Below are 72,089 nucleotides of genomic sequence, written 5' to 3' on the forward strand. Positions count from 1 at the left end.
TACCAGTGGTCTCTCAATGACATTTTATTAGTATTTACGTTACATAAGAACAATAATTATGATACATATTTAAAGATCGATTGTATACAAAAAACATATTTATAAGTTATTCTTTTCCAAGGGACACTGGCTGATTAATTGCAAGATTAATTGTCAGAAAAAAAAAAAAAATCTTGTTTGATCTGTCAATGCTTTTGAGAATTTTCATAATCAAAACAACAGGTATCAAGTTCTTTGTGTGCCAGCTGAGAAAGGTTGCTCCGTACTTCATCTAAGTAAAGGGAGACATTTGAAACTATTTAAATCTAGAGTTATGGTTCTTAAGCACTGCACTTCCTCTTGATCCTCTATTGATGTAGATTTAATCAGACACTACTTGCATTTTAGTAGTTTTACTCTAAAGGGAGACAATTAATAGAACAACAACAAAAAGGTAGATAATTTAAAAATCAACCATGGTATCATCATGGTTTTTAGAGCCAACAAATATTTATCAATGAAATAAAAATTAAAGACTTCAAGTTATTTTCCCCTGTCAATGAGTAAAACAATACAATGTGCATGTTTTGATGCAATACAAAATTTTATATCAATAAAGCTATGTGAACCTTTTGCAAGACAAATGCACATATTTAGGGGAGGCAACCTTTTATCTAACGATCTCTTAAACAAGAAATAGCGTCTTTGGGTAGAATGATTCTATGACTCAGTCTTTCAATCTGACATAAAGCAAGACATACTAAACTATAGATGTATTACAGCTTTACATGCCATTCCACTGTCAAATTTTTTAATCGAGCCCACTTTATAAATTTTTTTAAGATTTTCTCTGGTTTGACAGGATGTAATGCACTGAGACAATCATCAGCTTACGAATATAATTCCTTGTTTTTGTTGACAGCAGAATTACTATCAAGTGCAAAAGTAAGGATTTTTTAAGAATGTGGAGTGTATAAAATTTGTCTGATTAATCATTTTCGAGTAGAAATCATCAAAAATATTTCAAATACAAGTGCCAATCAAGTGCTTGGACAAAAATGCAGTTTTGAAATATTTTCATTCTTTTTTGTCATGTTTTTGTATAAACTGCCTCCAGTTCAGTAGTTCAAATATTTATCTGATTGACTGTCTTTTAAACAGCATATTATATAAAACAGCTTGATGAAATGTTCAGTGAGGGATATAGGTAATAAATACTGTCACTGATAAACTTGTACTCCCTAAATAAATTCAATGAAAATTATTTAATTTCATACAATGTACTAAATCTTTTATTGTTATATACAAACAATATATGGCATACAAATAAATAATATTCATTGAAATTGCCAAATACAATATCCCAGATGCTTTGCTCCAGACTGACACTCATGTCTCATAGTATCAGCCCCCCCCCCCCCCCCCCCCCTTCACATGCCCCCCTTCACATCCAATGATGTGACCCTGACCCATCATTTCAATCATAACAGTAAATTTACAATTTGTTTATGAGAATTATTTGTTATTGTAAAAGATTATTTCTATCTTGAATTTGATGGGGGCGATTTGTTGTTAGCTGATTTTTTTTAATATAAATTATGAACAATCAACAATTTTCTGTTACTTCGATATTTCCATTATTGTTTTTTTTTTTAATTTTCATCATGAATTGTAAATTACTCCCTATATAAGGAATTTATACTGAAATTAAATGGCTTATAAAGCCTGAACAAAAACTCAACATAAAAATTAAAAAAAATTAATATAAACACAACCTGTTGTTGTTCACAACAGAACTAATTTTGGAGTGGTTTATCAGAAGTAATTCTTAACTTCAAAGACAGTTTGGAGATAATAATCCATGTTTACAATAAAATATCATAAATAAAGTTATCAATTTTGTAGCTGATCCCCCAATGAAAGGAGAAAATAGGTACACAAATGATACATAAGTCTTCAATAAGGGCTGTTCAAAATTTATGGCATATTTCTGAAGACCTACTTAAATCCATGTATGGCAGTTTTAACCCTGAAATTGACCCCTGAATTATTTAATGACTTACATGGTATTAAACATACAGTTTTTATTGCTGATAGATATAAAAGTCAACATCATATTATCAAGTAAGTTTTATTACTTTTATACAGAACATCGAACTTGAAATTATACTAAAGTACCTGCTGTAATTTTTGAAAGAACTTGACTTATAATCCCAGGTTCCATTTTTAGAATTTGTCCAGGACTTCATACAGGGTTGTCTTTAAAATGTTCTTGAGATTTGAGGTGATCTTTTTTGGTTTTATGCCATTCAACATAAAGTGTTTTGTTTTTAAGTTTTGAGGAGGCCCAACATACTTTTCAGACAGTCCTACAAGACAACCCTGTCATTTATAATCAAAATACAAATTTGAAGTAACTAAGGAAACAGTATAATAGATTACCTTAAGTCAGACTGCACAGAAATCTTACGTGGCAAAGACCAATGAACAAGGACAACGCAATTACATTAATCTGACAAATCCCTATTGTGTATAGAAGGGCACAAAACAAAGCTCTAAATGCCTCTACAACAGGAATTTAAAGGAATAGCAATCATGGACATTTGAGTTAATTAAAAGTAACAATTGATTATTCAATTTTCAAAGTGGGACAAAATGATAATGCAAGCCTGAATTTAACAATGTTCAATGCTGAACAGGTTTACATTATACAACAGTAATAAACATTAACTAAACAAAATAAATATCAACATAAATTGTGTAACCATTTTGGCTGTGGCAGATTGACAAGACTGTTTAGAATAAAGAACCATTTTGTAGAAAATATCTTTTAATCTAAAACCTATTATTTCTAAGAAACTAATTATAAATATAATTTACTGGAAAGTAAAATGATATAAACAGTTTGAAATTTACAAGCTATAGTCAAAACATAAGAAAAATAAATTAATTAACCAAAAGAATCTATAAGAAAAATATAATAATTAACCAAAAGAATCTTTTGTGAAAAGATTTATAATTGACTGGTTGCTGGATGAATAAACAAAATGAGATTTAATTAATATTTCCAGGAATGATAGCAACAAAAAATACAGTTCATCTGAACTTTATATATGATCTAATTAAGCTCGTTATATTTTATGGTTTACCATTAAAAAGTTTGTTTTTTTAATATTTCTTTTGGTAACTAAGTCTACTACTATTAAAATAATACTTCCTATTATTTCTAAATATTCTCGATCTGGCAGCAGAGAAATAATGAAGGGCAATAATATCAAAACTTGTTTAAAAGTGTCACCTTGACTTTTGACCTCACTTCCCAAAATTAATCATTTTTCTAGTCATGACCAGCCTCTCTAATAAGCCTGGTTATTGCTCACTGTAACCTTGACCTTTGACATCATAACCAATGAAATTTATCTACTAAGACAAACCTAATCAAACTGTAGTCATGTTATTGGGCTGGACAAGCTTTGATTTACAAAATGGCAGCATTAAAAAAATCGACTTGCAAATATATTTAGTATCATTCAGTACCATCACTGAATTCTAAAATTTATAGATCCCTTTTTTTTTGGTAGATAATAACATTTAAGGACATGAATGGTGACATGTAAAGGGTCCGTACTGTCAGTGCCTGAAAGGATGGATGGACCCATATTAAGTCTGAAATACATACATAGATCAACAATCAACCCTTCAGCATCAAAATTAATTCAATACTGAGATCTGGACAGCTCCGAAATCAAAGCAGGAAAATTCCATTATACTGTAAAGAGTATTGTTACATTTGCTGACAACATTAAACGCCTTAAAATAATTTATAAAAAATATTTACAGCATAATGTTTTCCCCATATTTTGTTTTAAATTCAACTAGAACTATCACTAAATGTGATTAATACCCCCACAAGACTGCTTCGGAAATGAGGATGTTACTAGTAACAGAATATCTTGTAAAAGAATTGAAATATAGAGTGATGGTTGTGGGCAATTAAAGATAGTTGTGGTTCTTGTATATTGCATTTCCTTTCAATGTGGTTGGCCATTGATGAAGTTTTATTGAACTACTCTGTAATAAGTCCAGAAAGACAAAGAAAAGGAACAAAGGGCAATAACTCTATAAATACTGAAGATGGAGTTATAGTTCTTGTGCCTTGCACTTTCTCTTTTTGTGCTTGACCATTGTATGAAGTTGTTTTGAATTTCAACCAGTATGTTTTAAGTTATGCTCCAGACAAGGAAAAGTATCAAAGGGCAGTAACTCTGTATTTTGTCAAAATGGAGTTATGGCTCTTATGCACTGCACTTCCTTTTAATGTCCTTGACAACTGTATGAAGTTGTATTGAATTCCAAACAGTAGTTTTCAAGTTATGCTCTGGATAAGGAAAAGTAACAAAGGGCAATAACTCTGTAATTTGTCAAGATGGAGGTATGGTTCTTGTGCACTGCACTTCCTCTCAATGTGCTTGACCATTGTATGAAGTTATATTGAATTCCAACCATTAGTCTTCAAGTTATGCTCCGGACAAAAAAAAGCAATGGAAAAGTAACAAAGGGCAGTAACTCTGTAATTAGTCAAGATGGAGTTATGGTTCTTGTGCACTGCACTTCCTCTCAATGTGCTTGACCATTGTATGAAGTTATAATGAATTCCAACAATTAGTCTTCAAGTTATACTCCGGACAAAAGAAAGCAATGGAAAAGTAACAAAGGGCAATAACTCTGTAATTACTTTAGATAGAGTTATGGTTCTTGTGCACTGCACTTCCCCTTACTGTGTTTGACAATTGTATGAAGTTGTTTTGAATTCCAACCAGTAGTGTTCAAGTTATGCCCCGGACAAGGAAAAGTAACAAAGGGCAATAACTCTGTAATTAGTCAAGATAGAGTTATGGTTCTTGTGCACTGCACTTCCTCTCAATGTGCTTGACCATTGTATGTAGTTATATTGAATTCCAACCATTAGTCTTCAAGTTATGGTCCGGACAAGGAAAATGCAACAGACGTCTGGACCGACCGACCGACCGACCGACCGACCAACCGACCACCGGGTGACTCCTATATACCCCCCCTAAACTTCGTTTTTGGGGGTATAAAAAGAGAAGAAAAGCAAATTAACAGGTATTAAACAATAGATGTCTTAGCATATCAAAAACCTAACATGGCAGTTGTGATTTATGCTGACACTGAGGTTAACAAATGTCATCACCATACCATGTACATGTAATTGTTTCCTAAATTGCTCCATTCAAAAAAACATCACTGTTCTATTATAAACCATGTTTTCTAAATTTGCATAAAATCATAAAACCAGTAATTTTAGGATTTTTAAAAAAGGATTTTTTTTATATAAAACTGTTTAGAATTATTTCTAATCATATATTTTCCTATGTAAATGTTAAAGACTGTAAATATATAATATATAAATATATGAGCTGCGTCACGACAAAACCTTCATAATGGGTTTGCGACCAGCATGGATCCAGTCCAGCCTGCGCATCCCCACAGTCTGATCAGGATCCATGCTGTTAGCTTACAAACCCTATAACAAGTAGAGAAACAGCATGGATCCTGATCAGACTGCGCGGATGCGCAGGTTTTGGATCCATGCTGGTTGCAAACCCATTATGTTGGTTTTCTCGTGACACAGCTCATATATTCAAACTTATTCTAATGTTCCTCATGCCACTGCATGACAATTGTAGCCACCCTGGATTGAATGCCAGCTGGATAAGTTTCCTTATTGACTTTGCCCCTGTTAGGAGTTAAACCCACAAAAATTAAAGGCAAGTAGCTGAAAGTCTTTGTCTTAAACCACCTTGCAGCCAAAGACCTCAGCTCCTAAAGTAATCAACATCTCTGAACCACATGGATGAGTGCAAAACTGTATATGAGCCGCGTCACGACAAAACCAAATTAATACGTTTGCTACCAGCATGGATCCAGACCAGCTTGCGCATCCATGCAGTCTGATCAGAATCCATGCTGTTCGCTTACAAACCCTATAACAAGTAGAGAAACTGATAGCGAACAGCATGGATCCTGATCAGACTGCACAGATGCGCAGGCTGGTCTGGATCCATGCTGGTCGCAAACCCATTATGTTGGTATTGTCATGACACGGCTCATATATCTCTTGAATACTATCAATACAACTTCATGGAAAAAATTATTTCGCTCAGTTGTCTTAGAGCATTGTGATACTTAGGTAGTATAAGCTTTTGCTTTTCTAAGCTTTTAGTTTCTAGTTTGAATCTCTCCGAGGGCATAATTTTTCAGATGAATCATCATCTTACTTACCTAAATTTTTAGACAAAAAGCAGACGAAAATTGACATTCATATAATTATACATAAAACATATAGGAGAAATATTACAATATACAGATTTAAAAAAAAAGAAGGTGAGAAATTTATCTTATGTCTATAAAATTAATATGTGCCATTAATTAAATACTGTCTAATAAAAATTACAAACACTTAGCTGCTGTATGTTAAAATAGTCGGACCATAATATTACAACATATGAATGAAAGTACAAAATTATTGACCTGTGACTAGGTTTTATTTATTAATAAGGAGAAAAACCTAGGTCATTGAACCCTTTGCTCATACAACAGCTTGTGTAATAACCATAACTAACAAGGTCATTGGAAAACTGTCTTAACTCACTGAATAATAAAACAATTTATGGCATTTTTCCATCTTGTAACATTTTCCATTTAAGACAATGTCAAGGTAACTTTAAGAATTTTTTATGAATGGCATAAAAGTACTGATTTATTATGTTTATTCAAAAACCTGTAAAATGGTATGATATACAATTGCAATTGTTGAAACAAAATCCAAACTACACCTTAATAGTAGCGATTTAAAGGGATATCTGCTTTCTATTATAGTCTCTTTAAAAACTGTGGTTATACAAGCAATGTTTAGTTTTCAGAACATAAAATGTTGAAAACAAACAAAGTTATGGAAATTATCACCCTTTACTATAATTTTACAAGATTAAGTAATAAATTTTGGTCAATAAATGTTAACAAATACCATACAAGCCCAAATCTTTATTTGATAGTCAACTAGAGTATATTTATAGTCATTTAAAGTGTCATTTGATTTTATATAATGATATATTACTTCTGCCTTTTAGACACTTGCAGAGCAGACACTTGGGAGTACAGACATCTAGGAAACAACACTAGGAGTACAGACTTTGGTCTACAAACACTATATGTACAAACACTTGGAGAACAGACACTTGGAGAACAGACACTTGGAGAACAGACACTTGAGTACAAAAACTTTGAGAACAGACACTGGAGTACAAATACTTTGAGATGAGACAATGGGAGAACAGACACGGTGAGTACAGACATTGGGAGTACAAACACTAGGTGTTCACACATTGGAAGTGTATATATCTTGAGAACAGACACTGGATGCACACATACTGGGAGTACAGACACTTGGAGTACAGACACTGAGAGTACAGACACTGGGAGTACAGACACTGGGAGTACAGATACTGGGAGTACAGACATCTGGGAGTACAGACACTGGGAGTACAGACACTGGGAGTACAGACACTGGGAGTACAGACATCTGGGAGTACAGACACTGGGAGTACAGACTCTGGGAGTACAGACACATGGGAGTACAGACACTTGGGAGAACAGACATCTGGGAGTACATACACATGGGAGTACAGACACTGGGAGTACACACACTGGGAGTACACACACTGGGAGTACAGACACTGGGAGTACAGACACATGGGAGTACAGACACTTGGGAGAACAGACATCTGGGAGTACATACACTTGGAAAAGAGACACTAGGAGTACAGACATTGGGGTGTACATACACTGGGAGTACATACACTGGGGTTGAGGCACTAGGAGAACAGACATCTGGGAGTACAGACATTTGGGAGAACAAACACTGGGAGTACAGACACAGGGAGTGCATACACTGGGAGTACAGACACTGGGAGTACAGACACTTGGAGAACAGACATCTGGGAGTACAGACATCTGGGAGTACAGACATCTTGGAGAACAGACAATTGGAGTACAGACACGGGGAGTGCATACACTGGGAGTACAGACACTGGGAGTACAGACACTAGGAGAACAAACATCTGGGAATACAGACATCTGGGAGTACAAACACTTGGAAAAGAGACACTAGGAGTACAGACCATGGGGTGTACATACACTGGGAGTACAGACACTGGGAGTAGAGGCACTGGGAGAACAGACATCTTGGAGTACAGACATCTGGGAGAACAGACACTTGGAGTACAGACACAGGTAGTGCATACACTGTGAGTACAGACACTGGGAGAACAGAAACTGGAAGTAGAGACATCTGGGGGTACAGACATAAGGGAGTACAGACATTGGGGAGTACATACAAGTTGGGAGTACAGACACTGGGAGAACAGACTCTGGGAGAACAGACATCTGGGAGTACAGACACTGGGAGTACAGACACTGGGAGTACAGACACAGGGAGTACAGACACTGGGAGAACAGACATCTAGGAGTAGAAACACTGGGAGTACTGACACTGGGAGAACAGATATCCTGGAGTACAGACACTAAGAGTACAGACACTGGAGAACAGACATCTGGGAGTACAGACACTGGGAGTACAGACACTGGGAGTACAGACACTGGGAGAACAGACATCCGGGAATACAGACATCTTGGAGTACAGACATTGGGGAGTACATACACTGGGATCATTACAGACACTGGGAGTAGAGAAACTGGGAGTACAGACACTGGGATCACAGACATCTTGGAGTACAGACACTACGAATACAGACACGGGTGAGTACAGACACTGGGAGTACAAACACTGGGGAGTACATACACTGGGAGTACAGACACTTGAAGTACAGACACTGGGAGAACAGACATCTTGGAGTACAAACACTGGGAGTACAGACACTGAGGGAACAGACACTGGGAGTACAAACATCTGATAATACAGACACTGGGGAGTACAGAAACTGGGAGTACAGACACTGGGAGTACAGACACTGGGAGTACAGACATTGGGGAGTACAGACATTGGGGAGTACAGACACTGGGAGTTCAGACATCTGAGAATACAGACATCTGGGAGTACAGACATCTTGTAAACAGACACTGGGAGAACAGACACTGGGAGTACAGACACTGGGTGTACTGACATCTGGTGAACAGACGCTGGGAGAACAGACACTAGCAGAACAGACACTGGGAGTACATACACTTGGAGTACAGACAGGGAAAGTAAAAACACTTGGAGAAGAGACACTAGGAGTACAGTCTCCATGAGTTCAGACACAAGGTGTTCAGAAACTCCTTGACAATTACATAAAAATTTGAGTTTAAAAAAGGAGTTCAAATAAAATTTTTGTCTGGTTGCAAACCCATCATGTTGGTTTTGTCATGACAGGGCTCATATATCTTGAATACTATCAATACAACTTCATGGAAAAAAATATTTCACTCAGTTGTCTTAGAGCATTCTGATAGTTGGTAGTACAAGCTTTTGCTTTTTTCTAGTTTGAATCTCTCTGAAGGCATAATTTTTCAGATGAATTATCATCTTCAACTAACCTAAAATATTTGTAAAACATCTTTAGACCAAAAGCAGACAAAATTTGACTTTATATAATTATACATAAAACATATAGGAGAAATAATTTACAATATACAGATTTAAAAAAAAAAAAAGAAGAGAAATTTATCTTATGTCTATAAATATGTGCCATTAATTAAATACTGTCTAATAAAAATTACAAACACTTAGCTGCTGTATGTTAAAATAGTCGGACCATAATATTACAACATATAAACAGATAAATGAAAGTACAAAATTATTGACTTGTGACTAGGTTTTATTTATTAGTAAGGAGAAAAACCTAGGTCATTGAACCCTTTGCTCACTCATACAACAGCTTGTGTAATAACCATAACTAACAAGGTCATTGGAAAACTGTCTTAACTCACTGAATAATAAAACAATTTATGGAATTTTTCCATCTTGTAACATTTTCCATTTAAGACAATGTCAAGGTAACTTTAAGAAATTTTTTTGAATGGCATAAAAGTACTGATTTATTATGTTTATTCAAAAACCTGTTAAATGGTATGATATACAATTGCCAATGTTGAAACAAAATCCAAACTACACCGAAATAGTAGCGATTTAAAAGGATATCTGCTTTCTATTATAGTCTCTTTAAAAACTGTGGTTATACAAGCAATGTTTAGTTTTCAGAACATAAAATGTTTTAAACAAACAAAGTTATGGAAATTATCACCCTTTACTATAATTTTACAAGATTAAGTAATAAATTTTGGTTAATAAATGTTAACAAATACCATACAAAGCCCAAATCTTTATTTGATAGTCAATTAGAGTATATTTATAGTCATTTAAAGTGTCATTTGATTTTATATAACGATATAACTTCTGCCTTTTTAAAAATAAGACACTTGCAGAGCAGACACTTGGGAGTACAGACATCTAGGAAACAACACTAGGATACAGACTTTGGTGTACAAACATTAGATGTACAAACATTTGGAGAACAGACACTTGGAAAACAGAAACTTGGAGAACAGACACTTTGAGAACAGACACTGGAGTACAAATACTTGGAGTACAGACACTGGGAGAACAGACACGGTGAGTACAGACATTGGGAGTACAAACACTAGGTGTACATACATTGGAAGTGTATATATCTTGAGAACAGACACTGGATGCACACATACTGGGAGTACAGACACTGGGAGTACAGACACTGAGAGTACAGACACTGGGAGTACAGACACTGGGAGTACAGACACTTGGAGTACAGACATCTGGGAGTACACACACTGGGAGTACAGACACTGGGAGTACAGACACTGGGAGTACAGAGACTGGGAGTACAAAGAAACTTGGGAGATCAGACACTGGGAGTACAGATACTGAGAGTACAGACACTGGGAGTACAGACACTGGGAGTACAGACACTTGGAGAACAGACACTGGGAGTACAGATACTGGGAGAACAGACACTGGGAGTACAGACACTGGGAGTACAGACACTGGGAGAACAGACACTGGGAGTACAGACACTGGGAGTACAGACACTGGGAGAACAGACACTGGGAGTACAGATAATGGGAGTACAGACACTGGGAGAACAGACACTGGGAGTACAGATACTGAGAGTACAGACACTGGGAGTACAGACACTTGGAAGTACAGACACTGGGAGTACAGTCTCTAGGAGAACAGACACTGGGAGTACAAACACTGGGAGAACAGACACTGGGAGTACAGATACTGAGAGTACAGACACTGGGAGTACAGAAACTTGGAAGTACAGACACTGGGAGTACAGTCTCTAGGAGAACAGACACTGGGAGTACAGACACTGGGGGTACAAACACTGAGAGTACAGACACTGGGAGCACAGACACTGGGAGTACAGAAACTTGGAGAACAGACACTTGGGAGTACAGACACTGGGAGCACAGACTCTAGGAGAACAGACACTGAGTATACAAACATCTGGGAGTACATACACTTGGAAAAGAAACACTAGGAGTACAGACATTGGGGTGTACATACACTGGGAGTACAGACACTGGGAGTAGAGACACAGGGAGAACAGATATCTTGGAGTACAGACATCTGGGAGAACAGACACTGTGAGTACATACACAGGGAGTGCAGACACTGGGAGTACAGACACTGGGAGTACAGACGCTGGGAGTACAGACACTTGGAGTACAGACACTGGGGAGTACAGACACTGGGAGAACAGACACTGGGAATACAGACACTTGGAGTAGAGACACTGGGACTACAGACACTGGGAGAACAGACATCTGGGAGAACAGACACTGGGAGTACAGACACTGGGAGATAAGATACTGGGAGAACAGACATCTTGGAGTACAGACATCTGGGAGAACAGACACTGGGAGTACACACAGGGAGTGCATACTCTGGGAGAACAGACACTGGGAGTAGAGACACTGGGAGAACAGATATCTGGGTGTACAGACACTGAGGGTAGAGACACTGGAAGAACAGACATCTTGGAGTACAGACACTGGGAGTTCAGACACTGGGAGTACAGACACTGGGAGTACAGACACTGGGAGTAGAGACACTGGGAGAACAGACATCTGGGAATACAGACATCTGGGAGTACAGACAACGGGGAGTACATACACTGGGATAACAGACACTGGGAGTAGAGACACTGGGAGTACAGACAATGGGAGTACAGACTCTACGAGTACAGACACTGACGAGTACAGACACTGGGAGTACATACACTGGGAGTACAGACACTGGGAGTACAGACACTTGGAGAACAGACATCTGGGAGTACAGACACTGGGAGTTCAGACACTGGGAATACAGACATCTGAGAATACAGACACTGGGGAGAACAGACACTGGGAGTACAGACACTTGAAGTACAGACACTTGGAGTACAGACATCTGGGAGTACACACACTGGGAGTACAGACACTGGGAGTACAGACACTGGGAGTACAGACGCTGGAGTACAGACACTTGGAGTACAGACACTGGGAGTACAGACACTGGGAGAACAGACACTGGGAATACAGACACTTGGAGTAGAGACACTGGGAGTACAGACATCTGTGAATACAGACATCTGGGAGTACAGACATCTGGTGAACAGACACTGGGTGTACTGACATCTGGTGAACAGATGCTAGGAGAACAGACACTAGCAGAACAGACACTGGGAGTACATACACTTGGAGTACAGACAGGGAAAGTAAAAACACTTGGAGAAGAGACACTAGGAGTACAGACTCCATGAGTTCAGACACAAGGAGTTCAGAAACTCCTTGACAATAACATGAAAATTTTGAGTTAAAATATGGAGTTCAAATAAAATTTTTGTCTGTTACTCATTATTTCCCATAATAATAAACAGTTTGCTATTCAGCCAATACATATTTCAAAATTTTACCCGAAACAATAAATGGTCTAGTCCAGATCCATAGAAGGACAAGTCCATTTAAGATATTAAGAATGATAAGTGCTAAAAAAAACAATTACTTTTATTACAGGCAATAGTTATTTTTAGACACCCTTGTTCTTGTTTTAATGTTTATAAAACAAAAGAGAGAGAAAATGAAATCGAAAACGGATTATCTATTTATTTGGTAACAATACTAACAAAGCCTCTTTACATTATCAATATTTACTTTATCAAAATAATTCACAGGAACATCTATAATAGCCAAATTATAAACAGTTTTGATAAATAGCAGATTTTTTTATCTTTATAGAATATTTCAAATAAACAACAAATTTCCTTTGATCGAAAAATATAATATTAAGTTTCCTGTCAGAGGTCAATGTCAACTTTTTCTCTGCAATTGTGAATTACGCAATCTATATAATAGCAATATGAATAAATTATTGATCCAATAAATCGACGAGGATCATCTTCTATTGGAAAATATAATCATTACATTTGAAACAAATTGCTGAAACAGCGCTTTATGTAAAATAAATTGATTACCAATTATTAGCACTTAATATCTCTTATTGCAACAGATCAATTCTACCTGCAGATTACAGGCCGCAATTTGACTTGAATTATTTGAAGTGCGGAAACACGTTGATCGATAAACACTTGAATTCCTTTGGTGAACAGTTTTTGCTAAGATAAATCATGAAGTTTATAATGTTTTGTTGGCAATTTTTGTCCTTCTCTTCACACCAGTAACAATAAAAAACGATCACGTAAAAACGCTCTTTCAAAAACACAACTGACAAATCAATTAAAGCTCGTCTTTTTTTGGCATGGCAGGGCCTTAATTCTTCTTCCAGCAAGATAGTAAAAAGACTTTATATAAGTTGGTCAAAGTACATAAGAATTGTGACAATGAAATTTATACACCCATACCAACGCATGTGGTCTGAAAACATGCAAATATGCATGTAACAGATGGGTCTATTTTTCAAAATAAATACTGAAGCCATAGTGCAAAACATTTAAAACAAACAATATATAGAGAGAGGAGGAAAAAAAGTACCCCCTTAGTGTTGGTCTAAAAAAAAAATAATGTTCTTACATAATATTAAAGTTGTCACGAAAAATGGTTTCATTGATAAAAAGATTTTTCAAGTCTAAAGGTCATCTTATAAAGTATGATTGTTATCAGTGCCTTCCATGCAAGGATTACCCATAATTCCTTTTCTTGATTTTATGAGTTTTTTTCTAGTATTATCACAGATATAAAGAGAACAGGTTTTCCATTTAATATATTGAACGTATCACCTGCGCTATTTTCGAATTCAAATATTGACAATCTATCAGATCAAAATGTGAAATCCCCTATCAATGGCCGAACCACTCGAAACACAATAATTCAACTTTTAAGTTAACACGGCTCATCGTTAAGTTTTTCTTAAATTAAAATCAAACCACCATTTTGATTAACATCAGGTTTTATGTGCCATGATAATGGCTATTCAAACATTGCCCATTCTTTCCCAAGATTTAACATCTCGGAATAATACAATTTGATATTTACCTCTGAAACAAGCATGCAAAACATATCAAACAAAATTATTCCTAAACAAATACTGCTTAAAACTTTAAATTCTTTTTGAAAAATTTCATTTGGCCTTTACTCATCTCATTTTCAAGTTTTTATAACAAAAATAAAGACCAATATAAAAGAATGAGAAGAACGCCCTTATGAATCATTAAAGTGAGAATGATTGAATTCCATTTTTCACATTTTCTGCTCTTACCCTATTGAAAGAACTATAGATTTGCATTAGTGTAAAGTTAGTAAATAATGGAATAAGGGAAGTAACTATTACAAGCACACTTCATTATTCAACAGTTTATATACCAGTTTATTGTATTACAATAATACTCAAGCTGTAGAATTCCTAGATTCTATGTAATACCAGACCCAAAAGTAACTCAGGACTTGGAAAACAATTTGTAGTCATTATGTTGGCGCTTTGCATTCAATGAAAATTACTTTTCTTAGCTGAACACAACCCTGACCTTCCTTTACAAGTTAAAATAAAATTTATATAATATATAAATAAATGAATAAAAACAAATAGCAAAAAAAAAATGTCAGTTATCTATAGATGAAAGATGACAATGATGTAAATTCTGAATCAGATACAAAAAGTACACTTATTGAAGCATTTAAACCAGGTAACTTTTCTTGTACCTGCCCCTCATAGGATTATTCAGTTAATTAATAGGTAAACTTTTTGTTTCATAAAAGTTTGTATCAATACCAAGTTGACACAAAGATCTGATTTTCTCTTATTTGGTTGCAAGCCATACCATTTATTACACTGTTAAGGTCACAGTTTTTATGTGGAGATGGATCCAAACTTCCCCACAAGGTCACATTATGAGTCAAACTCCCCTTAAAATATAGACTTTATCAGGAACTCTGCAAATGTGGGTTTTACCATCATACCAGGGGTATACCATTATAACTTCATGGTAAAATACTGTTCACAATGGACAGACCAACACTTTGCAATTATTGCACCCTGGGGAAGAGCATATTTGCTAAGTTCTGGAGTTTCTATATTCAATGTACTGAGTTGGATTTGAGCTCATTAAGTTGCAAGTCAAATGATTTGCAAAACAATTCTCATCACTGACTTAATCTGCTCATGCTTTGAATTTGGAACACAGTATTAAATACCAAAAATTAAGATTCAAACAATACACAGCCTAGTAGGACTGCACAGGTGTGCACGCTCTATTCTGACGATAACAAGATTTGTACCTGCAGGTTAATTAAAAGGAGCTTTACAAATTCTTTTTCAAATAAATTCATTCAATATTAGTTATCTTTTGGTCCTTTTTATTACAAGTTCACTGAATTTACTGTCAAACTGGATAAATTCACCTGTGACAAATTAAGACATCCCCCCCTCCCCCCAACTCCTTAAAAACATAGTACCTTTTTAAGTTTTAAGTAATTATTTAAGACATCAAACAAAAGTATAAAACGTTTTCATTCACAAAAAATCTTTGCATGAAAATGCATTAGAACACCTGTGTTGTATTACAATGTTTCCCAAAATACATTTAGTTTCTATGGGGACATTTTTTTTCCCTCCATATTTTATTGACATATATTTTTATGCAAATGCATAGGAAAAGAAAAGCCACTTAAAGCATTGCAGTGAGAGAAAAAACCGCTTTACTGCAAAACTCCAAAAACGTTATCATTAAAGTCGGCTGAGTTACGTCACTCTTGCGACGAACCGGAAAAGTGTGTTAGTGGTTCACAGGAAATCCGGTAAGATAAAGCCTAATCGAGAGTAATCTTGTCATATCCTAATATTGATTTTGTATTATAGAAGATGGTCTCCAATTGTAGATCCCCTCATTCAATATTGCTTTAAATAATCTAAGATGTTTAACGGTTAATCATTGTAAATGGATTCGCTACCATGACCTTTAACCCTACTCTTGAAATTAAACATGCAAAAGCGGAAATAAAAGCAGTTGGTTACCCAGGCACTCCTATCTCTAAAAATAGACCCATTCTATCCAATTCCCTGCATTTTATAAACTTTTTAATCGCAAATATCCCATTTGGTCGAAGAAGAAAGAAGCAGTACCGCAGTGATCAAAATTGCACAAAATTATCTCCATTTATGACGTAAAGCACAAGGGAGGATTTTAAAACACAAGGTTATATTTCTGACAATTAACAGCATTTAAAAACAGAACAGATAAAAAAAATTATAATCAAATTATTCAGCTATTACGATACCTATTTTAGTAAATGTAAAACACCTACTATGAATTAATGCAGTCATTAATTAACTACAGAGAAACATAAAGTAACTATATACAGATATAATTTGTCATACACTGAGAAAATTCATATTAAAAGCATCAAAATACACATAAGTGGGAGCAGAAACATAAATTTCTTGACAAAACTCATAATAATTTTATGACAAAAGCAACACAAGGTAACACAACTTAACGCCAGTCCTATATTATAGGTTAGTAACAAATGCATGTACTGTATTTACTTACTGTTGTTGCAGAGTAAGAACATTTAGTAGTAAATTTCAAATGCTTTTGGAAAATAATTGCAACATCAGGATTACAGGATTTCTACATTGAAATACAAATTTATGAAAATTTATCAACTGACAGCATAGAGCCTGGTAAATCTATGAAGGTGAGCATGTAAGCCTCCTTAGGGTTATAAAACATTTTACGAGTTCAGCCTCAAATCTCAGGATATTCATTGGTCAGTGTACATTCTGAGCTTGTTTTTGACCAATCAAATACTGGAGATCTAAATTGGAGCATAGAAAATATTTTCATAACCTCAGACCCTGGTTCTATATTCCGTCAGGCAAGTCATTAATGCAGTTTAAAAGGATAATAAAACAAATACAACATTATCCCACCAATAAGACAAAATATGCCAGAAAAACAACAATAACAAGTATTTAAGACTGACATACAGGACAAAGTATATAATAATAGCTGCTATTAATCATGATAATAAACTAAAATATGGAAAACTGTTGCGAAATAATTACAAGGTAACTACTTTATTTATTTCTGTTTTTACACAATTTTGGTCATATTTTACGTCCACACATTACACATTACAGTTCTTGGTCATAGAATGGTGATTTTTTTTATCCCCACAAAATTGCTAACAAATCCAGGTGCATTGATTAATTATATAGACATGAAACCATATGATAGCTGAATAGCCTCCTTACTTTTAAAGAATTCAGCAATCCTGGCAAGACTCAAACATATTTCTATACAGAGGTAGAAATTGGGCAACATTTGTGAGAAAACATTACAATAACATCAAAGTAACCGGTGCATAAACAGTAATTTATCTTTCTCAAGGATCAGCAAGAAAATTGCATTGCGTTTTTTATTCTTGGTCATTTTAATTAAAATTACGAAACTAATTAAATTCGATAATAAAGTTCTCAAGTGAAAAATAATGAAGTGATCCCCACACACATATCTTCCCATAGCAATACACAAAATTGTGATACAAGATTTGAATGGCGATTATCAATTTATCAGAGGCTCCTTCTATAGCTCATTCAAATGGGACATAAATAATCCATAGAAAATACCCCATATTGTGAAATATTGGATAAGAGAGCAGTACCAACAATGCAATATTAAATCACAATTGAGAGCCTATTTCCTGCTTACAGATAAAAACTTCCTCTGCTCAAGATGCTTCAGTATTGTTGAATGCAAATTTACATTAAAATCTTCAACAATTTCAATAAAAGTTCAATAACCCGGGAGACATTACGCAAATCTAGTAAATTAGAAATTTACGCGCTGAGATTATATCTTTTTATTTATACCTGGGTGATCCTTGACTTTTCAATAATCTCAGTATTTTATCATACTTTCATTTATTTCAATTTTTTTCATGAAATGACAAAATTAAAATTTTCGTTTTTATCTATTCACAATCACAAAAGAATGGGAGTATGAAATGAAGTCTGCATGTCCAGGGAGACATTTTATTTAATTTCTTTCTCGTTTTTTAATTTTAATATAAACAGCTTAGGTATGTTTTATATATTATGAAAAAGTTTTTAATAAAGTTGTAAAATTGTAAACCACTATTAATAACTAAACGTGACTGAAGTAATAAATAAAAAAAATTTGGAAAATTATGTTTGGTAAAAAAATTCATCAGTTTCCTTTGATAAAGTTTACTTGAGTATAAAAATATGAGAGACTTATTTATTCAACATTTTTCAACATGACACTTTTCTTTTTATAAAAACTTTAGATATTTTGAAACAGAATCATAAAAGCACAACATAACAAGATTCCAAAATTTGGGTTAAAACTGCTTCAACTTAAAGTGTTGAAAATCGAGCATACCGCTCAAGCCAGTGGTGATAGAAGGCATGAGGGATACTGCACTTTTTTTATTATCCCTTATAAATAGTCTTCAGTTTTCATGTAATTTTGTTGTGGGGATATTCTTTTTCCAGATTTCCATAGTCACAAAATAGCAAGATATCACATTGGAAGGTTCAATGAAGGCTGTTGTGACCATTTCAGTGGTCCAATGATAATGTAAACATTTGCAATGTGTAAGTAAAAGACCACAGTAAAAACATTTTTTTATTTTACTCTAAAAACCATATAAATCAGGCTAAATAAATATGAATGTGAGGGCAACATTTCCTTAGGAATATGATTATCTGCGGTGATAATTTCAGTTCAAATCATGCAAAAATTTAACATTGTCCAGCATGCATGTACAGTATAATGTATTGCATCAACAACAACAACAAAAAAACAAACTAAAGTACATGATTGAGATACATTAACCTATTTTTTTTTTCAAGCTAATATCAATTAAAATTGAATTAACAAAAAAACACATTAAAACTAAATCAAATTCTTAAATAACATACTTTCAATTAGATTTGATGTAAGATATGTAAATGGTCTATGTTAAAGTGTCATCCACTATAAATCAAATTTCATGAAGCCTCTGTGACCTCGAGGTTAATCGAGTCGCTGATTTTTAAAATCCCTTGCTTCTCACCATTGTTGGTTCGAATCTCACCAAGGACTTTGGAGAACCTATAGCTGTCTAGCCAGATGCCACTCAGATCATGCCTGAAATAATACATGCAGAAATTAAGAAAAGCATACCATTATCATAAAGTCATGTAAAATCAAGATTTGAACTAGTAAATAAACATTTTGTTCTTATTTGTGAACTGATTTCATTTTTCTCTTCATTTGTATTACAAATTTGTAAGAAAATTTTGTAATCATTTATTACCATGATTAAAATCATCATCAATTTTTCACACAAATTTACATATCTTCAAATCAATTAAAAGCATTCCTTTGGAAAACATCCAACAATTTTTCATACCAAAAACTGCTTTTCAATGCTCATGCAGGTGTGTTTTTGACATAAAAACTATCGCACAAGATCGCTGGAATGGGGATGGGTGGACGGTGTTTTTGTCCAGTATTTAAATGATATGCTAATTCAATTGACTGGTCAACGTGACAAGTTGTACGGGAGCTACCCTGACACTACCTTTAACAATCAAATCGGCCAAAACAATTTTATGATAATGTCCAAATTCAATTTCCATATATTAATTTTCATCACAGCCCTTCTGACTCATCAACTTGTTGTTCTCGGACAGTTGAAATAAATGGCCATGGTGACAGGTAAATTAAAGCCCCTGTTCATTCAGATTAGAAAATTTGGGCAAGAGATTTTACATTTAATCAAGATTTAACTTTTACTCGTAAACAATGGGAAACATTCATTTTTATTTTTTGTTTATTTATTTTTTTTATTATTATTATTATTTTTTTTTTTGCAAAAAGCCCAAGAGATGAATACTGGACAAGACTTGCAATGTTTGCATATATTGTTTCAATCAAATAACAAGGGCATTAAGTCCTAGTGACTTTTAGGGAAAATAACCCTAGTGACAAGGGAATGCAAACCCTAGTTACTTGGGAAAATAACCCTAGTAACAAGTTGTTACAAGGGAAAATAACCCTAGTGACAATGGAAAACAACACAAGTTAAAAAGGGAAAATTATAAACTCTTATATAATAGTTTGAGCTTAAAATGTAAAAGAAAATCTAATATAATTATACAAATTTGATGTAGAATATTGAGTAGGCTGATATCTGTGTCAGTGTGCCTACAACTCATTAATGTTCAAGCTTGTCAATTATTTATCAGTTATTTTAAGTTAACTATTCTTGGAAATCATGAAATTTGTTTGTCCAATATCAAGGGAACATCTGCCAAAAAAATAATGGATATACATTAAAATTTCAGTCAATAATTGCTCATTTTAATTGAAAATTAAACATGTAACATCCTCTTTGCACAACAAAAAGGTACAGTTTTTTTCTGTATGTTTGTGTTCATGATGTCAATTAAAACATCAATTATTTTTGTCTAACACCATCAGCTGGTTATGGGTCGAGGGGTTTTAATTCATGCTAACTGGTAATAACCTCGTTTTAAATCTTCCTAATAATTGACTTAACTAATTATAACAATAAATATAATAACAAATTATGCTACACATAGTCGACAGTGAAAAAAAAATCAAAGAATCACAGGAAAATGTGCTGCAATTGAAGCTCAAACACTGGAATCCTTGATCTGAATAAACATAATGCTCCATCTTCTGGGTTTGCCAGCCAAGCTTTATAAGGTTTTGAACTTTTTAGTTATTTCCCTTTTAAAATACGATAGTTTTTAGCAAATGTATACAAATTTCTGTGAACTCAAAAAAAAATGTGTTTTACGTCTTCTTTTTATTTTTGTAATGGACAACAAGTTCATATCCATTATTCATTGCGGGACATTTATACGACATGAACTATTGACCCAAGCGTATGCAAATTATGTTACTGCAAAAATAACGTACTTCAAAAAAAAAAAGATGCGATAATCATATCTGCTATTTCCCCTTGGCTGAATCTCACGTTGTCTTTTATGTATCTAAATTGTCACCGAGTCATCTGAAAAGGTGATCTAGTGGTCTTTGCTTAATAAAAAAAAGTTTCAGTTTTCACATTGATTAATAACAAAAAGCGTAATTTTACATTACGATCACACTCGCTTCGCACTGAAACGCAATGACCCAAAGTCTCGCCTTTTCATTCTCTAATCAGATAGCCCTATCGTATAGATGTTGTTTGAAAATATGATACTTTCATACAAATAGAAAATGACTGAATATGATACTTTTAAAAGTGATAACATAGGATGAAACTGTTAAAATGTAACAGTAAAGGAAACTATGATAAAACGATTACATACAAAGTATCATGGTGGTATTCAAATTCTCTCTTCATAGGAATTTTACCTTAACTGTTAATTGCACCATAACATCTTCTATGATTTCAAATGATAAAATTTTATGGGGGTGAAGAAATGCAGTTTTTTGTTGTTGTTGTTGTTGTTTTTTATCTAAAAGTGTGATGATAGTGGTCATGTAATCCTAATTTTTGTCTAGAGCAAAAGAAACAAAATCTTGAGAAAAGAAAAAGAAAAAAAGAAAATCTAATTTTTAAATTTGAATAGTTCAAAATGCGTCAAAAGAACCATCTTGAGCACAAATGGAAACAAGTAATAATGCCTACTATTGAACACAATGTTTACAGATAACTTCAAATAATTTGATTACATAATATATGTACCTGTAAATTATAAATGAGACAAAGCTATTATATTCAATAACATTCAATGTAATCAATCACCCTCCATAGAATAAACTCTATAATAACTCTATAAAAATATAGGAACATTTCCATTCTAACCACAAGAAAAATTTCAATATCTGAATAGGACCAATTTTTATTTTGAAATTATGGTATGCAAGGGGGCGGATTTTACGCTGTGTTTCAAGCTATATATATACAAACACTTAAGTTATTTGGTATCTTTTTTAGCTTAATTTATAAATGAAAGTCCTACATTCAACATAACATTCTAAACACCCACATTTTATTGTTCAAAATATATTAACATATTTTGAATAAAATAAACAACTACAACAACCTGTACTTTTTTTTGGCAGTTTTTAGTAAAAAGAAAAAAAAAAGCTTGCTGACATGATGTTTTACTATGTAATGAATAATGAAAACTTTTCATTTGAATGCAAAATTTTTTCTTTTCAACCTACATGATATAGGATCAACAGCATATAAAGTAAATAAATAATTTACAGACTCTATAAACCAACCTAGAAATATGGCCAACAGATTAACCTGTGTCTTTATACACCTTTAAATATGTTTTTAAATCACATTTAAAAGCCTTTTTCATACCCCAATAGACAGTTCTCCTACTTCAAAGGCCCAGATTTTACGATGGATTTACTAACGGACAAAAAATTTGTTATTTTTCAAATAGAGAAATTCATCTACTATAGGTAGTATTTCAAAACTGCTACATTTTTTCAATACTTTATCATTAAAATCCATGAATAAGTAATCTTGAATTTGTAATCTGTAAGTGTAATGCTTATTCAGGTGGAAATATTCTATTTTGTGTGACAATACGATGACGATCGTAACATCGTCCTGTAATCCTACGCTTCCTTTTACTTCAGGGGGTAGATGCCGTGATTAAAGATTATGACGAAACCTTACCCACCTATCTTCCACTTTTATCGTTTCTGTCCACTTAAATTACTCCTTTCAAATTACATTTAAAAGCAACGCTCCTTGCAAAATGTTGTAACAAAATGCAACTGTATAGAAAATTGAAGATGTTGGTATCAAAAGAGTTACCAATTGATAAAATCTTCAATACACAATGTCAAGCATTAATTATTTTTTTGTTAATGTAAATCTTTTCAAAAATCATGGAGTGCCTTAATTATAGATCTAAGTTAGATATCGGACAATGTACCACTTCAATTACTTGAATTAATACATCAACGTTGGTAAAACATTGCATAACTTTTACTACACTTTCGAGTACAAATTTTTTAATTCAAAAAGACTTAATTATACACTTTCGCATTAAATTTTTGCCCAAATGTTGACATTACGTTAGAGATTTACGTGCCTGGGTAAAATTTAATAATGCATTTCTGAACTGTATCACTGAACTGAGAAATTGAAATAACAAGCTCATTTATTCAAATTAAAGGGTTTCCCCATAATACCGTAAAGGTGTCAACAGGTTTGTATTCATAAAAATTAAGTCAGCATCTAATACATTTTCAATTAATTATCAAATTAATTTCATTTCCCATGATGGAAGCTTTGTAGGGCCCACAGGGACTCGAAATACCTGTATACCTCAGTATACTATAGGGTTCATTTTGTTTAATTTAATTTTTTGTTGTTTTTTTTTTACCCCATCACACTGAAACTGTAAAGGCCATAATTTGCAACTTTCGGGAAAGTTCTCGATGCACCACACATTTTAAGCTTGAGTGGACACCAAGAATCACCAACCTTTTGAAATTATTCATTTTAGGCTAACATACCTGGAATTAATAATAAAAAAAAACTCTTTCTCAAAACTGCTCCACTCTCTATCCTTGCATCTTAATCAATGCTCTTTTTATTTCATCATAATATTATCACATTTTACAATTCGAGTTCCAGTCACAACACAAGATTTTTCAATTTAAATCTTGATCAGCGAATGACATACATCTTCAAGCTACAGAGTAACAAAAAGCAAATTCTATTATATGCTATCCAATGAAGTTGGTTTCACCCCTTGCCAAATCTTAATGTATAAATATTTTTTAAAGAGAAGTTCCAATGTCATCATCTTGTTACTTCTTCAATGTCATTACAGCATTAGTAAATTATTGCAAGTAAACAACAAAGAACTTCAGAGTGTGTATAGAAGATATGACCTGATATCAAAGTCTAAAAAATGTCACCGACCGCTAATGAAACATTGTTCATTGACATCGTACGAGTTGCAAAGCCATATTACTATGTCATACAAGGCTTATAACAGCAGGCCGACTGCGACTTTTCTAGGAAATATAGCATTTGTCTTAGAATAATCTTTATTATTCAAGCAGCGTTACTATTATAGTAAAAACACGTCAATGAAGCTTTCGAGACATATGAACTATGGTTTGTTTGTCTAGAAGTCAAAACAACAAGATAGAGTACTTGTAAGCAGTTTACGATTTCATTAAGTTCATTGTTTCAGTTGAGAAGAGCAGGAGACTAGTGGTTGCGGCCTCTCACTCATCCCCTCAGGTCAGGGATAAAGGGTTTGAGCCTTGTTGCATTTACCCAATATTTCCTCTTATATCATCAGTACTGGAAGATACAATCATCATTTATTTTATTAAAGGGAATGGGCAGTTAAGAGTACCAACCTTTTCCTATGTCAGAAAAATCACCCACTTTGGGATTCACTCCTCAGATTGTTCTGCCATCATCAGAGCCCTCTATCATCTTAATCTATCAATAGCGATGGGACCCCATTCTAGACTGATAAAGAAACAGGTATATTTTAATATATTTATTGTTTAGTATTTTATTTTCACCCACAATTTGAATACTTTAAAATGCATGAATTCAGGTAGGCACCTTTGGTTGAATCATGATCCTTTTGTAATTTATACTATGGCAGTTGAGTTGGGATAATGTATCCAAAGATTTAAAAATAATTTCACTGCTGTAATATTATATATAAATAATTATCTGAAAGCAATATTATTTTTGAGCAAAAAATTCATCATAAAGTTAAAATCAATCGCTTATGAAAAAACATACATAAAATATGGTGTAAGGTATTTTTAAATAACACTGGCTATAAAAAATGATCATACTAAACTTAAATGGCATAGAATATTATATACCAACTGTTAATTCTGTATTTTCCATTTCATTAAAATATACAGCCCCCTGTGGCTACTCCATTGGACCATCATTTATTTGCCTGTTTATCACTTTTAATCAATTCCATCATCAAATGATTAAAAACCTGAAATGAAAAATAAACAGGACAATAATGAGATGCTGAAATCACTACTATTACCTTACATAACTTTCCCCTCCAGTAAAAGGTCAGCCTTAAACCAATTTATATGCTAATTCAATCAGACATAAGTTTTCAAATAGACATAAAAACCAGTACCAACATCATATATCATTGCCAAATTTTATAGAAAGAGTTTATCAAATATAATTGTTTCATTAATATAACTAACAAACTTATATAAATGTCTTTTTTTTATTTTTTCAAACAATTAAAAAGAATGTTCTTTAAAATTTAACTACTTATATGGATGATTTTGCACATCACTGGTTTAAATATGGAAAAAAAATCTTCATATTCATTTAATTATATAAGAACCACTGTGTTGATTTTGTCATGTGATGAAAAAAATAACAAAAAAAACACCAACAGTTATTTCTGTCAACAAAGTGTCAAGACGGATCCTATTTCGTCAGGTTTTCTGCCATCTTTTGCCAAAAATATTTCAAAAATACTGTTAGAATTTAAAAGGGCGTGTTTGGAATGTTACAATACAGGCGAAGGGTATCATCATCAACATTAGGTGGCAAATAACATTTTAACCATTTCTCATTTTCTCTGAAACTAATACTACTTTTTTATGCAAATTTTAAGGCGATAAATACTCTCAATGAGCCCAATTATTCATTCACTATTATTCCTTGAATTGTTGTAGGAATTTTGTATCAACAATGCTTTACCGAACAACAATCAACGAAATTAACCAGTGTGTTGAAAACTCCCACACAAATAAAGGTGAAAATAAAATGCCCTTTGATCTTTGTAACAATTAATAAATCTAATAGTTTATCCCCTTGAATATTAATCAGATTCAAAATTGAAACTTTCGCGACATACCGGACGTCTTAAAGACGATGTCACAATTATATTGATAACCCTTAGGTTTTGTTTCATATTATATTGTAGGTTCAATTTAAATGTTTGATTACAGTATTTATTTTTATTTTAACTTAACTACCAACACTAATTATTTCAATATCTGACATATAATGATTGTGTTGACAAGTACACTGAATGACATCCTGTTTCCAACTAAACTTTCATAATGTGTCAGGTGTCCTCTTTATATCAGACCAATTATTTGAAAGGATCCAGTTCTAATTCTGAGACTATTTTCTGGCGCATTAAGCTTGAATATACCAGAGTCAATATATATCTGCATATAATATATATAACCTGTGTCCTGGTAACATGGAACAAGAGCGATCAGTGATCACATGTGTCGCCTCATGATGGCCAATTTCATGTTGGGACAAGTTTGTGACAGACGGACAGTGCACAACTAGACTTGGTACTGATCATTCCTGTAAAGTTTGGATAAAATTGCACCAGTAGTTTATGAGGAGTAGTCCGGACAAGCTTTTGTGTATCTGGCAACACACAGAAAAAAACACCTTTTTATCAAAGGGCCATAACTCGGCCAAAAATCATTCAACCGGAAAACCCGTGCAATATGCGCAAGGATTTAAGCTACAGATCAATCCTGTAAAGTTTCATTGAAATTGCATTAGTGGTATAAGGGAAGTAGTCCGGACAAACTTTAGAAATAAAAATTATTAAAGGTCCATAACTCTGACAAAAATCATTGAACCGGAAAATGCTGACAATATGCACAACTGGACTTGGTACTGATCATTCCTGTAAAGTTTGGATGAAATTGCACCAGTAGTTTATGAGGAGTAGTCGGGACAAGTTTTGTGACGGACGGACAGACAGACGAAGGAGAAGTGATCCCTATATGTCGCCACTACTCCGTAGAGGCAACACAAAAATGAACTTATCAACCTCAAATGTCTGACAATTTTGAACATAAATTAAAGAAAAATATGTTCATTTGGTCATCAGCTGATTAGTGGGCTGCATTCTAAAATAAACTGTTTTTACTTTTCAAAATGCGGAATTCCTTTGGTAAGGCTGAATCATTGTCAAAATGGTGTTGATGAAAGTTTACAAACATACATGTAATTATTTTATACTGTCTGCATTAAGAATTTATGATTCCGGCATTTTTAAACAAATAACAACAGAGTCAGATCATTTAAATCAACATTTTAAAGTCTTAATTTTTAATTTCAGACTTCAATCACCAACAAATATACAGGTCTTGTCTAAGAATATAAATATAAAATAGTTCTTTATCAAACGACATGACCGTTAGGGAACTGTCCCAGTCCCCCTCTTTGGATGAATTTCAAGAAAATTTCCTCTGCTCCTAAAGTTATGTGGAATCAAGTCGGAGAACAACAATTAGTCATTAAAAAGGTTGTATATTAAGAATCTTCTTTCAATGTCATTTTTATGATTACATGGAACTTAAGGAAGACATAAGTGTTATCCAAGAAAGGAACAAGGAAAGAGTTTAAAAGCCTGTGGTGGCAAATTTCCTTTCACAGGAGCAATGCCCAACATCTTGTATCACAAGTCAACAATGACTTTACTGTTTTCTCCTAATTTAGTTGTCTAGCATGGTCCACAGTTTCACAACTTATTTTAACAGTTCCATACAGAAAGGTGGTGCCTTATATAAACATCTTCTCCATGGGAATTATATAGCTGGCACCGTATTTTTAACATATTTTTTCATTTCTTGTAATGCAAACAACACTTTTTATAAGTATTACGTCATTAAAATTGGCGCTTAATGTACATGCTAGAATATTTATTGAAATTAAGGAGTCTAGAAGATGACCCACAGCTGTTTTATATGTTTTCTAAAGAACAATTTCTCTATATTGCCATAATTACTGTGATTATAAAGCTCAGCTTTCAGACCCAATCAATTTTTTCAACAATTAATGCCTGTATCATGACATTGTACATTACTTATTGGTATTATTTGTATATAAACTGTGAAATTGTTTGAAATAAACTCATAATGATTAAACCAATGACTGTGAATTATGCCAGTCGACTATCAAAATGTCAGACCAGTTCTTACCATAAACTATTATAATGCTTTGGTTGTTTAATTACTTAGATTTTTTTTTCTAACATCAAAATCAATAAGATTAACAGTGGAAATTTTCAAAATTTATACAGGTCTATTCCATTTTACAGAAATTCAACTTAATTAACAAAGTTTAAGTTATCCATGATGTTAAGACAATAATATATTTTATAATAATAAATTATACATCAAATTAATATATATTATATTATAATTGGTTATAATGTATTTAAAAGAATGAAAAATTTAACCATTGAAGGTCTATTTTTATAACTAACCAAAATATTTTTGAAGCAGCTTCATTCAAACCCTGGTACAAATCAACTGATAATCTAAGTAACCACTTTGACATGGTTATATTAAACCTTTAAATGAAGAAAACCTCCATTTAAAAGATTTAATGCACTAAAAGTGATGATCACTGAACCTTTAAAAAAAAATATATATAAAAATCCATGATCTGTACGGGTAATTTAAATATATGTTATCTTATTACCCAATAAAAATCTCACAGCCGTAAATTAAGAATTTTAATTTTAAGGCTTAATGGATGGAACCAATAAACATATAGATAATTGATGGGTTTTTGCCAGATATCTCAATGTAAAAATGATAAAAATGGTGTTACTTACAATTATATGCCATTAACACTACTTCTTTTCAATGAAATTTTAACATAAATATGGCAGATGACCCTTGTAAAATACAGTTCATCGTTAGTACACAGTACAACCAGGCATAATTAATCCACTAAGAGATGCACATATTGGAACCAGTGCAAATTTAAGAGTCTTATCTTAACCTTTTAATTTAAAAAAAGAGTGCATCCATTTTACTAATATGATAAAGGACTTTTGTCTCCTTTAGATGACTGTTTGGTATGAGTTGGGTTTTATGGCCTTTCAACACCATACAGGATTATAATACAGGCATAATTTCAAATGAACCCAATTTGATTTATGAAAAAATAAAAAAGACAAAAATTAAATGAGGGCAATTTAGTTTTTTAATGACTTAACTTACCCCTTCAATTATCTGTTCACTTAAAGCCTGTCTATGTGTTATGGTTTTGACAAAAAAAAATAGATATAATAGAAAAATAAAATTAGCTTTTTTATATATTTATAAATGCTGTGTAAAAGCAACACATTTTATCAAAAAGGATTTAACTTATAATTATTTACTGAAGCTTTTTTTTTCACAACAGATTTTTATCATTATCATGGAAACAGAAAGGGGCATGTATGACATCCTTGCCTACCCCCAGAATCCATTTAAAAGTCAATTACAGGTCTAATTTTACAGATATAAATCTTTACTGATAATTTAACTGTTAAATGTAACTGTCAACCAGAGGCAATTCTGCAGGTGAGAAAGATCAAAGTTTGAAATTGTGTATCAGAAACTAATAAATGATTTATGGACCTTTTACCGACAAAGGGTAAAAACGTACAGTTAGATTTTATCTCTCTTTTCCCTGCATTAATATGGAAAAAGGAAGACCGTTTTCCCTACAGGGCAGTACAAATTATGCAATTGTACTAGATATTATGATAATATTGCTTTTATTCTCTGCTTATAAGCTTATGTTTTAGAAACCAGCATGTCTGTTACTCATCTCCCTTAAAATAATAATTTTTTTAAAAAAAGCCAGAAATATGCAGGTTTTACATAATAATGTCATAATCAGAGAAGAAATTTGATTTAGTAAATAGAGAAAAGCAGAATCCCTACAGAATGCCTATAACGGCAGAAACCAAAACTTTTGTGTTTTCATATAAATATAATCTTCAAATGTACTTTATCTCAATAATGCTGCAAGAATTAATTTTGTATTTTTTTTTTCATAATTTTTAAGATAAATAACAAATTATATCATAATATAGCCGTCATACAATAATAAAACAACAAAATCCAATGACAATAAACAAAACTGCAATGTCATTGTGTGCACCAGTAGGATAATGAATAAATTGTGAACCATTCAAATGTGATAAGAAAAACAAGCCTCTGGCAGCAGAGATCAGAATATTTTGCCAACCATTCCAAAACAAGCCTCTGGCTTTTACAAGCATCTTGCTGTACTAGATCAACTTACATTAGACATTCATCTAGAAAATTAGATACATAGTGTGAAACTTGCAAAATATTGATACAAATCACTCTAAAACATTATCAACAACTGGAGGGTATTTTATTATCACCATCATTGCAATTTGTGACAATCTTTGTGCAAAATGTGCAGATACTGACATGGAATTATTGCCTTAGAGAATAAATACCAAAATAGACATATATTTAAATGCCCTACAAAAATATTTCACAGTTATTGCCCCTAAGTGCTCTAATTTAGTAATTATTTTATATGCAGAAAGTAACACTGTAATGTTAAGTAACTGTCAATCATGTCAGATATATCAGAACAAATTATCTCCACTTGTTTAAATGCCTGATACCCACCCCTAGACTAATTCTAATATAATCTTTATAATAACAGTTAGCTTTTGTCCCTTCATGACATGATAACGATGTAATATAAATGTCATAGATATGTAACAGTACATACAAAATAATACTTCTTTTAACAGTTTGATCTTTGACACTTTTGTATTTACACATACTTAAGGCATCATGATCTTTATATGGTCAGGGCTTTTAATAAAATAACTGTAATGCCTTTTAATAAGGTATTATTAGTGTGGTCATTATCAGCTGATGTCATGCCCAGAGTAGATAATTCTGATGACAAAAACAGTTATCACATCTACAATGGAATATTATACCCTTTTATAGCTCAAATTAGCTTATTGACAAAATGTTAAATCAACACCAATGTCAAAACATGTTTACTTGAAAGTTATATTAAGAACAAACAATGCTATTTTTTTATGTCCTCTTGTTATAGATGCAAGAAGCTAATGGTTTCTACAGAATTAAAAATATTTAGAAATGTCAAAATTAATCCTAGAGTACAAACAAAATTTGACAATTACAATGTTTTGCTGTTGCACTTATTAATGATAAATTTGTCTAAAAATAAGGGGAACATGTTGATTACTCTTTTGTAAACAGAAGTGCACCATGAAGCTAAAGAAGTTAAAGGGTGGAAAAAAACACACATTTGTTCAGTGCTTGATATTAATTTTTAAATGACTATGAAACAAATTCAGCATGGAAATCCTTTAGACTCCTCATCTGTATTATAAACACAATTAACCTGTTTCGCAAAGCAACTGTTACTTATTTGAATTAATGTCTTCACTTCCTCCCAGAAGTGGTTGATTAATTTGCAATTAGTAATTCAATACAATCATTGTTAATTAGTAACAACCACTTTCTAAAATGTGAACCCATTTCCTTTGCTGTTAGCTCACAAAGCATGTAACTGATGTAACTTACAGTCTCAATGGGCTGTTTGACCTGTTTAATGAAGACAATTAAGGTATATAATACCCTCTGTAGATGTTAATTACTTATCTCTTAAACTCACAAGAGATCTGACCTAATTACAGAAGGAACTGACTTATTGCCTAACCTAATGTTACTTAAATGAAACCAAATATTTATAAAGTACTTACTGTTCATTTAGATTCCTTTGGGTTCATTCATCAGAGCATGAGCCTCATACCAGTCATGTGAGACAAATGCCAGCAATTTGAAATTCAATTGTATTGGAGTGCAACAGGTGGAGAAGTTGGTGGCCTCAAGAGGGGCAACATGGTTAAGAACCTGCAAAATATTTAAATCTTATAATTATATAAACTGAAAAAATGGCACTGAAATAAATACATGTAAATATGACAATGCAAATATGATGAATTTTAGAGACTTGATAAATTATCAGATCAGCGTGTTAATAAACGTCATATCCTAATTATCTTATTATATCCATGTATCAAATCAAATACATGAAATAATTAGTACTAACTGATAATTTTTCTATGCTACAGACTTTTCTTGCTATGAGTTTTGCCATTGTTAATTATTTTTAAAGAACACTAAAATTATGAAATAATCCTTGCTAGTCACTGCAGGAGCTCAAAAATGCCACCAGTATTGTACCAGACTAGCCTACACATCTGTGCAGTCTGACTACACCATGTTATAATGGCTGACCAATTTTGAATTTTCATCTCCATTTCTTCAAAATTGATAATGGTCTGTTAAAAAAGAAAGCTGGTACAATTGATCGGACAGACTGAATGTATGTGTACCCTGACAGCCTTTATGCTCAGGCAATACAGTTCTGTCATTCAGTTCTTTGCTAAGCACTCATTGGTATAATTCTCATTGCACTACAAGATATGATAATCTTATCTATTATTTCATTAATGCCCCTGCAATCTTGTTAATTTTCTGAAATCTGGACAAAATAATCATTGACGCAGTACATTAGAGGATTATGCATTTAGCTTGGACATCATCAATACTAATTACTAAACTCTGATTATGGCCAATAAGGGCAATCAGCTGAGTCTCCAAAATGTAATTATTAGTTTTTCCAAGTAAATGGCACAAAATCATCACAAAATGTGTGTATTGTTCTACCAAGAATAGCATCAAAGGATAAAACATAGATGATGTTTGTAAAGTAAACAGCTTATATCTATATAAGGTGCAATAAGTAATTTATATGTGTCAGCAATATTAAAGTAAAAGATGTTTACATAATGCACTCTGCAGCACACCAACCCTCAAAATGCTTATAATCACCCAAAACACTTATTGCCGCCCAAAACGCTTACATTCAATCAAATGTTACACTGAAATATCTGAATTTCTAAAAAAAATGATAAAAAGTCTTTTTTTTACTAAAGACACTCTGACACTGTTAAAGTGAAATTGGAGGTTTTCTAGCTTTATACTTATGAAGGAATACCAAAAGTTACATTATAAAATATAGCTCCTACAGATGCAAGCTTCATCCCCTTTCATTTGGTAAAAAGGTGTTACATTTAGCAATTCCTAACAGAAACCATTTATAACTGTTATCATTGGGAATCGGAACTGATGGCTGTTTCCTACATGGACCATAACAATCAGTAGGGCATTTCAACCTGGGAGAAATGTGAGAATACTGTCTGGATAAGAAATTACTGTCAATACAGCAATTAGAACTGACCTAGTAAAATACACAAAACATCCATGGATACACTATCTACAGCTGGTGTAACCATTAATTTCTAAATTGCTGTAACAACCTGTGAGCTGTCATCCAGGGTGGCACCAATACCCTGCATTGGTATTACTATACCAAATTGGTTTAGGTGTTGTTCACATTATATTTGACAGGAGGTTATAGGTAAAAATCTTTGACATTAATATGCTAACCAACCCTGTTTTTCTCATTATTCAATTAGACCCTTTTCCAATTAATTCTTGACCATCTGATAGGATTTCCTTATCATGCTTGATGTGAATGGCAGAATTATTATTTATACTGGACAAAGCTCATTAATTAAACTCAAGTTTTAACTGACAATATTGCAATATAGAACTGAATTTACTTCGGAGTAATCATTATAGCATATTAACAAACAAAAAATGCAAAATTATTGGTAATCAAACATCAACAATAAGATATTGTGATGTTAATGATAAATTAAGATGTGAATATATCATAACATTCATATTTTTTCAGTTATTGTCTGAAAGGGCTTTTAATTGCTTAAAGAATGTTTTCCTTATCTTTGGCAAAAGTGTTTAAATTATAGGTAATCAAACAAGGTGCTTTTTTCACATCCTGTATGGGTCTTGGGAAAGTACTACAGTATCTTGCAGGGAACCAGCTATGGTGTAAATGAGGTGTTAACATAGATAAGAAACTGCCAGCAGGGTACCTGCCAATGTCACAATTTGTAACTGTAAATTGCTCCTCTTGTATTATTGGTTAAGTGTTCTTTGACATAATTGAGGGATAATTTGACATAATTTTCAGAGATTTGTGTAAAAGACTTAACAGTAATGAATAAAAGGAAGTACATTCTATGAATTATTGATAGGGTAAATTAGAAAATGACAGTAAATATGGTGTCACGCAATACCATATCACAGTTATTCATTATTTTGTCAAGAACTTTTTTTCATCAATTGTTTGCAAGAAAATAATTCCCTTGGCACGCAAATAAAAATGACATTGACATTTCATTAATTAATTACAATACATTGTTGTTCTTTAGGTTCATTTGTGCATAGGATTTTAGGGTATTTATTATGTACATAGAACAAGTACTGAATAAGATAAAAAGAAAATGAATACACAAAATGGAAAAAATGTTCATAATGTTTTACTTCCTATTGTTTCCTTTCACTGGGTTGAATATACACAGTGGTGAACAGACACACAGACGGACAATTTTATAGACTAACATGTGGAAATGCAGATAATTTCATGGACAAGAAGATAATTATGATATTGTGTACAAATGCATAAAAAAACTATTACTAATAGCTTCTTCTTCCAGGGACTTTAAGTTACAAAACTATGGACCATTTTTATTAATTTCATTTCATGTTTTTTAACAATTACAACCCTTTATATACTTTTCAAACCCAAATCAACTAAGTATAAGAGACACAATTTATTTTAAACACTAAATCAGTTTCAAAGAGTTTAATAATTCAAAAAACAAATAATAATTTAGACTGCACTCTTATTTTCTATTTGTTCTTTACGGTTGTAGGAAATTACTCTTTGTAATTGCCATATGATACTGCCACTTCAACTTCCTAAGTCGATATCCATCAAAGTTCTTCCTGCTTCTGCAGAACATAAGTGGTAAATTATTTGCATTCACTATTTACCAACTGAAAGTAGTTGAATGCATAACAATTAGTTTTTTATTTTAATATTTGACTGAATATATCTATATCCTTTCTGCTGAAGTGTGCAATGGCAAAGCAGTGCCAGGTCACCAAGTAGCCAAGGTGGTGTTCTGCATGTCACCATCGACTGCTCTTTTCTTGCGGAAAACAAAAGTGGCATGAAAGCGATGCATCTCATATTAGTACAGATTGTATATAGCCCTAGTTTAAAGTGGCCTTGAACAAATGGATGCATTTATAATGGGTGACATAAATTCTTGTTGGACGGTTTTCTATTTACTTTTGCACTTTTCACACTTGAGACATAATGCAGACACAATGCTGATAATATCATGTTCAACATTAAAGAGTTGTCTACCCCTGAGAATATTTGCTGTCATATTATCAACCAACCAATCAAAACCTGTTAAAATATGACACCTACTTATCAAACTTCTTTCCTACCATGAAACAATTCATTTACTGTTATACTACCATCTGGGAGAACTTGTTGCTCAGAATCCTACTGTGGATTAATTGATCTCCAACCAACCAAAATTACCTCACTTAGTGACATTAAGTGGTCCTTTAGGTTTTAACAAGTGCTCCTTGAGGTTCCATTTCAGCTCCATGGTGCTGATTTCTTGACAGAATTAATGTGATAAAATCAATGAAAAAGCATGAAATAAGTCTCAATGGGCCACTAAAGATGCCACTGTCAATTAAAAAAAACAACAACTTGTTAATAACTATAGTAATGGTAATTTGTCCTACATAGTTCACAATGATAGGACTCTTTTCTGTACATGGCCTTCTGGAGTTTATTATCAGCTACTATCCTTGAAAATGAAATTAAATTCAAATAAAAGTAACAAACATATAAAATAATGTCACTATTAATATCATATATTATAGTACAGGTTGTTATGAATATTTTAAAGCACTCTGCATGCAAATATCAGACAGACAGCTGCAAAATACGAAAACTTATTTTGTTATTTTGTATGTGTTGTTTACCATACACAAAGTTTTTTTATCTTTTATCATTGCATTTTTAATTAACATATGCTATTGGATAATTATCTAACGCGAATCATGTCCTCTCAATAAGGTGATTGACTTCTTTACCATATTAAATGAGATCTATTTCAATTAATGTTTTTGTCTTGTTTATGGGTTGAACTACAGCTTGTAACAGTTGTTTATTCCCTGGGACATTTCAAATGTCACACATAGAAAAGATGAGCAATATCTAGTGATGACTTCAATCTTTAAACACTTCTAGTGATAATGATTTTACTAAATCGCTTATACAGACAAACCTGGTAGTTAGTGACCAGTGCAGAGAAAGCTAGTGGCGGTCGTGACTTGTCTAAATCACCTTTACAGAGAAAGCTGGTGGTGGTAATGATTAGCCTTAACACATGCACTCCGAAGCTAGTGGTGGTCATGACTTGTCTAAATCACCTTTACAGAGAAAGCTGGTGGTGGCAATGATTTGCCTAAAAGCCTGCACAGAGGAAGCTAGTGGTGGTCATGACTTGTCTAAATCACCTTTACAGAGAAAGCTGGTGGTGGCAATGATTTGCCTAAAGGCCTGCACATAGGAAGCTAGTGATGGTCATGACTTGTCTCAATCACCTTTACAGAGAAAGCTGGTGGTGGTAATGGTTTGTCTAAAAGCCTGCACAGAGGAAGCTAGTGGTGGTCATGACTTTTCTAAATCACCTTTATGGATAAAGCTGGTGGTGGTAATGATTTGTCTAAAAGCCTGCACATAGGAAGCTAGTGGTGGTCGTGACTTGTCTAAATCACCTTTACAGAGAAAGCTGGTGGTGGTAATGATTTGTCTAAAAGCCTGCACAGAGGAAGCTAGTGGTGGTCATGACTTGTCTAAATCAACTTTACAGAGAAAGCTGGTGGTGGTAATGGTTTGTCTAAAAGCCTGCACAGAGGAAGCTAGTGGTGGTCATGACTTTTCTAAATCACCTTTATGGATAAAGCTGGTGGTGGTAATGATTTGTCTAAAAGCCTGCACAGAGGAAGCTAGTGGTGGTCATGACTTGTCTAAATCACCTTTACGGAGAAAGCTGGTGGTGGTATTGATTTGTCTTAAAGCCTGCACTGAGGAAGCTAGTGGTGGTCATGACTTGTCTAAATCACCTTTACAGAGAAAGCTGGTGGTGGTAATGATTTGTCTAAAAGCCTGCACAGAGGAAGCTAGTGGTGGTCATGACTTGTCTAAATCACCTTTACGGAGAAAGCTGGTGGTGGTAATGATTTGTCTAAAAGCCTGCACAGAGGAAGCTAGTGGTGGTCATGACTTGTCTAAATCACCTTTACGGAGAAAGCTGGTGGTGGTATTGATTTGTCTTAAAGCCTGCACTGAGGAAGCTAGTGGTGGTCATGACTTGTCTAAATCACCTTTACAGAGAAAGCTGGTGGTGGTAATGATTTGTCTAAAAGCCTGCACAGAGGAAGCTAGTGGTGGTCATGACTTGTCTAAATCAACTTTACAGAGAAAGCTGGTAGTGGTAATGATTTGTCTAAAAGCCTGCACAGAGGAAGCTAGTGGTGGTCATGACTTGTCTAAATATCCTTTACTGGTGGTAATGATTTGTCTAAAAGCCTGCACAGAGGAAGCTAGTGGTGGTTGTGACTTGTCTAAATCACCTTTACAGAGAAAGCTGGTGAACAGATAGCAAATGGCAAGCTGTTATTTCCTTGATTAAGAAACATTTACATTCATTGTTAAGTACTGGTTGATTCCGGAAACAAATTCTAGAATGTCTCAATAAGATCGGGAAGATTCTGTGTAAGGTAAATAATCATTGTAGCCACAATGTAAAATAAAACCTGAAATTTAGTAATGAAAGCTAATAAAATGATCATTAGCTATTAAAGATTCAGAGCCAATAGTTCAAGTGCTCTATCTTAACCAGCTGACCACAGTCAAAGGGAGGTAACTGCAACTGACCAGTAGATTTATACTGATAGAACATTCAATGCTACTTCACCATTATAATTAATTTTATGAGACATCTTTTACTTTTGCACTGCATAATTTCTTAAATGGACTTTAAGGTTTATATTTACTCTGGACATTTATCATTTTAGAGAAAATTTGAAAATAATGACTGAACAGAGAACATTGTTGACCATGATCAGACATTGTGAATTGATCTTTTTTTTTCTCTTTTTTTTCCCATCATAATAAACAAACATTCAAATCATAGCAATTAAATACATATCTAGAATAATTTTGAATAAATGTAATCAAATTATGACAAATATATTTGTATCTTAAGATTTTCTTATATAATTTTTTGAAAGAAGAAAATGAGTGTCAATTGATCTTGGTATGCCTTTGTTGCATAGGTATATATATACAGTTGCTGCAAGTAGGCCAAGCATTAATTTGTGACTATCCAACTTTCTTTTATATTCTTTCACAGATCCTTTATGTTCAAAACAAATTTTGCTCAGTATATGCCCACTCAACAGGGATCCCAAATACCTATCTATCCTTCAAATACATCATATAATTATTCAGCACAAATAGTTATTATGTTTTCTTCAGCTCTATTAAGTTTGTGTTACATAATTATCTGAATATTACATAAAGAAATGAGAATAATAGGGTAAACTTTGGTAAGCAATTCTTAAAATCATTCTGTAACATCACATTAAAGAAAACTGTCTAATCATTTAAATAGGTGCGTGTAGTGACGGATAGTGAATGTATCTTTTGTTCATCCTATTTAAATCCCCTACGATGACATGCAGGCCCCCTGACGAGGATCATAGCTCAATCAACTATATATACTTCATTTAGTCGGCTAAGAAGGATTTACAAAAGCAGCAGGGCTCCTGTAGACTTAAATGGGCAACAAACTTAACAATGACAAATGTTTTCACTGAGTAAACATTGATAATTATAGGACCAAATGCCAAATTATGCTTACCTTTCCTAATAATATTAAATGGTTGGCACTTTTACAAGATTACGAGTCTAGTTAATACAAAAACTGTGCGCCGGTTGACTCGATGTCTCAGTATTTCCGACAGACCGCTTTTCTCCTGGCCCGGCCCCGCCCCTTTTCAACAGCATCAAGTATTATATCTAATTATCTGCTTTAGATCGGGACGATTGCTTTTAAATACCAAGAACCTAATCACTAAGTAATCGGTCACTTGCTTTTTTAAGATAATCTTTCCTAACTTGACTAGCCAACTAAATCTGAGTAATATGTTTTAACTTAATGCTAATATTTATATTTCAATTTAAAACATTAGACAAATTTTTCAGTAAATATTATCAAAAAAGGCCATTTGGAATATAAATAAGCCATAGATCAACTCTTTTGAAACGGGTGTCAAATGCGACTGTATGGCATCTATACACGGTGATCGGGGAATAACCGTAAACTCTAGAAAGTGATATATCGGTCAGTAACCGTATATAATCATTTTAATACAGCAGGGATTACAACTCCTGACACCTGATCATATCAAGTCATTTTAATTCCTTTCCTTTATTATGACACAGATACCATATTTAGCCGAGTCTTAGAATAAAGCGCAGTCATTTGCATACCAAATAAGATTCTTTCAAAAGATTAGATACTAACGTACAACTGTTTACAAGACACTAACTGATGCTAATGTACTCTCTCTATTTAAACAAGACTTTATCTGTAATCTTAATAATATGTCTAATTTACATATGTTGACAAAAATGCTCAGTGTCGTTGGAAAGAAATGACAGGTGGTAAACTGTTGACTTTTTGATACAGCTGCCACTAAAAATACCGAAACTAATATAATTAAATCTTTTTACATAGCATGTTTATTTGGGTTATTTCAGATAAAAATGTTGTTTTTTTTCTCTTCAATATTCAGTCTCGCAAGAAGGAAGTAAACAAGATTAGCATAAATGGGTACCTGGATACCATTTAATAATTTCTAAAAACACCTTTTATGTTATAAACAGAATCTACAGATTGATCAAGGGATTTGAACTATTTCAAATTTTAACAGTTGACGATTTTGCAATGAGAAAATTTTATGATTATTTTATTAAGTGCTATTAAAAATGAGATTGAGCTACAAAACTCCAAACCAATCATTCAATACTCATTGCTCCATGGTGTTTCAAAAAACAATTTAACCCAATCACCCTTCACAAACACTTAAATATTCATTTAAAACTGTGAAAAATTATTTCATTGCTAATAAGGACATATTTAAGGTTTTAGATAAACTTATCAAATTACACCTACAATTATTATAATGATGATTCTTCAGTCTCATCCTTTGTAATATTTCAAATTTTCATAGAAACTAAGAGTTCTAATTTTTCTACAATCACTATGTGGGGTAATGAATGATATAACATGCTAGTGGTCAAGGTGGCTGTAACATGGCTATTAAAGTCATCGGTCACTCTATCTCCAATGGCTATCTCATCATCTGCGCAACAGAAACGCTGTGAAAGAAGTCTTTATAATGGTAGGATGTATGGGTCATAAAATTTGACCATCAAGGCCAGCCTGTCAGGATGAAATCAAAGCTTGCAATGAAAATACTAGGGTGCAGAATTTACGATGATAGTTATTGAACCTGAACGAAGAAAACATTCATCAGAAGCTTGGAGTCAGTGAGTGCTTCTAAAACATGTGTTTTAACCTTCCACCTAGTTGTCAAAATTTTTTACTTTTACTTTCCTGAATCTGTGTATTCTTAGGCATACCTTGCTTGTTAATTGGACCATTCCCTTGTACATGTTAGGTACCTCAAGATTCAAAATGCAAAAATAAAGCAGCAAACTGCAACTGAGCAAGACTGAGCATTGGTTGGTTTTATATTATATCATATAGAAATATAAGTAAGACTGTATTATAAAAGCAATATAGGAACATTTTCATCTCTTTTCTTTACGATGCAAAGTTTAGTTTTTTTATTGTTTTTTTTAATTTTTAGATAAGTAAAAATGCTTAACATTTCATGTAAAACTAAACATTTTCAAATTATACTATTATATCTCCGGTAAAAGAGAAAATTGGTTGACACAAATACTGTATGAATCTCACTATTCTACTAAAATATTGAAGTCATAATTCTAAATATTGTACATGATGTTAAGGCATCCATTGAAAGAGTAAATAATCTGAAGATTTTTGAAAATAAACTTAAACATGTTAAAAAAATTAAGACCTTTTTTGTTTTTCATACATTCCTTACATTTCAATGCTGCTTTTTGTTAAGTATGATAATAATGTAATGATATTTAAACAATAGTTACAACCCCCTCCTAAATTCATCTAGTGGTAACCACAGTTACACATTGCACAATTTATTTAACTAAGACCACTATCAAAACCATAAAACCTATCAAATAACACTATTTCTGTCTACACTGATGTAACTAAGGACCACAGAGCTTTTGAAGAGCCCTCCAAACTGTAATCTATGAATTGTCCCCGGGCAGTCCACATAGAGACCGCATTATGCAACAGAGCTTGATAATCCCCAATAAAGTAGCTAGTTGAATGGCCAATGAAATTCTCATGAAAATAAAACTTGTCAGAATGGACTATTATCAAAGTGTAATTTATCATTAGAAGCCACCCCAGAAGGCAGAACTCTAATTTGCACCTTTCAATGGGTCAGAGGCTCCAGTAACTGAAGGGGTAATTTCGGAAAGATGTGACTAACCTAGCACATTATAACATCCCCATGTGAGGAAATTAGCTGTTATTTGAGCCCTATTACTTCCAAAAGAAAAGCATCTTTCTTTACTGTGGTCAAATTTTTTTGAGGGACAGAAAAAAAGAGCCATTTCCCTTCATTAAAAGTGATTATAAAATGAATATATGGTAGGTTTTTCTTTAGGATTTCATTGGGCATGTATATATAATTATGGAAGTCCTAGTATAAAAAGTTTAGTACAAATATTTCTAGCTGCACTTATAATAAGTAAATTATCTTATAGAAAGTTGATTAAGTGACCACAGTGCCAAGACAGACAATTATCAAAGGGGAGTAATTCTCAGTTTAGTCAGATATTATATTTGAAGTAATACAAAGTGTTTAAAAAAATTATATTTGTATGATGTCTCCTGTACTGTATACTCTGCTATATTTGCTCAAATTAAGAGTAAAATATAACAAAAATCCACACTTGATTATATTATATTTTGCAGGATAAAGGGATTTTATCCAAGTATGAAGCATTTACTTTATATTACAAATGGAGAGTCAATTAAATATTTATTATCACAAAAACATCTCAGCTAAGCAAATATTTGAAGAAATGCTTATCTTTAGAATATTTAAATGAATTCAAAGAAGTCCCTCTTCCTAAAAATTATCATGTCAGTTTTTAAGTTATTGTCATAAAAAAGGTAATGCCTGAAGCTCTTTATTCTTAATTGTAACTGAAAAGGTACTCTTCGTCTTTCAATTAGATTAAGCAAATAAAATTTTGCATGATTTTTACCTCTACTTTCATGGTCAATATTTACAGCAGAATCATGAACAGGAAGTATAGGCACTTAACAATCAAGTACCCTGTTTACTCGGTAAACAATGTAGAACAAATAAACAGCACCTGAGATGAATCAAGCAGACCAGTTGAAAAGTTCACTTTAATGGATTAAACATCTTGTTATTCCATAAAATTTGTTTTTATTGATTCTATATTAACAGTTGAAGTTCACAACAAATCCCACAATTATTTGTTTACATCAACTTCAGTGATATTTTAAAAAGAGTAATCAATTTTTCACCGTTATGAAAATAACTTTAACAACGTTTGAATCAAGTAATGTTATAATATTGAGCCCTATAATATTTGTTAAAGAATAGAAGTGAAGGTAAAATCTAAACAGAAAATAAATACAACAATAACCATTGCATGACATTTATCTATATTAAGTTTATATGTAACTATGCTTAAAGCAGCACACTTTCAGATCCATGATAATTTTGTGAAAATTTTATATCATTACTTCAATTGTGAATATTTTTTACTTTTCTTATCATTTCTCTCAAAGTTATTTTTTCTTTTAAAGTAATTGCTTATGGAATACCAATCAGTGCAGACCATGATCAGACAGCACTGACTTGTTTCCGTCTGCATTGGTTAGCAAGATAAGGATTAATTATCTATTACTCAAATGATACTTTTTTCAATCAGAGAGACTACATCATCAATTTATCTTATCCCTGACATTCAATACCTGATACCTGGTTATTGTGATTATTTTACAAGATTCCAGAAACAAATTTCTGCCCTTTCCCCCTGAAACTGGATCAATTAACTATAACTTCCAATTATCACAGACAAGGCAATGCATTTTCCAGATATTTACTACACCCAGTGGTCAGCTTTCTCATCTGGTATGACCAGCATTGGTCAAGGTTTGTTCACATATCCACCATTAAATCACCTGATTTGCTGGTCAACCATAAAGATGCATGATACCACCACTGCTATAATTTAACATTCCTGTGTAAAAAGCACCTCTGATTTTTTTTGCAGTCATTAACTGAACCTGCATTTCATCAGAAATAAATGATTTTGTCAATTACTATACCTATTGTACTTACAAATATACACTTATCATAGCGAGGTGCCAATTTCTCTGTAAATCTTAATGTGACATTGCAATTCTAAGACAGACTATACATATGATAAATTTTTTTTTTGTTTCTCACTCAGAATAATATTATTCTGTATCAAGGCAAATTCCATTTCATCTTATTCTCATTCATTAAAATCTTCTGACATTTATATAAAGTCAATAGTACTGGACAATTACATGCATCATCATATTTCCCCCACCCCTAAAAAAACATCTAAAAAGTACTGGACTTAGGTGAAACTGCATCCCATATTTTATTTCTTCACCACCTACATATTTACAATTTTTTAATCATTAAACCCCATCCTCATGCAAACACTCAAACAAAACAAAGAGAAATCAATATGGATTGTCAGCTTTGCAAACAATTTCCTTTGGAAAAAAAGTTAATGACCAATGGTCAATCCTAATAAATTCGAGGTCATGGAGTTCCAGAAAACATGAATAAAGATTCCAGTTAATTTCATTGGTCAGCTTGACCCTTCCCTTTATCTTGTTTTCCCATTAATGTTTCTGTACCACAGTTATCACAATGGGTATCAAGTAGCTGATCTTCAATCAACGTTTTCCTTCTAATTTTCCAGAGGAGCACATCGGACACAATGCCATGCCAGTCAAAATTAATTCCTTCATAATTTTATGTTCTTAAAATTAAAAGCTTATTTAGCTTATTCTGATGCTCACTGGAATTGATTAGACACTTTGAAAAATAAGATACAAAATGCATTATGTTGCTGATTTATAATCGTCTTACATATTTTCCACTAGTTCTATTTATTATATTTAATAAATCAATTCAGTATTGAGTGTCCTCCTCCTGTAACCTACCTCTGCTCCCAGTTATTCTGCTCCTGCATCCATCATCAGCCACAATTTCCCTAATGCTTCCCTCATCAAAATGCAAATACCCATCTTGGAAATGTTATAAAATATACAAATATGAAAGCTTGCATGAAAATTCTCAAAATCTGAAAATATATAATATTACATCTGTATCTTATGTGAAGGTCATAATGTTGTGTTCAATCAAAGAATGCTGGTTCTAGCTTATACTTTTAACCCTTAGCCTCCATGGAACTAAATCTCCATGTTCAATTTTGGAACTGTCATTTATATAATTATATAATGCCAGGCAGGCATAGAAATGATAAAATGTGAATCTTGCTATTTCTCATTATCAATAACAGTATATCTGAGGGGATAATCAATAAAACAAAAAAACGCAATAAACAAAATATTAGTGAAAAAATTCCATTCAGAAGGTCAAAGTTATCAAAAACATCATGATTCCTTAATTATCATGCATATCAGCCAGATCTAACAAACAATGAAAGTGTAAATTTAAAAATATAGGATTCTCTTATAGACAAGTAAACAATAATTCGTACAGGGATTGTTTGTAAAAAGGGGATAGATTGCAGTCAGTGAAACTAAGTTAGAAAAAATTCTGTTCAGTGGCAAATCACGATTCCTTTATTATCACACTTATTAACATATTCTTACAAACAATGAAAGTGCAAATTTAAAAATAAAGGATTCTCTTATTGACAAGTAAACAATTCTTCGTACAGGGATAGTTTGTAAAAAGGGGGATAGTAAGTTTGAAAAACATCCCATCCCGTTCAATGGCAATAACATGAACAAAATCACGATTCCTTAATTATCACACTTATTAACATATTCTTACAAACAATGAAAGTGCAAATTTAAAAATATAGGATTCTCTTATTGACAAGTAAACAATCATTCGTACAGGGATAGTTTGTAAAAAAGGGGATAGTTAGTGAATAGTTCAATGGCAATAACATGAACAAAATCACGATTCCTTAATTATCACACTTATTAACATATTCTTACAAACAATGAAAGTGTAGGATTTTCTTATAGACAAGTAAACAGCATGACTTGAAATTTTTTTTTTGATCTTAGAAAGCTTCAAAAGCTTGTTGTATTTCGGTCAAAAACAACCAGTTTCCATAAACATCATGAATTAAGACATCATCTTTTCTCCACAAGTCTCTGTCAACTTCTCATCTAAAGCAATGGTGAATTATAAGTTCCAAACATATTCAAATACTTCAGCCCTACTGGCATTGAGAATATGTGCTATGTTTTGGATTTGTATGGGCTAAATTTTTAAAATGGACTTGCCCTGCTTGAAATAATCCCGAAGTAGTACGAGACCGTACTTTCAAAATAGCCAACAATATTGAAGAGACTGGGTCAAACAGCACTTATATGTGAACTGGCTAGGGGGCGTGGACAGTAACTTGCACTTTCCAGTACTGTTTATGCACGCTCAATCAAACAGAGGCTGCAACATTTTATTTTGTCATTTTGGGCGTTCTTAATGAATTCTGCTTTTCTCTATTTATGGTTTTATTCTAGCAGAATAGGTCTGTTTTTTATTGTTAATTGCATTCAAGAGTTTAAAATGAATATTTGGCCATCTTGGTAATGCTACAAACTTTAAAAAAAAAAATAAAACAAAAAAAAAAAAATGGTACTTTACTCCACATCACAGTTAAAATTTATGTTAATTTAGTAAAAGCATAAGTCAAGCATAAGTGCAATAATATAACAATTTATTTAAAGGGTAATAAAGTGTAACAGTACAACAATCTTTTTTTTGCACTAATCAGTAAAATAATTTGCAATAAAACAAAGTAAAGCATTCCTGAAATAAGTCAATTAGATATAATGTATATAATGATGGGAAAGCAAGAGGTATTAAAATCAGAGTTCAAAGGTAGATTATCAGTATCAACATAATCCTTATGGAATTATACATAAGTAATCCCCACATAAAAAACCTCCTCTATCACCTTTTAACAAATTACTAGGATACATTTACACTGGAACAGGTGCTCCCTTAATTATGCTAGGAGTCCCATTAAAACCCCTTTCATCTATTTTTCACCACCTAATCTACTGTCATTCATATACCCATCAGTGTTCTTATCCCTTTGTGGAATTCAACTGGATTTACACCCGGCTTTGAAATTCACATAACCCATAATCAACCCTGGTGTAACTGGCGTTCCTAGCATAACACCATGGAGGGAGCCGAACAAATTCCTCAACAATTCCAACTATCATTCACACCTCATTAACCATCCCTGCTAAATCTATCAGAGGCTTAAATCACCTCCAATAAAAAAGTGAATGCTGGGTATCATTTATATCACCATCAGTGCACATTGGTGATCAAACTAACCAATTAATTCATGAATCCCTACAGAGTCACAAATAACTAACCCAAATGTTTTCTATTGGGTACCTTTTTTATTGCCTGCATCAATGATAAAGGATTCACTAGTAATTGAATGTTAATAGAGTACCTGCACCATCAAAGGATAAAACACTATGGATTACCAGAATTCATTAATATTTACTGTTAGTAATCAGGACCTCCTGCATGCATTATCAATACTGGTAATTCCATAAAAATGTCTCATCTATTACCTCCCTTTATCATCAAACTAATTAATTACAAATCAATCTTGGCCTCATTAACTTTCTTTGAAGGCCACTTGCTATGTAACATCATTTCACTACAGACTGTCCATGACCAATCATTTTGTGGACCAAGTCTCGTATAAAGCAAAGGAAGTAAGCTTTTATTTTTAATGAATTGTTTCCCCTTATGCAACATTTTCTAACTCAAGGCCAATTCATGAGGTATTCTAAATGTATTCTAGAGTCTAAATGTAACTCATGCTGTTAAAAGCAGCACTCTTGACTAATCTTCAATTTATGACACTGAATAAAAGATTTCAAGTCCTAAACATTTTTTACACATGACTGGGCCCTTTATTAGTAATCTAAGTTAATAGCGGAAAACTTTCTTTTTTTTCTTCAGGAAGTATCTAATAAAACAGGTCTAGGTTAACCTTGGAAATAATTAAGAGAAACCAATCTGTGGCCAAGTAATCTATCATACTGTCAAGTTAAATTCTAAAACAGGTTCAATTTTGTTTTCATGTTAAGTTTCTGGTCAGTGTTTGGTCAACATGCCCTGCTGTGTTAAATGACCATGCTCAAAAGAGAGAACAGCAAGCCTCTGGAGAGCCAAATTATTCACACCAAAGAACCACTCACAAAGCCAAAGAATCATTAACAAAGCTAAAGAATCATTAACAAAGCTAAAGAAGAACAGACAAAGCCAAGGATGTTATGCTAATCTAATAGAAGGTGGAAATTAGAAGTGTTTTTCCCAGATTATGTCCTTGGAGAGAAAATAATTACAGCTTAAAGAAACTGACCACTTCTTCAAAAGAATGGAGGAGAATGTTAATGCATTATATTGTCAGAATTAACTGATAAAGATTGGCACCAAAGACTCAACATCTTCACAGGTTCTTTCAATTTAAAGAAGGCGTTTTTCTTTTTACTTTATCAATAAACAAATACAAATTCTAAATTTGGTTAGAATCTAGTTTAATCGCTCTGCATGTTAAATCACCATGTAAAATGATGTCTCCATGGGTTTGAAAATGCACCATTTAGAAGACACTGAACAAATATCTAATTCATAAATAAACAATAATTTAAAGTACAAGTTATTAATATTGTGTCATAAAGAAGCGTTACAACGATCCTGACACAGCCATGCCATAATTTACACACAAAAAAATGAAAAAAAGAAAAAATGAGATGAAAAAAATGGAAAAAGGCCCACAGAGAATATAAAGTACTCTCATAAATAAATTTGCTCTTGAAATCTGAAAATCTCACTTCCTGGCTTTGAAAAGATAATAAACTACTTGAACTATTGATTTTAATTAAAACTGCTGATTACAAAGGGAGCCCGTCATTCCTTATAAGGGCCCAGCGGAAATGCTCTCCACACAGATTGTTTACTCAGGATATTTAGGCATGTTCTTTTTTTTTTCATTTGAAAGAGTTAAATTGATATTTTATCAGTGACAGAATGAGTAAATTTTGTCGAGTCGGAATATTGTAATTATTATACCCCTGTCATGTTTAATTGTATTACTTGTATGACGAGAAGATCATTATATTAATGCCGTAGACTTGACATATGAAATTATTCTCAAGAAGTTAATACAGAAGTACTCGAAGCGCTCAGTAGTCAAGCTTTTGTATATCAACAGGATATATTGAAAACATAATGTTCCATTACATGAATGGAAATAATTGAATTCTTTTTTTCGATTTTTGGGCAACTGACAAACTTTGTAAGAGGAAACAATAAATATAAGGCTATATGATGCCAAATGTTGGTCTTAAGAGTCACTGCCAGTTTACATTAAGCCTAATGTAGATTTTAAGACAACAACAATTTTTATTTAAGAGTCTAAGCTTACTGGCAGATAATGATTTTACCCAAAGCATTTCAATTTGTACATACTTAAAAATTGTTCATAAAACTGAAGAATGGTTTAGTCCAGATTTTGTTTGTTTGTTTGATTGGGCTTTTACATCACACTGACACAGTATATGTCATATGGCAACATTCCAGCTTTTACTGGTGGAGAAAGACCTCATGTGCCCGCGCTTCCGCGCAGTGTGATCAGTATCCATGCTGTACACTATCAGTTTCTCTACTTGTAATAGGGTTTGTAAGCGAACAGCATGGATCCTGATCAGACTGCGCAGGCTGGTCTGGATCCATGCTGGTCGCAAACCCATTATGTTGGTTTTGTCATGGCGCGGCTCATATGTAGTAGAGCAGAAAATTCAATTTTAAGAGGTCTTTTGGTAATAAAAACTGAGTGCTGAAGTGAAACCTTTGTGAATAATGATGGCTGAAAATAACAAAGGGCAATAACTGAAAAAATATACAGGATAGAGTTATCATTCGAGTGCGCAGCAGCACTCCTCCTCAATGAGATCTATCCATCAATGAAGTTTCAAGTTGATATCTCAAAGACTTTTATAGTTATGCTCTGGACAAAAATTAAGCATGAAAAATAGCAAAGGTCAATAACTGATAAATTATACAGGATAGAGTTATTATTCTTTTGTACTGCACCTCTCCTCAATGAGATCTATCCACCTATGAAGTTTCATGTTGATATCTCAAAGGCTTTTTTAGTAATGCTCTGGACAAAAATTAAGCATGAAAAAATAACAAAGGGAAATAACTCAAAATTATGCAGGGAAGATTTATCATTCTTGTGTGCTGCACTCCTTCTCAATCTTTCCACCTATGAAGTTTCAAGTTGATACCTCTTACACTTTTTGAGATTGACTCAGGACAAAAAGTATGAAAAATAACAAAGGGCAATAACTCATGAATTTTAATTGAAAGAGTATTCATTCTCGTGCACAGCATTCCTCCTCAATAAGATCTATCCACCAATGAAGTTTCATGTTGACATCTCAAAGACTTTTTGAGAATGCTCCACTCAGGTGAAAAATTAAGTATGAATAATAACAAAGGGCAATAATTGAAAAATTATGCATGGTAGAGTTATCATTCTTGTGCACTGCACTACTCCTTAATATGATTTATCTACCTATGAAGTTTCAAGTTGATGTCTCAAATACTTTTTGAGATATGCTCCGGACAAAAATGTTGGACGGAAGGACAGACGGTCGGAAGGTCGGACGGACGGAGACTATTTCTATATCCCCGCCACATTTCGGCAAGGGATAATAAAAACTCGTATAAGGAATATCTTATAAAGATTAATTGTGCCATCTTCGCAGTGAACTTATTTATTAAAATTCATTAATTTCTCTTTATTTTGTACTTTATCAATTTTATTCTCAAGAAATAATTTTCTGCCTATTTACATTATTTGAGCCATGTCATGACAAAACCAACATAATGGGTTTGCTACCAGCATGGATCCAGACCAGCCTGCGCATCCGCACAGTCTGATCAGGATCCATGCTGTTCGCTTACAAACTCTATAACAAGTAGAGAAACTGATAGTGAACAGCATGGATCCTGATCAGACTGCGCAGATGCGCAGGCTGGTCTGGATCCATGCTGGTCGCAAACGCACTATTTTGGTTTTGTCATGACATGGCTCATTTTATTCTTTGTTAAACCCGGAAATGAATTGTAGCTATATCTTTGCCAAGTTGTTCCCAGACTTCCTGATACTGGGTTCTTATTTCGTAATAACGAATGACAATTTTAGAATGCAATCTGATAGTGTTATAGAGACACTGACATTTGCAATGGAATATGATAGTATTTATACATGTTTATCACAAGAAACCTTACCTACAACAACTTCCTTGTATCAGTGTTAGCTTTTTAAATTAAACACAATATTGTTACTGATACATGAAAATGAAAATCATTCATCTATGTTTTATATCTGTTTATAAAGTTATACAATGTAATGAAACTGTATCTGCTTGTAATGATCTAAGTTAAAGAGAAAATCATGTGTTTCTGTATTGTATAATGCTGCCATAGAAGTACCAGTACATGAAAATTTACATCACTCCCAGAACTTTCCCACTGTCAAATAATGAATCATTGTTCAAGAAGACCCAATTATAAAGGAGCTCTGTATTAAAACAAAATTTTGTAACTTCTCCAATAACTATGACTGGTCCTTCAGCAATGAATGTAAAAATTCAAGTTTTTAAATAATGTGACACGCATTTCCAAATACATAAACAAGCAGGGATTTCTGAATTACAGGGATAAATAATTCAAATGAAAATTATCAATGGTACCAATATAAGGACTAAAATATACAAAATAATTCCTGAAAACAAGCATAAGGAGCTATACCAGCTTGTGGCCCTTGAACTGCATTACAATATGATATATGCAGGTTATAAACAGAACAATAATATTTAAAACCAGATAAAACAGATCTCTATCTGTGATCAAAGTGACCACTATGTCCCACTTCAAGGGAGCCTACTGTTCACTAATTACCTGTTACTAATTAGGTTAACTGTTAATTAACTAATCAAGGACAGATACAGCACCTGTTTTTTTCACAGACAAGGTGATTAACTCAGGAGAAAATTCAAATTTGATTGCTGATGATATCATACATTACATCACAACTCAATCAATAAATACTCCATCACTTCCTAGTTAGAGGAGAAGAGTTATGGCCCCATGTTGCTAAGAATGTTGCTATGACTTTGATCTCTGCCGACCTTTATTCCATGTATCACATGACTAAGTTGATGATACTAAATCTATAAGGAAGTATTTAGTTTTTCATGTCTTTTTTATGTAACCTCATATTATACAAGATGTTCTATCTTTAATTAGATAATAGTGAAAGATGGATGTGACCAATATCCTCAGTGGATGTTTGTTTGTAATCTCTCTCCCCCCCCCCCCAACCCCAACTTAAAATCAATTGTAACATAACATTTTGATGTTGTTATATATTTTTATTTGTATTTATAATGTATATTTTTTAATTACACAACATTGTAATAAAATGAGAATATAATTAAACAAGGAAATGAGCTTTAATAGTGTTGTTATATTTTTCTGGTCCTTCGGGATCATTGATGCCAGCACTATTAAGTGTTGAGAATTGAGTACCGCTCATGCCGGTGCTAGGGGGCGTGGGGGATGTTGCACTTATTCATTATCCCTCATGTACAGACTCAATCAAACCGAGTCTGCAATTCTTATGTAATTTTGTTGATTTCCTTAATGCTTCCAAGTTCCAGATTTTTAATGTAAAATTTTCAAAAATGTTTTATAGTTTGGCCATTATCATATGTTAAACCGTCCAAATGTAGGTTTGAACTTTACTAGAAACAATGAATATACTGTGCTCCTCTTAGTTCACGGTACTTAACACTTTAAAACAGTAAAGAACACAAACAATAAACTTACACTACAAAAACTGTCATAAACTGTATCATTTAGTCATTTTTCTGCTATATGACACAAGGAAACAACAATATATTCAATCAAAATTAGTTTTAATTTGTCAGATGTAAACAGTGTGTCGGCCATTTTGAAAACATTATGTCATCATTTACCTCACGGTAATGGTGTTTTATTTCAGTTTTTTCATGTTTCAATTAAAATTTCTTTAAGTTATTTTGCATAATTTTAAATATTAAAAGTATTTTTACATTGTAACTCAAAATTTATTTTTTCAACAAACAAGAACATTTAGAAAATGATGATTGTTTCAGACGTATGCACAATTTTAATGGACTATTGTTGTTTTTTGCAGAGGTTTGTAAAATGTTGTTCAGTTTTACGTAAAATTCTATAGATTTAAATTATTTTGCACAAAACCTTTGTTGTTAAGGTGTTTGAATAAAATATGTCAATTCTGACCAATTACAACACTGGTCACATGAAAATATGCCATTACCGTGAGATAAATGATGACGCGGAATTAGTGATGTTGAGTATACTATGTGGTTTTTGTTGCCCATCTGTGGCCTATAAATGTGAAAATAATGCATTTGATTGGATAGAATTGTAATAAATAAAAATATTATCATTGTATACAAGTGCAGCATCCAGAGCTTCAACATTTGTAACTTAACCCTTCAAAACCTTATGGGTAAGCATCTCTAATATAAAGTTTGCCATGCGCTATTTCAATACAAAAGATTAAACCTCCCAAGGCGTGTGCTGTAAAGCTTTCAGGTTTTTTTTATTACAATAACTTAAAGAAAACAGTTATTATCCTTAAAACTACAAGTATAAGAGTACATAATTATGTTTGAGAAAGCCAAATATTGAACCCTTTTACAATATCCCATTTATTACATTTTAAAAACTTAACAAAACAGACAATATTGTTTCATATTGCACTAAGGGATTTATGGTCAATACAGATATATTAGTGGCGATATTAGTACAAGGGATTATCAGGGAGACTTCCTGCACAGATAGACTATATCCGATTGCATAAATTGCATGATTTTAAAGGTAGCAAATTACCAACTAAATCCCTTTAAATACATTAGTTACACAATTGTTATTTATACAGGGAGTCCTGCGGCCAAGCCCCCCTCTCTACTTTTTGGCAATTTATACAGTAATAGACTACTTTTTAATCTTTAAAGAAAACAACCACTAGGAAATCTATGACAAGAAAATCTTTATATATTTACATAAGACTTTTAGACAACATTGCAAAATAAACAAGTAACATTGGCCAAGGGAAAGAAGTGTTGATTTTAAGATTTGCGAGCCTTTTCTTTCAATTACATTGGCATGAAATCAATAGAAAAACCTGGATTTAAAGATCTCAAAATCTGTCAAAGTGGCAAACTAATTTCAAGTTTGTTTTTCAATAATCTCAAGTCCATTACATTATCTAAGCATATGATAAACTTATAAGCCTCCTGGTAATAAGAAACTGCCTTAAAACTATTTAAATGATGTAATAAATTTGTATTTTTTTTCTCTCTCTTAACAATGAAATTACTGTTATTCATATTTGCTAATCTCATACTTGATCCATCATTACATTTATTACTTGAAAGAGATCTTTAGTCTATCAGAAAACTAAAGGAGAACTTACTGTGCTGCTATAAGAGGTTGTATGCATGTCTACTGGCGATGACACTGTAATGCTGCGGGCAGATGCTGGCAATCTTACTGCACACACTCTGGCATTCTTGGAGGCCCCAAGATCACTGTGAGAATATGGCTTTTGTGTGACAAAGTTTAACAGGAGTTGAAGAATCTGCTTTTTATCAACCATTTTGTCAACTGTGAAAAGAAATTTTAATTATACCATATAGACAGCCCTTTTCTGAAAATCAGTTTAGTTGGTATACGACTGTAATAGAATTTAATAATACAGTTATGACAGCTGCATATTACTATGGAATGTTGTATCGTAACAGTAATTTTTTTCATATTCAAATCAAGGACAAATATGAATCACCTCATTATTCCTTATTACAAAATTAAAATATTTTGCAGTTGTCTGTGCGTGTTTAGTTGTTGCATGCGTTTATTAATGCAACAAGGACGTCCTTCGACACCTGGGTCATCTTATTCTTCTATATTCCTCCCAATGTCAGAATGATACAAACAACTTGAAAACAAATCATTGTTCTAGGGATCGGAGTGTTATTCTCATACAAATTTATTTTAGTTTGATTGTGTTGGAAGCTATAAGCTTATTGAAACACTTTCGAATCTGTTCCTGGAACCAACCAGTACTAAGCAATGAATGTAAAGTTTCTTGCTCAAGGAAACAATGGCTTGCCCCTGACAGGGTTTGAACCCACGCAGTTGGCAATTCTTAGATTACTAGTCCGACATGTTAACTACTCGGTCACATTCTTGAACAAGATGGCAGCGATTAATATAGTCCTTACTCAAATATTCATACAAAGGTCATTCTTTTTACTCTTCACTTCATATAATTATGTATAATGTAAAATAAACTCTTCACCTTCAGTTCTCTGAGTCTGTGTGTGAGGCACATTTTTCCAAATTGACTCAAGTCCATTTTAGAAACAAATAATGGATGAGTTCCACTCCAAAATAATGGAGACATTGAATTTTCTGGTCAACTTGTTTTCAAGCTTTTCTGTCAGGACAAGAATGAAACAGACAGACAGACAAACTTGGGAAGAGTTTGGGAAAGGTGTGTATATGATTATGCCCACACTTAGGAAGCATGAAAAAGATGATAAAGGACTTTATACTATCTTTATTAGGATGAGTTATGATTAGTAATGATTATTATAGTAAACACAATACAATGAATTTGAACATGATCAAGGTAAGAAGACTTAATAAAGACTTCAGGCATAATTTCAGGCACACGTGGACATCAGAGTAGATCCACATGTTCTGTTTAAAAGCTACAATGGATTACCATCACATGAAAGAATCCAAACTTCCAGCAAGGCTTCAAAAACTTACAGCGGTGAAAATGGTTTTGGAAGTCATTTAGTTTAACAACACATATGTACAATCTAGGCAACTATAAGTTAATTAAATTGTATCACATAATGATTATTCTATAGTAAAATTAATGAGAACAGTAAAACAAGTATAAAGTAGACAGATACAGTCAATTAAGTGTCAATTGACAGAGGTTATAAATAAAATACAGTATCTCAAACTAGAAAATGTAAACCACTATTCCAACTAGGAAAAAAAGAGGGTTTTTTTTTCATCAACATACATAGAATTATATATATTATAATTGGATTGTTATCTGTAAAAAAACACCAAAAACAATTAAGGATAATAATGTCTAAATATCACCAACACTAGATTTTTTTCCTTATAATTCACATAAAACAATGCTTCAAAAACAGTTTTGACTGTTTAAATAATTATATCATTTTACTTTAGTAGCACTTTCAAATAAAAATTGAAAGCGATGAAATCTACAATGAAGAAAATACACATAATTGATGCACAAAAGTGACTACTTAAAACGTTGAGCTCAATTTGAGTCACTTAAGTTATGACTAATAAGGGGAATTTTATTCAATTTATTATAATGTGTTTAATGGAGGCAGATGTTTGTGTCTTATTTCAGGGGAAAACATGGCCTGTTTTTCTTTATATTACAAATTGTGTGAGTCAATAATACAACACAGATTATGATTCATTTAATTTCTTTATAATATTTTTTTTCGGCAAAATTACTCGATAGCTCACACAGGTACCTTAATACTTGTAATATGTAATCTTCTGTTCAGTACCATACAATTTTTATAAAATTTATACAAAAATTTTAAATTACTTTTTTTCAACTAATTGCATAACATTTTCTTTTAATTATTTACAAATAGGCTACAATTTGCAAACTAAATTCATTACATTTTGTACATAGAAGAAACGGCACGTCCAATTTGTTAAACTTCTCTGTCATAATTTTCCTGTCAACATCTTCCCTTTCATTATCTCAGCGTGAACAAAAATATTAACGTTAATTTTTCATTCATAAAATTTTTAGGACGCACTTACAGGTATTTATCCATACCAAGTAACATCTATTAATTTTTTGTTCCTTTTAAAAAAACAGCAATTTCTACGGACTTCATAATAACAACCTTTAGAAGATAGAAGAGAAAAAGAAACAAAAATTAGTTTTATGTAAGCAAAACATGCAAACTTTATTAAAACTATTATGATGTGCCTTTTTTACTTGATACCAGTTTTAATAGCAAATATGATATTAAAAGGCCATTAATAAGATACCAAACTATCAAATAACTCCATTCAAAACATGGTTTATTTCAGTAAACTTACAAAATTAATGAAAAGATTTTATATGACAATGGATTTCTATTCAATATATGAATCTAGAGATTTTTTTTAATGATTTAACACAAAGATAAGTAATTATCTCTTAAAGTAATACAAGGATCTGAAATTTTCCAGAGAAATATATTTGTTTTTCTTGCAGTACAAGTGACTGCTAAGTAAATGTAATGGAGTAAAGGATGTTTACTTTAATTAATTAAAATGGGCGCAGGTAAGTAAGACCCATGGAATTAACATACCGTATTTCATATGTATACATTAACCCTTTCCAATCATAATACAGTTAAACCTGCGTCAAAGACCACTTTTGAATAAGGACCATCCTGTAAATACAGGCCACTGACTTCAACTTAACAGAAAAAATTACCTCCAAATTAAGACCATTTGTCTATAAAGGTCATGTTTGGTCTCTCCTTTGTTCACAGGTTTGACTATATCTTTAATGGACTTGTCGGATTTTATACATCTTGACAAAAACGTTCATCATATTTATGGAAAAAGTTTGGAAAAAATGTGCTGACTGAATAGCACACAGTGCGGAATAGTAACAGACTGCATTGATGTGCCTGCATTGGTTGCATGGATAAAATAACTTGTCCCCGGCAGACTAAGGGTTGATCAAAGAAAAACCAGAAACCAAGCTGATATTTAGGGGAATGTAAAAGAACATACACTGTAAAAATCATTGAAAATGTCCTGTCAATGGTTTATATAGGGTATGTTTTTGTATGTTTTTATACATACTCCAAACTATCAGCTTGTTCACTCATCCTGCTGTAAATACAAGCCTGACTTTTGATCCCTGTAATATTAACCTTATGAAATAATACATGTATTCTAATGCTGATTTAGTATTCTGTTATAAAACAAACAAAATTGAAAATTTGTGTTTTATTTCCCTAGATGGAAGTAAATTGATATCTAATATAAAAGAAATTTGTTTTTATCTCATTCTGTCTAAAAAATTCTGTTCTTTCATTTATTTCTTTATGAGAAATTATTAAATTCTGAAAGCTGTTGCAAAATCTAATTAGATTTATTTTTGTAGATCTCTCAAAGGAAAATGAAACTTACTGAATTTTTTTCCTCTTAAGAGGGTCAACAGCCTCATAAATACAAATTCCATTATTGCATAGATACTTCTTTTCAAGAGTTCTTAAACATAATGTCAATAACATTTGTGACCATTATTAAATTTATGTTGTTTACGACAACCAAGTGGAACAACAATTCTGGCTGATGTCAATGAACTAGTTTTGCGGATTAATCTTATTCATGTTAAACTCACAGATTCAAGATAATAATTTGTGATATCTTCCAATCAAAACTCAAAAATTGTCTATTAATTTCAGTCATCTTCTGAACAACAATTATATACTTCTACACTTACAAACCATATATCGCCATAATCAATCACTTAGCCATAGCAATGAATATTTTACATATTATGCCTTTTATAGGATTTATACCCTGGTATTATCAGCCAATGCCTGAAATACATTACTCAAATTGCATCAGGGTGTCATGTCCTTCAACATGAAATATTAATGACACACTATTTGAATTTCTTCAGTCACATGACCCAATTTAATTTCAAACCGCACGAATTGAAAATATATTTTTAGACTCAGTGACCTTGACCTTAATCTCATGGACCTTAAACCCTGGTACATTCAGACTTAATTTGTTACTTATAAAATATAAGTAAAGAAATGGAGGAGTAATGTAATAAATGATATACATGTAGTTATGGAAGTACAGGGAGCACTCTAATTCTATTATAATTATGCCTCCACCTCCCACTCCCCCTCCCCCACACTTCTCCTCCTCAAAATTAAAGACAGCAATGCTTTCATTATACAATAAAAATTTCCCCTAATTTAATACAGGCCATCAATCATTAAAGTGAAAGTCAATAAAGGAATTAATTGCCAATTAAAAAATAACATAGGTAAACATAATCCTTGTACCTTGTCTATAAATTCCAGAAACTTAAAATCAAAATAAATAAAATTCCATCAGTGAAGATGTAATAGGGATTAGAGTAAAGATTACCACCTATTTGATTTATCAAATTTCTGTCTATATCTTTAAAGACACCCCACAATCTCATAATTTAATTTCGAAATCATAAACAATCTGTTCATTGTTGTAAAAGATAAACACCAAAAGTAATACCCAAACATATAGAAGAATAGGTCTATTGTATCATAGAAATGATGAATGAGCTTTACAAATTCAGAACAGTGTCTGAAAAAAAAGAAATTTTGCAACCTTAAAACCCTACAGATGATAAATTACTGTCTTTTTTACTGTGACATAACAGTTGGAGGTTGAAATTGCTTCATTTTTATGAAAAGAAAAAAAAGAAAATGATGTAACTTCAACCTTTCTGTCATTTATATTTTTTGAAATGATCTGCATGGACTTAATCTGTGTAAGATTATCAGGTCAAGGTGGGGCGTCCGTGGCCGAGTGGGTAAGGTCGTTGACTTCAAACCACTTGCCCCTCACCGCTGTGGGTTCGAATCCCGACAGGGACTTTGGATTCTTTCATGTGAGGAAGCTATCCAGCTAGCTTACGAAACGTCGGTGGTTCTACTCAGGTGCCCGTTCGTGCCTGAAATAATGCACGAAAGGGCACCTGAGGTCTTCCTCCATCAGTAAAGCTGGAACGTCATATGAAAGGAGGAAAAAAGACATGCATAATGAGCTAAACCACCATATTAACAGACCATTGCACAAACTTTGTGGCATCTTTTTTTCAAGTGAAAAGTAAAACCCTGTTTCAAAATAGTCTACTGGCATGCGAGCAGTTCCCGTACAAAAATCGTAGTTACTTAAACATTATTTTTTATTACGCTCACTCACCAAAATTTGAATGTTACACATCACTATTCAGCTCGTCACACAAATCATGGAAATCCCATCATGTTCTAAACATAGAATAACCCTTAGTTATGAGGCCTTATATGGGGTACCGAAATTATCCATTATTTTGTATGAAGAGAGTAGTTCCCGTACATAAACTTTAACCCATTATAATTATACAATTTTGTTATATCGGACCTATTTTACAATTATAATTGTTGAACAGACCATTTTCTAAGAGATAAATAGAAGTAGTTCAGGAAATAGAGCGTAGACTAAACGCTGGTATCTATTACCCGGTACCGTTACCCCAACGCATTCTCATGCAATGGCATGCTTGTATGCATGATACTTTACGCATCAAAGCCATAAATTATTCAATATAGTAATATTGTTCAAAATTCTGATAATTAAACAAGTTGTCATCAAATTGGCTACTTATCTGTAAACAGGTGGTACTAGTGGAAAACCCTTTACCAGGCCTCACGTGTTAATATTTAGCGCATGCGCGCAATGACGGAATCCCCCAGAGAAAACAAGGTCACGTTTTGACAACGCACAGGTGAAAGTGATTTAAAATGAGACTTTTATACGTACTGCCGAACTGACACTTAGATTTGGTCTCTTTTATGCATCTGCTTGATTTGAAATGAATTTTTGAAGAATGCAAGTAAAAATCAAGCGTTTAAATGAAAAAATACGGGTACTGCTTCTGTACGGGAACTGCTCGCATGCCAGTAATGTAAAGTTCAAATAAAAGCAAGCCATATAAATGTTTTACAAGTTAAATGATGTTTAACATGACATTTCTAGGCCAGTGTTCGATAAGTTTCATCAGGTTATTCCTGATTTAGCACACAATCATTTAGATACTGGGACCTATAAAATGCTACAAAACTCCATGAATATTTAATAAAGAGATACAAAAATAAAGCTCTCATCATTTGTCTGTGTATCAATAAATATTAATTACCATATGTATTGTTAAAATTTATATAACTTTAAAAGATAAATGAGCATAAACAAGCCTTGAATGCCTCATTTGGTTGCTTCGAGGTCTTATTATAGACTCTGGTAATGGTTTTTATGAGAATGTGCACCATTGCTTTCATATACCATATAAAATACAACAATGTCTACAGCTGTTATGATATTAATGTTTCATCCCAACTGATCATCAACACAGCACATTCAAGGTTAAAATAGTGTTTTAAATACAAGTCAAACAGGCATTTACAACCAAACTGACATTTATTGTTTTAGCCAACATCATACTTCAACCAGTTTCTGTTATACAGTTATAAGTGTGAAGAATGCTATCATTCTTTCTTAGTTTCAAGTCTTAATTCAATGTGTTCCTTGTTACACTGACATTGTTAATATATATCAATGTGTTCCTTATAACACTGACATTGTTAATATATATCAAGTGTTCCTTATTACACTGACATTGTTAAAATTTATCAAAATTATCAATGTGTTCCTTATTACACTGGCATTGTTAATATTTATCAATGTGTTCCTTATAATGCTGACATTGTTCATAAATACCAATGTTCTTATAACACTGCAACGTTACAGTTATCAATGTGCTCCTTATAACAATGACAACGTGTTAGTTATCAATGTGTTCCTTATAACACTGACATCGTAACAGTAATCAATGTGCTTCTTATTACACTGACATTGTAACAGTTATCAATGTGTTCCTTTTAACACTGATATTGTAAATATATATCAATGTGTTCTTTATTACACTGACATTGTTAAAAGTTATCAAAACTAGAACTGCCACTATCATGGCGTGAATACCCCCGCATACCACTTTGTCAGAATCAACAGTGGCCATTTAGAGCTCAAGAACAACCTCCCTGCCAAATCTGAGGTTACTGAGCCAGTGCATTGCTAAGTTATGTATTCTACATGCTTCAAATGTGAAAATGTCAAAATCAATACATTGCGGACAGGACATTATTTAGCAATTGAGAAGCTTTTTTTTGTCAAGGTCCCTGTGACCTTGACCTTTGACCCAGTGACCTCAAAATAGATAGGGGTCACCTTATAGTCATGATCAACATCCATGCCAAATATGAAGACTGTAGGTCAAAGGAATCGTAAGTTAATGGGTGGACAACTTTTTTGAAGTCAAAGTCCCTATGACCTTGACCTTTGATCCAGTGACCTCAAAATCAAAAGGGGTCATCTTCTAATCATGATCAACATCCATGCCAAATATGACGACTGTGGGTCAAAGGAATCTTAAGTTATTGGGCAGACAAATTTTTTGAAGTCAAAGTCCCTGTGACCTTGACCTTTGACCTGGTGACCTCAAAATCAATAGGGGTCATCTACTAATCATGACTAACCTCCATTCTAAATATGAAGAGTGTGGGTCAAAGGAATCTTAAGTTATAGGGCGGACAAGCTTTTTGAAATCAAGGTCCCTGTGACCTTGACCTTTGACCTGGTGACCTCAAAGTCAATAGGGGTCATCTACTAATCATGACTAACCTCTATGCCAAATATGAAGACTGTGGGTCAAAGGAATCTTAAGTTATTGGGCGGATAACCTTTTTGAAGTCAAGGTCCCTGTGACCTTGACCTTTGACCTGGTGATCTCAAAGTCAATAGGGGTCATCTACTTATCATGACTACATGTAGCCTCCATGCCAAATATGAAGACTGTGGGTCAAAGGAATCTTAAGTTATAGGGCGGATAAGCTTTTTGAAGTCAAGGCCCCTGTGCCTGTGACTTGACCTTTGACCTGGTGACCTCAAAATCACTAGGGGTCATCTGCTAATCATAACTAACCTCCATGCCAAATATGAAGACTGTGGGTCAAAGGAATCTTAAGTTATTGGGCGGACAAGGTTTTTGAAGTCAAGGCCCCTGTGACCTTGACCTTTAACCTGGTGACCTCAAAATCAATAGGGGTCATCTACTAATCATGACTAACCTCCATGCCAAATATGAAGACTAAGGGTCAAAGGAATCTTAAGTTATTGGGCGGACAAGAAAAAACCGCCGGACGGCCGGATGGCCGGACAGCCGAACGGACGGACGGACAAGCTGATTCCAGTATACCCCCCTTAAACTTTGTTGTGCAGGGGTATAATTATCAATGTGTTCCTTATTACACTGGCATTGTTAATATTTATCAATGTGTTCCTTATAATGCTGACATTGTTCATAAATACCAATATGTTCTTATACCACTGCAACGTTACAGTTATCAATGTGCTCCTTATAACAATGACAACGTGTTAGTTATCAATGTGTTCCTTATAACACTGACATCGTAACAGTAATCAATGTGCTCCTTATTACACTGACATTGTAACAGTTATCAATGTGTTCCTTATAACACTAACATTGTTGATATATATCAATGTGTTCTTTATTACACTGATATTGTTAAAAGTTATCAAAGTTATCAATGTGTTCCTTATTACACTGACATTGTTAATATTTATCAATGTGTTCCTTATTACACTGACATTGTTCATATTTATCAATGTGTTCTTTATTACACTGAGTCACTGACATCGTAAGTTATCAATGTGCTCCTTATTACACTGACATAGTAATAGTTATCAATGTGTTCTTTATTACACTGACCTTGTTAATAATTATCAATGTATTCCTTATTACACTGACATCTTAACAGTTATTAATGTGCTCCTTATTACACTGACATTGTAACAGTTATAAATGTGCCTCTTATTACACTGACATCGTAATAGTTATCAATGTGTTTCTTATAACACTGACATTGGTAATAGTTATCAATTTGTTCCTTATTACACTATTAATGTTAATAGTTATCAATGTGTTCCTTAATAGTTATCAATGTGTTCCTTATTACACTGACAATGTTAATAGTTATCAATGTGTTCCTTTTTACACTGACATTGTAATAGTAATCAATGTGTTTCTTGTTACACTGACAATGTTAATAGTTATCAATGTGTTCCTTATTGCACTGACATCATTACTATTATCAATGTGTTCCTTTTTACATTGACATCATAATAGTTATCAATGTGTTCTTACTACACTGACAATGTTAATAGTTATCAATGTGTTCCTTATTGCACTGACATCATTACTATTATCAATGTGTTCCTTTTTACATTGACATCATAATAGTTATCAATGTGTTCTTACTACACTGGCATTGTAATAGTTATCAATGTGTTCCTTATTACACTGATAATGTAATAGTTTTTTTTATTGATTTATTTGTGTATATATATATATGTCATATTACAAAACAAATTAAGACAATTTATCACAGATATATCTATCACAATGTTTTTAACACAGTAATTAATTGAAAAATAATATTTTTACATTCATAATTAAATCAAAGATCTTGTTGACTTCAAGACATTATATACAACCCAGGATAACCCATGAAAGTTCAATATAAAATAGAGAACTTATTTCCAATGGGGTCCTTTGATGGTAAAGAATATATTTTCTTGAGAACTGGCATTCAGGTCCATACTTAGAGATGATATACTGGACTGATGTTAAATTTCTAAGATCAAATAATATTAATTTCTATTGCACATTATGTTAATTACATATATCACAAATTGCAGGAATAATACTATGAATATGACTAGTTATCACACCAATGAAAGATATCTATTTATATATATCACAAAACCAAACACAAGATACATTTATATAAAACATACTATATTGATTAAATTGTATCATAGTTTAGGGACATTTCTGTTGAAAAAGTGTCAGAGTTAAATCTTATACATATATATACATGCACAGTGCGTTAAGGCCATTATTTTTTGATATTTCGGTTTACAGACCCGCCGACTCTGTATTTTGGGAAAATGAAAAAAAAAAAAAAAAAAAATCTGCCCAAAAAAAAATTCTGTGTTGTCTTGAAAAACGCTGCTAATAATACGACTTGTCAAAGAAATGTTGCGGTAAGTATTTTAATTAACCGTTAAACCTACCACATGCCAGACTATTTTACCTACGATTTATACACGCAACCGGTTATCTTTACTCGAGAATAGCCTGTCGTCTGCTAGTTGGGCAAAGTGTTTATTGGTGTATTATGAAAGAATGTCTGTTAAATGGGGTCAAGCCATTCTCACAGAATTATAATTAGGCTTTGATCATATTTCATCAATGCATTGAAGGTCGAAATGCGTAAAAATGTAAAACAACCAAACAACCAAAAAAACAAAAAAAAAACACGCCAAATTACGTAAGCAATTACATTCAAGGACAGAGCGAGAGAAATCTACTGCAATTGACAAGTTCAGTATTTTCAGATTTAACAAAAAAAATTAGTCTTTAAAAGCAGATTGAATACAGGTTTCAAACAAACAAAATAAAAAAAATGCCCGCACTTACTTTTAATAGATTTTTATGTCAAAAATTGACCCGCTAATTATCCGATAAAAATATTTTCACAATGGGCAAAATTGAACATGACTTTGTGTAATCTTTTTTTTTTAACATCTGATCTATAAAGAAATGAGTGCAAGTCAGCTGATTTTCGGCACCTTTGATGATTCAGATTACACAGCAGTGTGTAAACATCAAAGAATGACAGATTCTTTTGAAGAGCTCCCTTGCCACTTGTCATAAGTCATTGTGTGTAGATTTCATGTGTGTTTTTAAACAATGGCAATATGAGCAAAAGTTTTTTTTTTGTGTATTTAAACAATCTTTGGAATAGACAATCGGCGATGTATTTAATTTCATTGCTCTAGTAAGTACTATGTATATGTATGCACCACATTTATAGTTATGAAAACTTTTTTTTTTTTTTTTTTTCCCGCCGCCGACCCTACCTTTTTTTGGAAAAAATCAGTAAACCAAAATATAAAAAAAAAATGGCCTAACTGGAGTGCAGGTATCAGTTACCCGCACTCCAGATCATGCTTGCTGGGGTTTACATATTGTGACGGCAGAGAAGGGAAAGCGGGAGAAATATCATATTCAGATGCTCAATCATTGATCCTTATTGCACTGACATCATTACAGTTATCAATGTGTTCCTTTTTGCATTGACGTCATAATAGTTATCAATGTGTTCCTTATTACACTGACATTGTAACAGTTATGTGTTCCTTATTACACTGACATTGTAATAGTTATCAATGTGTTCCTAATTACACTGACATTGTTATAGTAACTGGTTTGCTGCTTGTTACTGTAACATTGTAACAATTATAAGTGTTACAATGTGCAAGTGTGCTTCTTGTTACAGTGACATTGTAACAGTGACTGGTGTGCTCCTTACAACAGTGACATTGTAAAATGTATTAGTGTGCTCCTAGTTACAGTGACATTGCAATAGTTAAAAGTGTGCTCATTGCAAAAGTGACAGTCTGTAACAGTTAATAGTGCGCTTCTTGTTGCAGTTACATTGTGACAGTTACTTAAGTGTGCTCCTTGCAGCAGTGACATTGTAACCATAATTTTCAGTGTGATTAATGTGTGTTCTTGATAATGTTCAGTTACTGTTAAACTTAAAGTGATCATTGGTACAGGAACTTGAATAGTTAATCAAAATGATGCAAAATATTCAAACTCAGTATTCATGATATAATAACTTTAACTCGAATAAGGTGTAATTGCAGTTAAAGGAGTACCACAGTTCAAAGCCATTCAGCAAAAAAACATTAAATCAACAACTATCAATGAATTTCCCTTGTATTTACATACACTTTTCTTACCATTTTTATCTGAACTTTCATGTGCACCTTTTTCAGAAATAATTGAAATGTACTTTTTCATTGTTAAATACAAATATTATTCTTTCAAATAATTTCAATCTTATTTCAAAGGATTTTTTTGCCATCTTCAAACACTGATGAGCTATTTTAAAGTATAAGGTATTTAAAAAATAAATTATTTTAGGATAGTTATTAACAATAGGACCTTTTATACTGAAAGACATCAATGCACTAAATAATTTCAATAAATATTTATTTTTGGTGTATTATTTTCAAAAAGAAAAAAAATCTGAACTTTATTGAATTCTAGTTATTTACATAGTATTTTTACATTATAGACAGTGATTATTAAATGGTCTTTTTTCAAACAGGGAGGTATTTGTGGAGTCAAAGTAGTGTTTTTTATATCAGAATTCTAAATCTCTCTAAACACAGTCCATTTTTATTTTACAAGTGATATTTTTTAAATCAAATATTTGGTTTGAAAAATTTCTTCAATACATTTTTATTTTTATCTGCATGTAGTTTATAATGACAATAAACTTATGCTATGAGTATTCATTACAAAAAGTACATCATTCATGTAAGCCACACAGAATGGATTTAAAGTGTTTCATTTTTACAAGTCATGATTTTTAAATTTTTTCAACTCTTCCCCTAACTTTCATAATTGATAATGCATGTGTGTATTATTGTCTCTTTTTTTTTTCTTTTTTTTTTTTTCAATTAAAGCTCAAATCACATATGAAACCTTTAAATGTGAAAGAAAAGCTAGTCATTCACAGCATTACTAATTAAACTAACGTTACATGAAGAAACATTGATGTGACCTTGTTAGGCCTTGTGACCTTGTTACACCCTGATAGTCCTTGACCTTTATAGACCTTATGACCTTTATAGGCATTGTGAGCTTTATAGGCCTAGTGACCTTGGTATAACTTGTGACCTTTATAGGCCTTGTGACCTTGATATACCACACGACCTTGATAGGCATAGAACACATGACCTATAACCTTTATTCACTCAGCTCCCCTTAATTGAATAATAGTCATTAGACATGTATATGTTTGTATGTGTTTTTTTTTAACATGAATATATTTGTGTTCAGTGATGAAATTAATTGTTTACATTAAACTGTTGCTGTCCTTTGAATTTAATTACCAATCAAGACAGTAAGTATAGAAAAAAAATACAATGAAATAACTAACCACACCTATTTACGATCAGTGCGGACAACCTTAAATGAATAATGTCCAAAAAAATAGCATATTAATGAAAATATAATTTCGAAACCCTCATAAAGTCATAAATTTATATATCAGTTAATGCATATGTTTACTCCTTAACTTCCATCAAACAAATGACTATACTCACAATTAATGACCGTTTTTGGGCAATTAATGGTAATTGTTTTACACTGGATTACAATTAAGATGGGGGAGTCAATAAAAACCCATCAATTGTTCATGCAGGAATGTGGTATACAAGGATGGGATGGTACAGAGTTAACAACACATCATCTCTCATCATTAACATCATCATCACATTTATGATGTCACTGTCATTTGGTCACATGATGTTTTTCTTACTTGGTTGTCACTCGTAATTCCAATTAATTATAAATTGTTGATCAATGAGGCATTCAAAAAACAACAATGCAGTGAGCTGGTGTATGAGAAATAATGTAAATCAACAACATTTTTTGTGTTGGTGTGAGGTTAACTCTGACTGCATGTTTTCAAGCCAAACTGTTGTAACAATGTTATTACAGGGGAGAAAATAATAATCGCTAAGATACCACAGTCTGTCAATTATTACTTCAACCAGCAAAAAGCTCATCTCTAACACTTAAAAATACACCTTAAAATATCCTAATGAAATTTGGGGAATCTTTGTTCAATATTTGGATAACTTTGAAAATAGCAAGGGCTATCACTCTTCTGATTCAAAAGAGGTTAAAATAGGTTATCTAACTTAGGATAGCCCTATAATGGGCAAAATTAACAAAGGTCAGTATGCCACTTTAATAAAATTTTATGTAGACTGCTTCAGACACAAGATCTATGGGATGAGAGAAGGGCCAACAAGGAAAGACAGCTTGAGGAGACACTCCTGATGAAAGGAATCAGCAAGGTGCAGATATTCTCGCCTACATTGGTTTGTTCTATAGCCTATAATAAAAAAACTTACCGTAATAATTCTATTTAGCGCCCAGGCTTTTATTAGAATCATAGACTTTTCGAAAGTTGGGGATGGGCGTTAATTGGAAACGCATTAGTCCAACTAATTAGACTTGTCAAAGAGAACCCGAGATAATTCTGTCTTTTTCCAACGGTTTGACAGTAAATAAAAAACAGTCTGTGAAATGGGTCAAACCGTTCACGCCGAATTAATTAGGCTAGAGACGCATCTTCATAAGACAAACTAATTTTCTAAGCAAGGCTTTATAAATCCACTCGCCCCTCATAACGAATCCGAAGATAGAGCGGATGTTGATTTATAATTGCAGACAACGCTAAAGTCGATTTCGGTATCGTAACGTACCGGCTAAAGTCTGTTCTTTTCCGCACTTTAATACCGTGCATGTAGAGTCCGGTTTCCGAGCACGGGAATAAAAAATGAGCCTCACGCATTTTTACTGCAAAAATATTATGATTTTTCCCAACGAAATATTTATGTAAGGTTACCAATTAACTCTGTAATCTGGGATGTTCTATACAATTCAAAAAGTCAATGGAATATTTTGAGTCCGATCATTATGCATTTTTTACCCGCCAATATAATTGTTAAAAAAAAGTAAGAATAGTTCTGACCGATTTTACTGACACAAGCATATATGTTCCTAAAGGGATTGATGCGGGATTTTGATATAAAAAGACAATCGTCTATTGTTCAAAATAATTTTAATCAGAACTAATCTCCCATGTTGGGCCCCAATACATTGAACCACGCACGTTGACCTTGCTGACGTAATGAAATAGGCGCGTGAGTTTTGGCATCTCGGAATGGTTATTTTTTATACATGTATATATATCTTATACACAAAACACATTGAATTATGGCAACACCTATGCTTGTGTCTATAAAATCTGTTATTAAGGGATATCACGTTTACAAATATACATGCCCAGTCGGAACTATACTTCAGTGTAATTTGGAACCAGAAAATGAACATAGTGATAGCGCAATTATCGTAAAAAATAATGGATCTCTTGTTGGACATATACCGGAGGGATTATGTCAGCCTCTTACAAAATTATTCAAAGATGGACTTATTGTAGAAATCAGTGCCGAAATACTTGGAGAACCGCGTTCGTCATCAAAAGGAACTTTTGTAAAAGGTGGTGGCATTGAAATACCGTGTACATATAAACTTTACGGAAAAAAAGACAAGAAAAAGGAAGTTCGTTCCTACGTGAAAACGGAAATAAGGAAACTTGAATTGTAAAGGTAAGCTCAATTGTACTCAAATCGGGGGATGGGCGTTTAAAAGGGGCAGTTAATTTTTCAACTTTGGGCTGAAAAATGGCCGTTTTTTGTCCAAAATATGGGGGGTGGGCGTCTATTAGAGGATGGGCGCTAAATAGAATTATTACGGTATAGATCATCATGATGAAAAAACTTAGTTTCCTGACAAACAACTGACACTAACCCTACAAGTATTCCATATTTATTGGTTTTAAATGCTTTACTTTCAACATTGATACCATATTTAAGTAGAGGTGTTCTTTCAGTTCTAAGAAAGTCAATTACATCTGTTAATACCATATATACTGAAACATAAAAGACCAATCTGTTTGGTTTAATTCACTTGATATTCATCATTAACAAAAACTGATCTATTCATACAGGATTCATTAAAAAAGAAAAAAATCTTTCTTAATATGGTATTAATTTTAAAAACTACTCAATGTAAAAACCACACAGGCCACACAAAATTAATCTTTATAATAATGATTAACTTTTCCTTTTAAACTTTATAAAGCAATTAATCATTTCCAATATTATAGAAAACCATATTTCACTGTTGATCCAGTACCTGTGAATTTAGCTATCTTATATACCTTTGTACCATTTTATGCCATTAAGGTTGTCAATCTATGTAAAACATAATGGGTAAGTACCCAATTACCAAATGGTACCAAATCAAACAAAATGTCACCAAAGGAGCCATCGCCCATCATGTTGAAACAGTTTAAATGAATGAATTCATATGTATTATAATTGTTAGCCTACAAATATTGTGGAGTTTTTAATTATTGAAATATATATCCAAAAAGTGACAATGAATGCCAGAAAGAAGAAAGATAGGAAAATGAAATTTGTTTGATTTTCTCGGCTTTCAATGATCAAGTAATGTTAATCATAAAATGTTGAAATTTAATGTTAGTTTTAACTGGCAGAAGAAAAATAGACAAGAAAAAAACCTGTTGTACTGGTACAAGTACTTCTTTATCTTCTTATGATAGAGTACCAGTCATTTATAACCTCAAACAACACCCCCCCCCCTTTGGCATCCCAACCCCTCACCACCCAACCGCCACTCTTATTCTGAAGGGCCAAACAATCTGATGGCTTATGGCCTGCTACAGAATCTACCCATGAAACCAGTGCAGACCAAAATCAACCTGTATATCCTTGCTGGTGGTCAGATCATGGTCTGCACTGTATGCTATTCTGCTATTCAATCATACATATTTTGAAAATTTCCTTAAAGTGATGAACGGTCTCCTCCAGATTGGAAGATGGATGAGACTATTATTGATATTTGTGCAGTATGTAAGAGTTAAATCCCCACTAAATGTTCTGCCCTCTTCAAAAACCAAAAATAAAATCATAATACAGGTGGTATTAGTGTCAAGTTTCTCTTTCATACAATCTTTCATATTAATTATGATATAATAACTAGAACAAAATGTTCACTCATTGATTTTGCTATAACTTCTAAAAATGATGACATTAACATCTACTCAAATAGTTTCAAAAGTGAATTTAAAGTGTTTAATTGTATTCGTCTTACTGCTAATGGTCTAAGGGAAGTAACTCTATAAAAACTGAAAAGGCAAAATTAAAGTGCTCATTAAAGTGCAACCACAAGATTGAATGTTTTGATACCATTCAACCTGTGATAAAAATATACCCATTCACTGCTTTTAAAGTGAAATAATGTTTACAAAATTTCGATATTCAAACAAAAGTGAGATAAAAAAAATTAATGCAAATTTGGCAAATTAACACAGCTTTTTCATACTTAAAGTTGATAAAAACCCTTTTAAATGTGGTAAAACATTGATTAGGAAAGTGATATGTTTGTTACTG

The 72,089-nt window shown here is 32.8% G+C and overlaps 1 protein-coding gene and 1 long non-coding RNA gene across 2 annotated transcripts; one reads left to right on the forward strand and one right to left on the reverse strand.

Annotated features, from left to right (window-relative positions):
- Positions 1–8,181: 8,181 nt before the first annotated feature.
- LOC132753202 (sericin 1-like) lies at positions 8,182–12,634 on the forward strand. The gene is made up of 7 exons (XM_060743642.1): positions 8,182–8,292; positions 8,390–8,817; positions 9,105–9,294; positions 10,740–11,217; positions 11,262–11,459; positions 11,614–11,886; positions 12,057–12,634. Exons 1-7 carry the CDS (start codon positions 8,182–8,184, stop codon positions 12,632–12,634), a joined length of 2,256 nt encoding a protein of 751 aa, XP_060599625.1.
- A 12,280-nt stretch (positions 12,635–24,914) lies between these two features.
- Positions 24,915–32,337, reverse strand: LOC132753203 (uncharacterized). Its single transcript, XR_009628923.1, has 3 exons — positions 32,120–32,337; positions 25,416–25,540; positions 24,915–25,044 (listed from the first exon to the last, which is right to left on the reverse strand). It is a non-coding gene; the product is annotated as an uncharacterized LOC132753203 (long non-coding RNA).
- Between the last annotated feature and the right edge of the window lie 39,752 nt (positions 32,338–72,089).

Source organism: Ruditapes philippinarum, unplaced genomic scaffold (genome assembly GCF_026571515.1).
Source record: "Ruditapes philippinarum isolate M1 unplaced genomic scaffold, ASM2657151v2 ctg1351_1_1_1_1, whole genome shotgun sequence".
Lineage (NCBI taxonomy): Eukaryota > Metazoa > Mollusca > Bivalvia > Venerida > Veneridae > Ruditapes > Ruditapes philippinarum.

Bases quoted from the DNA above. Each gene is read 5' to 3' on its own strand.
- LOC132753202 (XM_060743642.1), top strand. From the start codon at position 8,182: ATGGGGTGTACATACACTGGGAGTACAGACACTGGGAGTAGAGGCACT. The intron at 8,293-8,389 runs GTAGTGCATACA...GACATTGGGGAG, and splicing joins CACTTGGAGTACAGACACAG to TACATACAAGTTGGGAGTAC. The intron at 11,218-11,261 runs GTACAGACACTT...TACAGTCTCTAG, and splicing joins TGAGAGTACAGACACTGGGA to GAGAACAGACACTGGGAGTA.